We start from the raw sequence: 60,948 nt of genomic DNA on the forward strand, positions 1-60,948 counted from the left end.
AACATGAGTAACAGTTTCAACTTCCCTCAAACCGTATGGGCATATTTGCTCTGAATATGGTTTACCTTCAGTTCTGCCCTGCAGTAATGCAGATGGTAGGACATTCAATCAACCAATCAAATCTGGCAAGGGTAACAGATCTTCTAAATTTGGGTATTTATAGCTTAGATAAATAGGGACGCGGGTGGCGCAGTGGGTTAAACCACAGAGCCTAGGGCTTGCCAATCAGAAGGTCGCGGTTCGAATCCCCATGACGGGGTGAACTCCTGTTGCTCGGTCCCAGCTCCTGCCAACCTAGCAGTTTGAAAGCACGTCAAAGTGCAAGTAGATAAATAGGTACTGCTCTGGCGGCAAGGTAAAGGGCGTTTCCATGCACTGCTCTGGTTCGCCAGAAGCAGCTTAGTCATGCTGGCCACATGTCCCGGAAGCTGTACGCCGGCTCCCTCGGCCAATAAAGCGAAATGAGCGCCGCAACCCCAAAGTTGGCCATGACTGGACCTAATGGTCAGGGGTCCCTTTACCCTTTACCTAGCTTAGATAAATACCTTGCTGAAGTAAACCCCCTCCCATTATCTTTGATTTCAGGCTACCTGGTCATTTCACTCACATGGCATTGCAATTCAACATCCCAAATACGTTGCTTAATTGTGGATTTGGCTTTCTCATGTTCCCTGTGAGAGTGCGTTTCACAGTCTAACTATGCGTTGCATAAAGAAGTACTTTCATTTGTTCTAAATCTCCCACCGTTTACTTCATTGGATGGCCCTGAGTTCTAGACTCATCAAAATTATATCATTCATACCATGCATAAATCTAGACACCTCTATCATGATACTCCATACTTTTTTCTTAAACCAACCCACCCACCCCTCCAATGTTGTCATCTTTCCTTGAGTTGCTCCATCCCCTCAATCATTTCAGTTGCCCTTTCCTGAACTTTTCTCGGCTCTACGATATCGTTTCTGATACCAGAACTGTACACAATACTGCAAATGCTGTTGCAACATAGATTTTTATAACGGGATTGTGATCACAGCAGTTTAATTTGCAAGCCCTCTCCTAATGATCCCCAGCACAAGAGTTGCCTTTTTCACTGCTGCTGCACACGAATTTCACATCTTCAGCGAGCTACCTGCTACAACCCCATATCTTCCAGCATTTCTCTGATGAAAATAGGGACATCCTATTCAATAACAACAACAACAATAATTGTTTTATTTATACCCTGCCCATCTGACTGGGTTGCCCCAGCCACTCTGGGCAGCTTCTAAGATATATAAAAACATAATAAAACATTAATCACTTTAAAAAAACTTCCTTATACAGGGTTGCCTTCAGATGTCTTCTAATCCCCTTGGCTCTGGGGTTGCATAACTCCATACTTCCAACATTTCTCCAATGAAAATAGGAACATCCTAAGGAAAAGGAGGACATTGCAAGGTCAAATCAGAACCCAGGATGGTAAATTCAGGGTGGTCCCTGGAAAATAGGGACACCTGGAAGGTCTGCAACCCCAAGGTCCCACTCCTGGTCAGTCACCACCATTAGTCTATAAGTGAAATTAGAAATATATTGTACACCTATCCCTGCTGGATCAGACCACAGATTGGTCTCATCCAGGCACAACTGGTGAACATTAAAGCTTCATTTAGCCCTCTAATATCTTTCGAAGCCATTGTCTATCCTTAGATCTTACATCTTCAGAAAATAACTTAAGCCAGTAGTGATTTACATATCTTTCCATTGTGAAAAACAGGTATCCAGTGAATCTGGAACTAATCACAAGATAGAAAACCATGCCATGTCTAAATTTCCTAAATAATGCATCTGCTAAGGGTGTAGCTCTTAACAGCTGTGATTTGGGAGGCTGAGTGAACACAAAAAACACTTAACAAGTTAATCTGAAAAAGTTATTTTATTGTATTCATTGAATATATTAAAGTGTAGGTCTTTGAAACCACTTTAGACCAGGGATGGGGGAACCTGTGACCTTCAATACATTGTGGGCCTACAACTCCCATCATCCCTGACCGTTGGCCATGCTGACAAGGGATAGTGAGAGTTGAAGTCCAAACAATATCCAGAGAGCTACAGGTTCTCCATTCCTGATCTACACACACACACAGAGAGAGAGAGAGAGAGAGAGAGAGAGAGAGAGAGAGAGAGAGAGAGAGAGAGAAATCTTACAGGGTATGTATTGACATGAAACATAGTTCTGTTCAGTAGTATCTTTGAAATCGTTCTCCAGCTGGAATTCAGGGAATCATGGGAGGCAATACAAATACTTAGGCCAAAATGTCTGTCCCAGAAAGGAAGTTCAAAAGATTAGGAGAAGTGTCCTGTCATATCAGCAAACCTATTTCCTCCTGAGGTGATTCACCTGACTGCTTATTTTACATAACTGATGTTTTCAGAGATAAAGTCTGGTAATCCTTCTTTGTTGTGTAATAATCACACATTGCGTGATGCATTCTATCCCGTGTGATGCTGCCTGCTCATTTTCGGTCCTCAGGTTGTATGTCTTCACCACAATAGTGCAGTTTTCAGGATGCTCAGAATAGACCACACTCGCAATCCCCAAGTCTCTTTCAACTTGCGACATCAGAGCTCCAAACTCATTCACCTGACAAGGAAGAGGAGAAAGACTGTCGTGCTAGATTACATTTCGCTGCCCTCCGAGAAGCAATTAACTGTAATTTTGTTTCATTTGCTTCCGACGAAGCAAGAATGTCTAAGGCATGTGGGTGCCCAAAATAGAAATGGAAATCCATTTGTTTGCAATGCCTTGTGACTCATAGAACTAAAATAAAAATGCTTAAGGTTTGCTTTCGACCGGGCCTGTCTAAATCAAGGTAGCAGAGAACAGAGGGGAAATTGTTCAGGGTGTGTGTGGAAGACTGAAACCCACCAGCCTGGTACAACAACTCGGAAGGCATAGATGAAGGGGAGGATAAGGCTACCTGTGGCCACAATGGCTACGCTCTGCCTCAACAGTCAGAGACACTAATGCTTCTGAAGACCAGTTTATGGAAGCCACAGGAGGGAAGAGGGCTCTTGCGTGGTCCTGCATGACAGGCAGGGGCGTAGGAAGGGGGGTGCGAGGGGTGCGGTCCACCCCGGGTGTCATCCCTGAGGGGGTGACAAAATGGCACACCGCGGGGAGCAGCACTTACCACGGGATCTGGCCCGCAGTGCGCCCAAGCCACACGTCTCTCCTGGGACTGTTGCGGTGGCGCAGGGCCCAGGGCTGCTTGAAACAGCAGCGTGGGGCTTGTGTCTGCCAGCCGGACTCCATGGGCAGCTCACTGCGCCACCCCCCTGGGCGGATCGCCCCAGCGCTCATGTGCATGGATTGTCCCGCCCCCATACATGGATCACCACGCCGCCCCGTGTGAGTATTGCTCCACCCCCATGCGCAGATCGCCACGCTGCCCCTGTGTGTGGATCACTGCACTGCCCCCGTGGGCAGATCGCCCCAACCCATGCGTGGATTACTGTGCTGCCCCATGCACAGATCGCTGCCCTGCCCACATGAGCAGCTCACCCCGCCCCCACTGCTCCGGGTGCCAAAGTAGCTAGCTACGCACCTGTGCTGGGCCCAGGAGTTAACCCGAGCAACACGGTCCAGCTCCGGTCCCGAACCCAAGGATTCCACGAGGAGTCAGTCCAACAGGGGCAAGGCAGGAAACCAGCCTAGGTCAGGCATAGGGTAACAGGCAGGTTGCAGCAATGTTGCTCCCGCAACCTGGGGCGGGGTCCAGCAGCCTTTTATCTCTGACGGGGTAACGGCCGGTCCTGATCCCCCGGTGACTCACCTCCCTGTCTTGCCCGAAGGCAAGCACTCCTCCTGTGAGTACTCAGGTCTCTCCTTCTCTCAGACTTGAGTCTCTGCAGCTCGGGAGATGTTGGTGGGTTACTAGACCCAAGGGCTGCCTCAGCCTCTCCTGACCCAACTGGTAGTGGAGCAGCTGCATGTGATTGCACAGCAGAGGGCAACAAGGTAATCCCCGCATCTGGAGCCAGGGCAGGCTCAAGCCCCTGACTCAGCTCAGCTGGTGCTTGTTGCAGGGGAACCTGTGCGGACTGGGGCTCTTCAGAATCAGGCCCCCGACTCAGTTCAGATGCCGCCTGAGGCAGAGGATCCGGTGTGGACCAAAACTCCTCTGGTTCCAAGCCCGAGTCCCAGGCCATCACATCACCTGATGACAGGCAATTTCCCACAAGCATCTGGCTGGTCACTGTTGAAGATTCTGGAGGAGAAGGACCTCCAGCAGCCAGCCTCTTCTTAAGTTCTTTAGAGCAGGATGGAGACCAACACACAAGGGAGTGAGCAGCATGGACATAGCCAGGATTTAGGGGGGAGGCAGAACCTCAGTTAAGTATTTTTACTGATTTACTTGATCAGGTGGGCAGTTGTGCACCTGACACACAGACAACCCCCCCCCCCCGGCTACACCTATGGCAAGCAGGACACAGGGTGGGCAAATTGGTTTTTCAGTGAAGATTAGTTGAGGAGGAGAGTTGTCACCCACGCTCTGCTCCTCAGATGACTGCTCTGATGACCACAGAATTGGTAATTTGGGTGCTTGGCCTGATGGACAGGCTTAAACATCTCTGCCTTTCCCTGTGCCACATCTACTTTATATGGTTTTTCTCTTTCGTTTTGCCACTGCTGCCAAAATTGGTGGAGACCTAAACTTAAGCTGACTAGGTTGTATAGCAGCCATAAAGATCTCCATACTCCCCAAAACCCTGTTCTTGTTTCACACCTTACCTGTACTTATCCCCCCCCCCTTTCCCATTGGCTCACTGGCAATGCCTACTTAATAATTTTATTTCTAGAGGGAGGAGAAGCAGGGTGACATGTCAGACTTTATACATCCCAAGACAAGCGAAGGTCTCAGGACGGTGGTGTCTTAGGCTATACTATGAGGCTTTTCAATGAAAGCAAATGGTTCACATTATTAATGGTTCAGCATCAGTTCCCTGAGTTAGAATTGAACTGGAATCCTCAATTCCTGCCCCCCAGCCTTCTTCAAAGTTAGAAGTTCAAATTAGTTCTAAGTTCAAATTAGTTCGAAGTTCGAACTTTAAAAAAGTTCAAAGTGCAAAGGAGTTCAAAGTTCAAGTTCAAATGCTTAGTCTGAGCAGCAGGCTAAACCAGAGTGAAACCCTTTCAGCTTCTCAATCTCCCTGTGCCTGCAGCTTAATCCAATGCAGCCCATTTTCCCCATTTTATACCACTGGTGCAAGGGGAGTGAGGAAAACCAGAGTTCCCTGGGAAGAGGAATTGATTGTTAAACTATTATTAGAAATGTAGCTCTGTGAGGGAAATAGGGATCTCCTAGCTCTCAGTGCCCTTAAACTACAATTGCCAGGATGCTTTGATGGCTGTTTAAAGTCTCATGCTGATGTGGCCCTAGTTTGTAAAACATCTTCTGGGCGGGAACAGTCTATCAAACAGGGAGAACTTGGAATTTCACCCATAACCATTCTTCACTTTCCTGCGTACCATTTCCCAGGAAGGGAGGGCTATAGCGCTCTGAGGCTGCCAAACCATTTAAACTGTCTAGTTTCAGTGCTGAGGTTTATCCAAGCATTCTACTTACCCCCAAAACACACACATTTTGGTCATTACTCAAGTTACAAGCTGAATAATTTGCATTAAGCCAGTGTAAGAATTCAAGGAGAGAATTGGGTTTTTTTGCAAAAGAGAGGCAATCTGAGGTTTTGCAAGGAAATCTAAAGTAGGAGAATTTTGCTTATGGATGGTTCCTTCTCCCATCCCCACCCACCCCAGGCTGTGGATAAAATCTACTTTGTTTTTGCACAAATCCACAGGTGCAGGCATGGCCTTCAGCCTATAGCCTCATAGCATGGAAAATTATACACAGATGTTGGCTGTGCTGTCCCACAGAGACCAATTTTACATCAGAGGGGGGGTGATGGTCAGCTCTTTTTAACAGCACTGGAGTATTCCCCAAGGGTCTGAGGGAAATAATTAACCTTTTGGGCTCCAAATGTTATTCCTGGATGCTGTGAGCCTTGCTTTCTTTCAGCTGTTACAAAGGTACACCTACAGTTTAGGCACAGGTGTTCTCAAGCAATTCAAAGTTGGCAAGAATCGTTTTTTTGTTTTGTTTTCTCAAAAGTGGAAATAAATGTACATTTTTTAATATATCCAGCAAGATGGATATCCCTTTAAGGAAGCTGCTTGGATCCAACCAATTAAGAGTTCTTCACTGATTAATCATTGGCCTCTAAATGAATTGATCAGTCAATCAAGTCGTGACATTTAAATAAGGTTGTCCCTTACCCAAATCTCAACATGGGAGCTATTCTGAGCCTTTGACGAACGTGTCAGAGAATTTAAAAGTGAATATACAAAAGCTGTCATTCACGGTAAGAAGAAAAGATAATATTTGATCATACACCCCTCCCCTCAGTTCATTCCCTGTTAAAAAAAAAACACACCTAAAATGTCACTGAAATATTAATAAATATGTCCTTAATTCTCAGCTTCTGCAATTCAAACAAGCCCACATTAATCGAGGAACCCAAAGCACTAGCTAACCACAGTTTCAATAGATATTCATATACACACACACACACTTTTTGTGGGCCACTGTTCTGAGAAAGCACCCAAAGCAGATTATGGAAAATTGGGGATGGGGTGTCTAAGGTGCTGCTCTGCCACTAGCCGCATCCTCTAAAAAGAGTCCTTTTGTGAAAATTTTAGGCTTTGTTTTCATAGAAGAGATTCAAAAGTATTCTCCTTTTCTCTTGACTGACCTGCAACAGGCCTTGTTAAGCCACCGCTTTGGTTTTGGCGAAAAGTTTAGGGGTTGCAAACAAGCACCAGCATTGACTGGGCAACCACATTACATTCCCCTCCCGCCCTGGTCCTTCTCTCCTTTTTCCTCATTATGAGACTTTCTCCCCTCCACCACCCCATTCTTTTCACTAAGCCTTGGTCAAGCTGAGCCCCTCCTCTCCCTTTCTCTATGCACAGGGCATTTTCAAAGGCTAAAGAGTGCTTCACTTTGTTCTCCAGCTTTCATTTTTTTGTGCTTCCTGGGGGCAGCACAGGTGCAAAGGGATGTTTGTTGCAGTTGTTGTCTCTGAGTGCTGGGTTCACACCCTTATTGGGCCCCTGGAGGAAATGAATGAGAACAGCCCCCCCCCCCAAAAAAAGGTTGTTAGGAGTGTGCGCTTGGGATTCATAGGGATGCAAAAGCGCCCCAAGATTAGCTCAGGAAGTACAAAAAGCTGACTTCCTCACACTATACAACCCCACAGTGGGGAACCTTAGGCCCAGGCCACACCAACACCATAAGAAGAATGTAAGGTCTCCTGCTGGGTGAGGCCAATGGCCCATCTAGTTCAGCTCTTGTTCTCACAGTGGCCAACAAGATGCTTGTGGCAAGTCCTGAGCACAAGAGCATTGGCATTCAAAAGCACTGCTACCTCCAACTGTGGAGGAAGAACACCCCCCCCCCCATAAATGTTATCGATTTTCATACAATTTAACAAATTCAAGTCCGTTTCCATACACTATTCCCTTAACATTTTGACATCTCATTCTTACTTCCATGACGTTTCTGTTCAAATCTTTGATCTGCTGCCTTAAAGGTAATACCTTTCTCTATAACATATATCCTGTATTACATTCCTTTATCATTCCCATTCTTTTGCTTATATTCCCAGTCCTGCCTGTGATTTCATTTGGCTATAGTATTTTCTCAGATAGTCTGAGAACATTTCCTGAACATTTCATCTTTTTGGTCTCTTATTTTTGCTGTCAATTTCGCCATCTCCACATAGTCCTATAGTTTTAAAGTCCACTCCTCTTTTGTTGGAACTTCTTCTTCTTTCTGTTTCTACACATACAGAATTCTGGCTGTGGTGGTAGCATAAACAATTTAACCAACTTTTGGGGGACCTCTGTCCCTATTATTACCAAAAGAAATGCTTGAGGCAAAAATCGGGGGGGAGCGGCAGAATATTTAAAGCACTCTTATACTCCCTTTTAACAGCCATTGTCCCCCCCCCAAAAAAATAAAACAAATCCTGGGAACTGTTGTTTGTTAAGCATGCTGGGAATTGTAGCTCAGCACCCTTAACAAACTACATCTCTCAGGATTCTCCATGGCTGCATGCCTGTCATATTTTTAAAACACTCCCCCAAAGAATCATGGGAACTGCTATATGTTAAGGGTGCTGGGAATTGTAGCTCTTGGGGTTAACTACAGTTCCCAGGATGGAGGGTGCCTTAGACGTATGATGTGTACGCAGACCTTGTCTTTCACATGGAGAAGTGATACAGAAAACTTCACCCCACTGAACTATTTCACTTGCTGTTTGTCCGTTACAGGAATAAGAGCTTTGATGGAGGAGGGGAGGAAGAGTTAACAGACCTGGGCTAACACATTAAGCTCCTCCCCAGGACTTTTGGGTCAGCCAAACATATTTCAACAGCCTTCCATCTTAATGGAATGGGGATTTAACTTGAACACGTTCCATGAAATCAAAGAGTTCCACCCCAAAACATTGATCCCTCCAAAAGGAAATCAGCACTTTCATAGCAGCTGAAACAGTATCCTTCTGAAGCAAAATTCACTACCCAACACCACATCACTGGTCAGACTCCAAGTTAAAGTTTGCCCTGCTTAAATTTCCCAGTGTTACTAGCCCACAAGGAATTCTGTTCACGCTTTGACCTGACAAGGAAGTCCTTTTGCAGCTCCACCCCAGAACCAGATTCCATTACAAAATTTGTAGTACAGATTGAATCAGGAATCCAAGAGATTATTATTTTTTATTATAAATATGTACACGCACATCTTGTTCTATTACATTATTACTTCCAGGCTGGTGATACATATCCAAGGCTCTCTATTTTTCTTTACTCTTCAATCCAGAGCAAAAAGCCTTGCTTTCCAATTTGTTTTCTTCATGACTCTTATGAGGATCAGTTTTCCCTTTCAACCATAAATACCTTTTCATTTCCTGATTTTTGCTGAGTATGAGTGTGCATTGCCACAGTCCATCCCAAAATATTCTAAACGTTCCAAGTTCAGGGAGCAGAACCAAAGGTCCTTGTATTAATACAAAGCCCTGAGCAGCTGGCCCAGAGATTCAGCAACCATTGTCTATATATTAACCTTTAAAGGTTGGCTGGAGATTTTTCTGTGCCACCATATTTACGCAGACAAATTAATAGAAACATTTTTTGTAATGGTTAGCTGATAATTTTATTATATTTTATTTATACCAAACCTCTTCTCCAAGACAGCATCCATTGTTCTTCTCCTTGTCATTTAATCCCCTCAACAACCCTGTGAGGTGCGTTAGACTGAGAGGCAGTGACTGGCTCAAGGTCACATCCAGTGAACTTCATGGCCAAGTGAGGACTTGAATCCTGGTCTCCCAACTCCTAGTTCGACACTCTTATCACCCCATACTGGATAATCTGTCTTTCAAAACTTCCATCTGATTTTTATTACACATCTATAATTGCTGTAAATTGCTTTGGTTTTCTTTATTAAAATTGTGGTACTGTGGTACCTCGGGTTAAGTACTTAATTCGTTCCGGAGGTCCGTTCTTAATCTGAAACTGTTCTTAACCTGAGGTATCACTTTAGCTAATGGGGCCTCCTGCTGCTGCTGTGCGATTTCTGTTCTCATCCTGAAGCAAAGTTCTTAACCCGAGGTACTATTTCTGGGTTAGTGGAATCTGTAACCTGCAGCGTCTGTAACCTGAAGCATCTGTAACCCGAGGTACCACTGTATACACAGTGGTGGAGCTTCACGCTCTGGCTCCGGGGGGTGGAGAACAGGCAGGGCGGGGCTGGCGTGAGTCCGGGGGGTGTGGCGTGCTGCCTGCAGGGGTGTGGTGCACTTCCTGGGGGCGTGGCACACCGCCTGCAGGGCGTGGCGCCCAGCATGGGCAGGTGGGGCAGCCGCGATGGCACCCCCCCCCCCCGGATTGCACTGCCAGGGGTGGTGTGCTCCCCCCCCACACCTCTTCCTCCGCCACTGGGCCTACATCAGATCCAGGCCCCAAGATGGTGCTGTAAGGCTTAATGGATCGACCTCAAGCTCCTCCAGAAACTACAAATTAGGCAACTTTTCTCAAATGAACTTGGCATTTCTCTTCTTCTTAACAACCTTCCCCAAGCTGGGGCCTTCCAGATGTTTTGGACTGCAATTCCCATCAGCCCCATTGCTGGGGCTGAAGGAATTTGTAGTGCAAAACATCTGGACGACAGCAGTTTGGCAAAAGTTGCTGTTCTGGAGACTAGCTACCTCCTCTATGAACTGTCAACTGTGTTTATTCAAAGCACCTCCTCTTTTGCCTGTGGGACACTAATAGCTCCAAGCAGCTATTTCGCTTTTACAAATAAAACGCCAAAAAAAAAAGCAGAATAAAAGACCATTAGCTTTCCTCTACACACCACCGCCCTTCTGTCATCTCCAGCATAAAAATTCTGCTCCACAATCAGCACAGAAAGTGCCCTCCTAGGGGCAAGGGGTGTTTTTTATTGTTCCAAGAAACTCCCTTTTATTGCATACCAGTGAGATTCTTTGCAAAGGAATGTTGATTGAAGGACCCAACTAATTACTGCTATTTTCCCCACCAGCTGTTTAAGGAAGGAGGAGATCATCTCTCTTTGACCAGTGACTCTTCCAAACTGGACTACTGCACTGTAGACTTCCCTGTATCAACCAATTTCAGTGCAATTTTGGTGACTTGCATCATCACTGTCACGTCCATTTATGCAGGCCTTTCCTGCAATAAACCCACAAGAGACACGGTCCCTGTCTGCACTCTACATTTAAAACAGTACCATGCCACTTGAAGCAGTCGTGGGTTTCTCCAAATAATTCCGGGAGCTGCAGTTTGTTAAGGATGGTGAGAGTGGCTCGGGGACACCCACTCTCCTCCCAGAGCTACAATTCCCAGAGTTCCCTGGGAAGAGGGATTGACTGGGAATTGCAGCCTGGGAATTGCAGCGCTGTGAGGGGAATAGGGGAACTCCTTAAAAAACCACTTCTTTAAAAACTATAGCTCTCAGGATTTGGAGGGGGGGAGTCCTGACTGTTTAAAGCGTCATGACACTGCTTTAAAGCTATAGTGCAGATGAGGTCTATGGATGCGACAATAAAACAATTACATCTGAAGGCAGCCCTCTTTAGGGAAGTTCTTAATGTTTGATATTTTATTGCGGTTTTATATCAGTTGGAAGCTGCGTGGAGTGGCTGGGGCAACTCAGTCAGATGGGCAGGGTACAAATAACATCATCATCACCTGAGTATCTGAAGAAGTGTGCATGCACACGAAAGCTCATACCAAGAACTAACTTAGTTGGTCTTTAAGGTGCTACTGGAAAGAAATTTTTTTATTATTATTATTATTATTATTATTATTATTATTATTATTATTATTACAGGACTAAATAAATAAACGAAACGAACCATCAGAGAACAATGCAATATTCATCCCTAACTAGGCTTCCCTCCAGATGGGCTGTGGATTGAGCATTCATCCTGATTTCCTTGCACAAAGCTTATGCAGCTGTGCTGATACATTTGTGGGGTCGTTATATGGCAATAAGCATTTGTCTTCATTTGCTTATTGTGTTTCTACATCTTCCCTTTAATCATTCATTTATCCTGCACTTTCCGTTGTGTTTCCCCATCGCTTTCCTAGCTACAAAAATATTTCTTTATTTAACAACGGATTTGTTGCACTAGTGTTAAGGGAATGCTTTAATCCATTTTAATTGCTTGGACCACCAGGCTCTTAAAAAATGGTGGAGCAGTAACTGTGCTCTCTCTCTCTCTCTCTCTCTCTCTCTCACACACACACACACACACACACAACCCAGTTCTTCACAAATGCTCAGCTATATCATTCTGTAGAGTTTCAGTCATGGATCACCTGCATGAAGCTCACATACCACAGGCCATAGTTTGGGAAGCCCTGCTCTACTCATAACTCTAGATAGTTCCAGAGTCTCTGTCTAAATTCTAGACTCGAGGAGTTAGACCCATGAGTGAGGAGCAGACACATCTGACCTTCAGTGCAAATGTATTAAATGTACACCCTCAAGTGCTATGGTATCATGTAAAACACAGTCTGCAAATTCACAAGTTGCTTTCTGATGTGATTCGTTTTGAATGGTTGTGTAAGACAATGGTGCTTTTCTGGAACACCTTTTTACCAAGAGACCTTCTTTACTTTGAAATCCATCAATTTATTGATGCAGTTGACAGATCTCGCTATGTATTTATGCAAATTAACGTACACAATATTGTCAATTGTCTCCATTGAAAGTTTGGGAAAACATGATTACACTCATTTGGATTAAATGTTGATTCATATAAAAAGAAGAGCCTGCTGGATCAGGCCAATGGCCTATCTAAGGGCAGCATCCTGGTCTCACAATGACCAACATAGGAGCCAACTCCTAGGGGCCAAGCTCCTGTCATCTCCCCCAATAAAATGTTTGAGGGGGCCACCACAAATGGTGTGGGTGTGTTGCATCTTGTGATCGATTATGCAGGCCGGGGCTTACCTGCCCCCCCACCACCACCATTATTTTATTGGCACTGTAGCTACAGCTTCTTTCATAAGCTTGTTTTTATTAGAGAGAGAAGAAGAAATACAATATTCAGACAATCTTCCCGGATAAAAAGTGATTAATGAACTAATCAGCTCCTTCTGGAGATCTCGATAAAAGTAATAAGACATGACTTACTGTTTCAATTTCTTCTGAACCACAGAGACAAAAACCTATTTAAATAGGGGGTCCGCTAAATCTCCCATCAAAGAGAATGGAAGGTATCACATTGAAAGGTACAAGAGAGAACACCCTCCTATATTTTGGAGTGCTTGCTTTTTGCAAATTGATTCCAAACCAGGGCAAGGGAAGGTATTGTTCCAAGGTAAATAAAGCCAAACATACAGCAAACAGTGTTGTGCTAAGATTAATTGGGGTGTGTGCCATCCTTGGTGTGAGAACAAGGATGTCACAAGTATACTCAAATGTCTCAATTTTAATCTGGGAAATGCTGCAGGCTGTAGGATTCTCCAAGCCTAATCTCAGTCCACACCAATGTTATTTCCTGCCTTTGACTCAGCAGTTGCATGCTATATGAGCCAAATGTCTCTTCCCAGCTCCCAGACAGACGATGCTAAGACTTATCTTTGGAATGACAAGGTTAAGACCCAACTCATTGCCTAACACATGAATATTCAGCACCACACTCTTTATCACCTTTTAGAGGAGTTGATAATTAGGCATTAATGATCCTGACTCTCTAGGGCTTTGCAGGCTTCAAATTAGCTTTCACCAATCACACAAACACACACACACACCAACCCTCCCCCTTCCTCACTTGCTAGTGGCTTTCCATTTCACCCTTTGCCTCCCAAGAAGCCCAGACTCGGCCTGAGAAGAAAACAAACTTGGGAGCAAGTTTAGAAAGCCAAATGGGATTTCAGGAAGCCATGGGGCCCTGGGTAGGAGGGGAAGGGACTCTAGTCTAGAATGCCTTCTCTAACCATCATGGTTCCCTCCAGATATCACTGGACTACAACTCCCAAGCTATGCTGGCCAGGGTGGGTGGGAGTTGTAGTCCAACAACATCTGGACAGCACCACATTGGCGGTTCGTGTATATAAACTATTGAAGTTTCATTTCTTTTGGGGGGGGACTCCTTCCTTTTCTAAGTCAGTGCCAGCAGCTACAGATTTTTGTGGCTCCTTGTATTCAACAATATTAAAATTTCAGAGGGGCAGAGTGTCTGCTGTCAGAATTATTCAGTGCCACTTTTTTTTAAGGTGATAAAAGGATTTAAAACCAATTCATCTAGCTGACCAAACTACTTGATATTGCAACCTATGCCAGAAGTAGGCACCTGTGGGCACCTACCAAGCCTTCCATCTCCTTTGGGGCACACTGCCACTCTTCTCTTCCTTCTTGCTGCCCCTGCCTCTTCACCTGCCCTCCCTGAGGATGCAAGGAATGGCAAGTGTGCAGAGGAAGCTTCCCTCTGGGCAGTCTGGGCAAATTTGCCAGTGGGGATGGGCATAGCTCAGGGGCAGAGCATCTGCTTGCATGTGGAAGGTCCCTCAAGGATCCTGAGATCACGTTAAGGGTAGCCAAATTCTGTGTGATTGCCATAAAACATAGGGAACAAGCTGTTCTATCATAACGATTAAGGTTTTAAATGATAATTTTAGGTTATATGTTAGTGAATAAGTTTTAATTTATATATTTTTTTAACTGTTGCTAGACAGCATCTTAAAAAGCAGAGACATCACCTTGCCAACAAAGGTCCGTATAGTTAACGCTGTGGTTTTCCCAGTAGTGATGTATGGAAGTGAGAGCTGGACCATAAAGAAGGCTGATCACCGAAGATTGTGAAGCTGAGGCTCCAATACTTTGGCCACCTCATGAAAAGAGAAGACTCCCTGGAAAAGACCCTGAGGTTGGGAAAGATGGAGGGCACAAGGAGAAGGGGACGACAGAGGACAAGATGGTTGGACAACGTTCTTGAAGCTACCAGCATGAGTTTGACCAAACTGCGGGAGGCAGTGGAAGACAGGAGTGCCTGGTGTGCTCTGGTCTATGGGGTCACGAAGAGTCGAACACGACTAAATGACTAAACAACAACAACATATCTGTATTGTCTCTGTTATACCTAATTGCAAATTCAAATGTATCCCTATCGTGTTTTATGACTTCCTTGATATTGTATGTGGGCTGGAACTGGTCTGTGGAAGGTCCCTGGTTCAACCCCCAGCATCTCCAGGGAAGGCTTGGAAAGACTCCTGTCTGAAAACCCTGGAGCACTGCTGAGGGATCCTCAAAACTTGGAGCTGGTAGCAGCAACCAATTCAAGCCTGGTTGTTGGAGGTTCTCATCCATTTCATACTTAGCATCACCACCTGTGATTTCAAGGCAATCTTTGGGGGCTCTACCCCTCATTCCCTCTAAGGCCAGACCTTCTCCCCTTTGCAAGAGCTCAGGAACCTTTCCCATTCCATTGCAGCACCCAGAACATAACCTGCTGAAAAGCCTTCTGAGATGCATGGGGCTTTCAGCACCTTAAACCTCCTTTCCCCGAGGTTAATACGCCATGCAGTGCCTTTTAGTCATTCGTAAAAGACCTTTCTGAAGAGGCAAGTTTTCCTGGAGGGTGAAAATTGACTGAGAGAAGAAAAGAAGGGAGGAAAAAAAGAAAGGCAGGGATGACTTAAGATCCCAGGACTTAATTGAGCTTAGACAGCTTTGGGCTTCTTGATGATTTTCCTGCTCTGTTGTTTAGGGTTTTGCTCAAGTATGTTGGGCAGAGGATTATGCAGCAGCTCTGCTTCCGAGAGACCCTCATTCTCCCTGGGCATTAAGCTTGGATTTCTCATTTCATGCATCATTTACAGCCTTCAGCCGCTCATTTCACAAAAGCGGCGTGCACACTCTCTTAACAAAGCACAGGGGGCTCACTGATTCTTAAAGAGAAGCACAAGTGCCGGATTCTCTGCCGTGACTTCAAGCAGCTAGTCCTTTTGCTACTTGTGCAGTCAGTACTGTAGGATGAGCTCCCAAGGTGGCTGTGTCGGGTACCTGCAGGGGCTCTAAGTGGGCACACAACCAGGGCAATCATTTTCACTTTGCACAGAGCATTCAAGGTGGTTAGGAGCAGCATGGCAGAATGCTCAAATTGCATGTCTGTTTCCTAGGTTGGGACCCCGCAAATCTGACACAGGTAATCGGACCACTTCTGGAACTTGGAAAGCCTAACAGTAGAGGAACTCAACTGAGATGTAGGATCTAAGAGTGAGATTGAATTTGCTCTGGAGAACTTCCACATCAAAATTGGATGGTTGGAGTGGAGGAGTGGCATCCTGGGAAAGAGCCAGTGTGGTATAGTGGTTAAGAGCGGTAGACTCGTAATCTGGTGAACCGAGTTCGCTTCCCCGCTCCTCCACATGCAGACCTTGGGCCAGTCCCACTTCTCTGAAGTCTCTCAGCCTCACTCATCTCACAGAGTGTTTGTTGTGGGGAAGGAAGGGAAAGGAGATTGTTAGCCGCTTTGAGACTCCTACGGGTAGTGATAAAGTGGGATATCTAATCCAAACAACTACTACTACTACTACTACTACTACTACTACTACTACTATTCTTCTTCTTCTTCTTCTTCTTCTTCTTCTTCTTCTTCTTCTTCTTCTTCTTCTATGTGGCAGCCCCTGGCTGGGGAATTAAAAAGGACATAAGAAGAGCCCAGCTGGGTCGGGCAAATGACCCATCTAGTCCAACATCCAACATGTCACGGTGGCCAGCCAGATGTACCTGGGATACCAACAAGCAGAACCTGAGCCCAAGACCCCTTTCCCCTCCTGTGGTTTCCAGCAAATGGTATTCAGAAGCATTACTCCTTCTGACCCTGGAGGCAGTGCATAGCCATCATGGCCATTAACCATGTATTTTTTCCCCCATTTTGTTATTTAGGTGTATTTATACCCCACTACTGAGGTTCCTGAGGCAGCTTACAGTACATATTCAAATATAAATTGAAACAGACAATGATGCAATACTGTAGTCACTACAGCAGAGGCACGATGTATGCATCCCCATTCCTCTTCTTCTTGAATGTCCCAGCAAATGCCATTCTGCAGCTGAGTCTCCTGGCTATTGGAGAGCCTAGTTGCCAGTCCCACACAGGCCAGGATGTCCTCACTTGGTGGATGCTACTGACACCTCCCACAGCTCCAGTGCTGATGGCAGATACAGGAGGCACCAGATGAAGCAGAGATGTTATTTACCTCTCTCCCAGTTCTCAGGTGTTCCAAAAATTGTGATGTTGTGATTCAGTACTGTGCTGCTGGTAGATCTAGCCTTTTCCTCCATGCTTTTGTCCAATCCTCTTTTTAAACAATCCAGGTTGGTTGCCATCACTGCTTCCTTTGGAAGTGAGTTCTGTAGTTTAGCGATGAGCTGTATGAATGCCTTTTTTCTCCTCTGTCCTGAATCAGAGCGTGTTGGAATCCAGCTTCATTGGATAACACACACACACTGCATAAACAAACCAGTAGGAATTAAATAGCCAACATCATATAATCCTCCTGCAAGCAAATCAGAATGAATGCTTGATGAACAGGTCATGTGGAAGCAGCCTCATATCGGCAGGTGAACTTATCCCATTTACAATCATGAACACTGGCTTCTTCCAGAAATGTACAGGCCACAAATTATGTATAAGACCCTCCACACCCATCTTCTCCACCCTTACAAGCGCTGCAATAAAATGGATAGAGATCCACTTAATTGGAAATCAAGTCTTCTTCCCTCACCCGTGCAAGGAAGCCTTCTCCTCTGGCCCAAGAAATTATGTGGCTGATTCCAATAAGGATGCTAATAATGGGTCTTTGTGATAGGCGAGAAGCTCCTTTGTCATTCAGCAGCAATTGGTAGCAGGGCTCTGAAGCTTTTGAAAAGCTGTTGTGCCGGTGGCTGAGTCTGGATAATACAGGACAGCTGGTCTGGCTCATATGCCTCAGTGGTTCCTAATTTGTGTATTAATAGTGAGAAAATGCTGGAGCAGAAACAAGAAATGGGGCTGCAGTGGCATCATTTCTCAGAGGGTGAAACAGAGTGAGCTTATAATTTTCTTACGTGCGCTAATTAATCAACGTGTGCTAATTAGCCGACCAATGCTAGGATATCTGAGCTATCTATAACTGTTTCTTTTGAATTGTTCCATGCTCCATTCCAGGTGCCAATGCACCCATCCTAGCAACACTGAGTAGATAGATAGATAATTTATTACGTTCAAAGACCAGCTTGCATAACACAATAAAAACAGTGTTCATAAAGATAAAATATACAATCAGAGCAGATATCAGCAATAGATCATGGGTTAAAATTGAGATATATACATACACCCGTACAACTGAGATTTGGGCTACCATAAAAAATGACCCTGAGGCGCCCCAAAGGGCGACTTCAGCATTTCCCTAGTAAGCTATTTTATTCTAGAGGATGATCTGTGCCTACAAATCTGGGCACAGAATCTGACTACCAGCCAGGTTGTCTTCTGATATTTGCCTAAGAGGAGAGAATTAAGTTTAGACTTGTCTGAAAGATCGGCGAGCCTCTTTAGCAAAGGATCAATGGTGTCTCTGTGAATCTCAAGATAAAAAGGACATCTAAAAATATATATGTTTGGGGCTTCCTATTTCCCCTAATGGGCAGGCGCAAAGTCTCTATGCTACCACTGATCTATGGTCCTTAGCCTGGAGGTGTATATATAAAGCTGCTTGACACCAAGCAGTATTGGTGTCAGTATTGGCTACACTGACAGGAGCAGCTCTCCAAAGTTTCATGCAGGAGTCTGTCCCAGACCTATGTACCTGGAGTTGCCAAGAATTGCATCTGAGCCTCCTTTCTGCATGTAATCCTGAGCTGCAATCCTTTCTGCTGCACGTTCTATGCAGCCTTTCCTGTACTCTAAGGTTGTCTATGTTATTCAGGTATGGTCAAGGATGCTGTCCGATCACCGGTGCTGAAGTAAGACACCAGTGCTGTCCCTTTGACATCAGTGCATGGAGTAGGAGAGAGCCACCATCTTGTCTTCCCCTCAGACAGCAAAATGTCCCAAGCCTGGGTAGATAGCTCTCTGACTTGGAAGAGATGGTGTTTAGAGTGTTTTGGATACCCTCTAAAGCAACAGGGTTGTATTATGGAATACCCTTTGAGCCAGCCGTGTCACTTCAAGCACAGTTGTCCTCTGCAGTACAGAGGTGCCCTGACTTCCTGATCTGAAAATGCCACCTTCAGAGGAAGGCAGTAGGGTAGCAGAAAATTCAGAAGTTCAGGGTCCCTTCATGATAGACAGCCAAGCTCACTCACAGCCACACCTCCTTATAAGATTATATTACCTTCTAAGTTTATACAATAATCTTAGAATTATACACTATAGTTAGGGATCCATTACAATGATCAGTGCAGACCTCCATGTCAGATCTACTATTTTCTGCACATGTACAAATGATTTGGAGTGGATCTTCTGTTTTCCATGAAGTTCCATTGTATGTAACAGAACTTGCACACCATTATCTCTTCGAAAAGTGTTCCTAAATGCTTAGTTTTGGAGCATGCAGAACAACAGCTCCTCAGTGTTTTTCCCATGCACCTTCTCCAGAGTGATGCTAGGAGTCAATCTTCATTGGCTGACTCACCTCCCTTCACTCTCAAAGGGTGAGAAGACATCTTCTCAGTGGCTAAAGACCTTCCTTTTCATGTTGGTTGAGAGGGTCTAAGACTCTGGAGATGGGGACCCTCCTGAAGAAATAGAAGCAGGTCTTTGAACCCCTGCAAGCCAGACCACTTCACCACTGATTGAAGTTCTGGAAGGAGGGGAAACTACATACAGCATTCAGACCAGTTGTGGGATGATTTGTAGAATGAAAACTAGCACACAGGCAACTGGCCCTCAGCTACCTCAAAAGTAAAGTATGCAACACAAGCTCCGCATCCTGCCCATGAGAATTTTAATGAAAGTTTCTCTTCCCATTAATAATTTTCAAACACTATTTGTTTTCTTATTAACTGATGAAGAATAGTAAAAATAAAAAAGTAGGTGAAATTGCATTATCGGGATGAAGTGTAAGCCTTTAGAACAGTCTTTGGGCAATGGCAAAGTCTCAACCCTGATGTTAGTCTGCCATGCCCTCTGGGGTGTTTAGATTTGCACTATTAATTCATATCTGTTTTCCAATTGGCACCTAACACATACTTGGTATTATGTTTTATTCAAAGCCTAGCTACAGAGATAGGGGTGGGTGGGTGTAACACTTCCTCTTTCCACAATTATTATTAAAAAATAATAATAATCCAAACACAATCTAAGCTGTTACCACCCAAGTCTGCTTTTGGAGAAGCAGCTGCATCATTAGATTATATGACAAGATCTAGGAATGTTGCAATTAATTAGCGGCTGGCCACACAAATCTGCCAAGTGTTGCCATTACTATTTAGCTCTCTTAAAACAGCACCATGTTGATAATAGGATCTGAGGTTTTTCTTCATTAATCCGCTGGTTTCTAGGGCTGAAAACATTCCCAGTCTTTCATCAGTACAGTTCATCAGTACAGCCAAAACAAAACAAAAGGATGGGGAGATGGCTCATTAAAAACTGACCTATGGTGATGAAAGTTGCCTGATGCAGGATTGGTCAAGGATCTTGACCAAAGGAAGATGGTTGGTTGCTGAAGTTGGTTGCCAGTTCCCAATTCCATATTTGCTTCAAACCAAACATTTGGTTGGATGTGTTTCAGTGCCATCTCATAGACAATATTCTTCTGGTGATGTGGATGTAGAGCAGGTATCTTCATCCTTCATCCCCAATGAGCTTAGCCAATGTTCAGGGATGACAGGAGTTGTATTCCAAAAACATGTAGGGACCCAAAGTTGAATAATATGGCTCGAGATGCTGGTTATGTGGGCAATAGCCATGGGGTGAGCATCACTCAATGTGTTCTGGGACCTTTAAACATCACACCTGCACAGCTGGACAAACATAGGAAGATCTCTCCTGTTGCAGTGATTTAACAGTTAAAGGGTACCTTGTCTGCTAAGTGATGAGGTATAGGATTCAACTCTTGATAACCTTGTCCACACTAAATGGTCTGATGCATCTTCGTGGGGCTGGGCTCCACATTCAATTCATATTAACTTGATTTAATACATAGGACATTTACTCACCTGAGAATGGGAGGAGGCAGATTGCCAGAGAACCTGTTAGGAGAATATTAAATCTGTCTTTCTTATTCATTTTAACTTATCACTTAGCTTGCATTCTCCTTTGCCTTTTGAGAGGTTGCAAGGGGGTCCTCCAGACATCCTTTTTTATTGTGAATTCATGATCATTTGTGCTCATGATGGTACTGGGGTGGTTAACATAAAAGCATAAGATAAGCCCTGCTGGACCAGTGGCTCATGAAGTCCAATGTCCTGTTCTTACAGTGGTCAACCAGATGCGAATGGGAAGCCCAAAAGAAGAACCTGCAATTTTCTGCAACTGATTCAGAGGTACGAGGGTCGCTCATTAAAGATTTTCCCCTGACCCACTTCCGGTTATCATAGGAGGATGAAATTGCACATGCATAATGATACATCTCTCCATAGGTAATGTGGTAATTTGTAGCTCTGAATTCCTAACAGTTTCTCTGCTACAGGTGCTAACATGGAGTAACATCTGATAATGGAACCAGTTGAATGCAGGTTCCTGTACTTGAAAGGGCACATGCTACGGGAGATATTCAGTGAAATGAAAGGGACTTACTGGGGGGGGGGGTGCCCCATTGTATGATGTAGTCAGGCACTGGCATCATCAGTTCAAGTGTGGTTGAACTTTGGTGGAACGGCTCCCATTCCTGAGCGACCAGAGTCCACCATTGATGAAGACACCATCCGGCAAGTGGAAGCCACCATTTTGGAGGATTGACGCATAACCATTCGCTAACTAGCTGCAGATGTCAAAATCAGTGTGGGCTCTGTAGAAAAAATCATCCATGACCATTTGCACATGGGAAAGGTGTCTGCACAGTGGGTTTCCTGGCTCCTGATGCTTTTCCAGAAGCAGGAACGAGTCACATGCTCATGGGCTCTTTTGGCCATGTGTCACGAAAACCATGATGACTTCTTTGCCAGACTAATTACTCAGGACAAAACATGGGTCCATCATTATGACCTAGAGAATAAATCCCAGTCCAAACAATGGAAGCACTCTGCCTCACCACCTTCAAAGTAGGCATGTGTCCAACTGCCAACGGACAAGATCATGCTCATGGTCTTTTGGGCCCAGCGTGGAGTAGTGATGATGGATTTCCTGGCAAAGGGTACCACAATTGCTGGGACATACTATGCTTCACTGCTGCAGAAATTGCAGAAGGCCATCAAAATCGAGAGGTGTGGTATGATGACCAAAGGTGTCCGCCTCCTGCAGGATAATGCCCTGGTTCACAACTCGCATGTTGCTCAGACGGAAGCACTGTCCTGTGGCTATGAAATCCTTCCTCACCCCCCTTATTCTCCCAACCTCACACCATCAGACTTCCAGCTCTTTCCAACCATGAAGTTATTTTTGAAGGGCAAGCTTTTTCCAGACGATGAAATGCTTATTTCTGAAGTCAAGTTGTGGCTTCTGATGCAACCTGCTGACTTCTACAGAGGAGGTCTCCACAGCTGCATAAAGCCATGAGAGAAGTGTGTGACTCTTGCTGGTAGCTATGTGGAGAAGGACTAATAACTGTGCCCAGTTTCGTTTGTCTCAGTCCACGGGAAGTACATCAGGAGAAATCTTTAATGAATGTGCATCATATACCGGCCATACATGATCCCGCTTTCAATACCATTTGTGCCTGCAAAGGTTTCAGAGTTGACATTGTGTTTCATTTCCAATCAGTGCTTGTCCTGTAACTTCCTGCCGAAACCCCGAAACATTTTATACCACAAATGTGTTGCTTCATTATTATTTTTATCCCACTTTTGTTGCACTATAAAGGTAAAGAGAGTGAGCTCCCGTTGCTCTGTCCCAGCTCCTGCCAACCTAACAATTCGAAAGCATGCCAGTGTTGCACTATAGCACAAGAGTGCCCCTCCATATCATGTTGATACGCAATCATGTTGGGGAAGCACTACTAATCAAGTGGAATGATGGTACTAACAACTAATCAGGTGGAATGATGGTTGGGAATAAACCCACGACTAATGTACAATGAAATGTGAGAGGCTGCATAAATGCAGCAATTTATCCCATTTCCTGTTAATTTCTGCATTATATTTGAGCTTTCACATGACGTAAAAGCCAGTTTGGCATTCTAGCAGAGTATCAGAGAAATATAGTGCTCATATCCATGTGAATCAGTTCCATATATAATCCACTTGCAACCCATTAACCCAGAAAATCACGGGAGTAAAGTAATGAAATCTGGGGTGGCATACCAGTACACGGTGCTTCCCTGCCTTTTTGATGCCTGACTCATGAGGAAACAGAAGCATGCATTTGCAGAAAAGGTGGGGGAACAGGGGAGTTTGTTGTTGAGTCACACCTTGCCCCACTGGTGTGAATGAAATTTAGCATAACCTGATGGTATCTCAGTCAAAAAGCTGTTCAGAACAGGTACTGCAGTGTGAAAAGAACATTGGAAAATGTGACAAGAGCACTAGCATTATAATCAGGAAAACTAATCAAGATTTGCCACATCTGAATACACCCAGAGAAAACACCAGTCTGGAGAGGCCAGAAAGCTCTCTCTCTCTTTTCTCTTTTAAGGATTGAATCAACTGGGGGGGGGGAATCTTATGTGAGAAAACTCCCAGTATCTTCTCCCTCCCACCCCACCTCCCCCAAAATAATTCAGTTGTATGGCTTGGCTTGCTTAAGGTTTTAGTTTCCTGCACTGAGAAAGACAGAAAAACGGCGTGTCTGAACACGTTCAATCTATGTGCTTTAACTAGTGAGTTGTTTGCAGTATGTGCATACCTAATCACAATGAGAGCATGTGGGATCATTCATAGCGCTTGCCAAAAAGAACCCTTGTTGGGTACCTATAGATAAGGGTGCGTACTGACTGCCTTTATGTGGCCCTGCCAGGGGGAAAGGCAAGATATAAATAAATATAGCAATAGCAGTCATGTGTGTTTGCCTCCACGCATTCAGAATATTAGCACAGGTTAAGTAAACTATGTGTTGTTAGAAACAGATTGGCTTTTATTGATTTAAAAGTGAAGGAAAACCCTTACAATCTTGGTCTCTCTCTGGGCATGTCCCATTGGGGTCTTACAATTGTAAATGGGTTGTTAAAATATCAAAAACAGGTCGCTGGCAGCAGGACTTTTGTTTTCCTTCATGGAATTTCCCCAACCCCCCAAAAAAACCACCCCAGTAAGTTAAGATTAAATTTGGGGAAGGTGGTTGATGCCAACAATGCTAAATGGCTTGGGTCCAAGTTATCTGAAAGATCGTATCTCCCTAGATGAATCTGCCCAGGTGCTAGAATCCTCTGATGAGCACCTTTTCTCATTCCCATCAACATCAGAAGCAAGGCAAGAAAGAGCCTCTTCTGTGGCTGCTCCCATGTGCTTGAATTCCCTCCCAAAAAAAAGGTCCAACTGCCTCCCTCTCTGTTATCCTTCTGCTGGCAGGTTAAGACCTTCCTCTTCAGAAAGGCCTTTGAAAACTAAGGTGCAGATGATGCTGATCACTGGATTACTGTCAGGGCCAGGACCAGCCCAACCATGCGGCAAAGTGAGGGGACTGCCTCAGGCAGCAGAATCCACAGGGGCAGCAGGTTCCAAGGCAGATCTTTATAAGGTTGGACGCTCTCTCCTCAGAGTGCAATAAACACCCCCTGCATCTGGATCAGGCCAGGGGCCTGCCGAGTTCAGCCAACCAGGCACCCCAACCGGAAATAGGGACCTGAGCGCAACAACAGCACTCTGCCCACCTGCGATTCCCAGCATCCTGATCCTACATGCATTTGTGGATGTGGAACACAGCCGTAGTGGTACCTCGGGTTAAGTACTTAATTCGTTCCGGAGGTCTGTTCTTAACCTGAAGCACCACTTTAGCTAATGGGGCCTCCAGCTGCCGCCGGAGCACGATTTCTGTTCTCATCCTGAAGCAAAGTTCTTAACCCGAGGTACTATTTCTGGGTTAGCGGAGTCTGTAACCTGAAGCGTCTGTAACCTGAAGCGTCTGTAACCCGAGGTACCACTGTACTAGCCACTGTTAGCCTTATCCCCCAATGGAGTCGCCACATCCTCTTCTAAAGCCATCTAAGTTGGTGTCCGTGGCCCCACTCCCCACCTTTCTCTCCCTTGCCCTGCCTGCAGCCCCCCTGCCCTCCCCAAACTCCCCTCTGCTGCCTGTTCTGCAAATAGCTCCCCTCCTCACCCTAACCCACGGAGAGCCACAAGAGAGGCGCATCTTCCTCGCTTGCTTGCCTGCCTGCCTAATCTGGGCTCCCAGCCTCAGCGAGTGATCTGCATTGAGAATCGCTCTGCGATTCCCTCTCTCCTCTCTCTCTTTTTTTGCAGAGAGATGCAGCTGGTGCAACAACAGAAGATGCCAGACCTCCTTGCTCGCTCCTGCGGTTGCTAAAGGGGTGGGGTGGGGTGCAGAGGGGCATCGCGTAGCAATCTCTACAGGGAAGAGAGGGGCGCAGCAGGTTCTGCAGAGGAGGAGGGGCTCGCTCTCCCGTGGACCATCCTGCACATCTGCCCCCTCCCTCTCCAGGTCTCGTGCATCCGAGGGGCGTTTGCAGCTGGCTCCAGCCCTCTCCTCCCTTCCAGGTGCAAGGCTCATGCAGCGGCTAAGGTAAGCGGCGGTGGGTGGGTGATAATGATGGGCGAGCGGGAGGGGGGACTGGGGAATTTCCGGCATGCAAGGTCTAATGGGGGGTATGAAGGGAAAACAAAACAAAAAAAGAGGTAATGTCCTCTTTGCACCTTTTCTAATTGCATCTCTCTCCACCCCCCCCCCCCAAGGAAAATTCCCTTTTCCGTTGCTTCCTGATTCTCATGCTGAATTGCATACTTTCCGTTTTTCCAACTCCCTTTTCGACACTTGATCTCTCCGATGCAAAGCCTCCTCCCTCTCCCCTAATCCGATTTGCACGCGGAACCTGTTGAGGATCACTCTGGTGCTTGCATTCCGCTGGAATTGAGTTTCACTCTCTTTTTTTAATATAGTCAGTTTTTTTGCAGTGATATGAACAGATGTGTCTGGGACTAGGTCCCGTTGAATGCAATAGGACTTGACTTCTGAGTAGGCATAGGATTGCGCAGTTAGCTGGACATCTTCCTTGTTGGAGCTGATCCACACTTACCTTTTGCCTCGCTCTCTCCAGGCACAGATCCGTGCTTTAAAACTCCGTATCCCAGCCCCCCCCCCTTTTTTTTTGCTCCCATTCCTTGCTCCTAAGGAAATGTCAGCACAGCGATTCGAATTGAAGCGTAATTCCTGTTGAAAATATCTTTTTCCCTATTTCCCCCTGCCCTCTGCCATTTCCAAATTTAGTCATGCTGGAGCCTGCATGCAAACTAATACAACTCTCTAGAGAAGAAAAAGACAGGTATTCCTCCCTTTCCCCCACCCGCTCAGATATCTTCCTTGATCTTCCACTCTCTATTCCCGCCACCTAAATTGACGCTGCCTGTGTTCCTATACTAAATGCATCTCTCTCACATACCTCTCAAATCTTCCATCCTACACCTATTTCCAAACAAACCTGCCCCATTGACACTGATGACATCTTACTGCAGGCATGTATTTTAGGGCACACTAGACATGCATTGCTCCACTGCCATTTTCCATGTGCTGGGTACCAAATGAGTCCTGAGTGACTGTGCAATCACCGATTTAGAATTCAAAATAGATTCCCCTCTGGATTTGCCCTTTGGGGGCGGGAAGGGGGATCTCACAAGTGGTGTTTAAAAACAAAAACATGTTGCCATTGATTCATCTGCAATAACATAATACCTATTTGTACAATATTAAGTCCTCCTCCCGAAGTATTATTCCCCATTCCCTCTTTAATACCTGCTTGCTACGCTGCAAGTGTAAGATTTAGCAGCATTGGGGGAAATTGCTCTCAGCTTCCAAACCAGAGGTATTCCAGAGGTTGTTGAAGTCCCACTCCCTCCAGTCAGCATGGCCATGGTCAGGGCTGATGGGCGCTGTAGTCCAGCCACATTTGGAGGGCCCCAAATTGGGGACAGCGGAAATTCTAAAACTTGCAGGCCTGTGCAACTTACTCATCAACTCAATAGTATAAAGGTAAAGGGACCCCTGACCATGAGGTCCAGTCGTGACCGACTCTGGGGTTGCAGCGCTCATCTCGCTTTATTGGCCGAGGGAGCCGGCATACAGCTTCTGGGTCATGTGGCCAGCATGACTTAAGCCGCTTCTGGCGAACCAGAGCAGTGCATGGAAACGCCGTTTACCTTCCTGCCGGAGTGGTACCTATTTATCTACTTGCACTTTGACGCACTTTCGAACTGTTAGGTTGGCAGGAGCTGGGACCGAGCAACGGGAGCTCACCCCGTCGCGGGGGTTCGAACCACCGACCTTCTGATCAGCAAGTCCTAGGCTCTGTGGTTTAACCCACAGCGCCACCTGCGTCCCTTCTCAATAGTATAGGGCAGTATATAAATTCAATAAATAATAATAATAATAATAATAATAATAATAGGATTGTCTTGCAATTCAACATGCACATGGCTGCAGTTGCAAAGACTGGTCCATAGGATTCAACTCCTAGGGGTCTTCAGCCCCTCAAATAAAATATTTGAGGGGGCCGCCCCCACAAAGTTGATGGCCATTGCCGTTCAAATGGTCTGTGCACACCACATCATGTGATTATGTGGGACTGGGCTTACCTCCCCCACCCCCAATATTTTATTCAAGTTGACACCCCTTGAATGGAACAGCTGCCCCAGCAGGAAAGACTTGCCCCCCCTCACAAATTCACAGTGGGCTGCCCTTATAGCAGGGATAGGGTATCTTCTGGCCCTCCAGGTGTTGTGGGACTCCAACTCCCATCAACCCCACCAAGCATAACCTCTGTGTCAAGGATGATGTTGCAGTCCAGCAACATCTGGTGAGCCACCTCTGCTCCATTGGGACAAACCACAATGTCACAGCCGTGGGGCAAGCATTTGAATTCTCTGGGCCTCTTAACCAGACAAGATGTTGCGCAAAGCTGGGGGAGATTGGGAGGAAAGTGAGGGGGGCAAATCTAGAAATTAGGTTGGTGTTGTAGCCATGAGGTTAGCTTGGAGACTTGGGGGGGGGGGGCGTGCAGGATGGAAAAGGCCTTCCCAGGTGCAACAGAATTGTAGAGTTGGAAGGGACCCGAGGGTCATCTAGTCCAACCCTCTGCAATGCAAGAATCTCAACTGAAGTATCCATGACAGGCGGCTATCTAATGCCTGTTTAAAAACTTCCAAGGAAGGACCGTCCACAACCTCACAAGGAAGACCTTTCCACTGTTCAACAGCTCTTACTGTCAGAAAGTTTTTCTGTATGCTTAGTCAGAATCTCCTTTGTTGTAACTTGAAGCCATTGGTTCGAGTCCTACCCTCCAGAGCAGAAGAAAACAAGTTTCTTTCTTCTTCCATGTGACCACTTTCCCCGAAGTCAAACTAGTGGTGAAGAGGGGGAAAGATATATTGAGGGATCAGGTTAAATGTCCACCTAGCCTAGCCATCTGCTTCCAACAGAGGACAGCTGTGTGCCTCTGATGCAGCCTAGAATGGCATTAGCCTGTTTGCTGTTGCATCACATTGTTGACTTATGTTAAGCTTGTGGTGCACTGTGACCCAAAGATCCTTTTGCATGTGCTGCTAGTTAGGCAGATGCCCCCTAATTTATATTTGTGCATCTGGTTCTTCTGGCTTAAGTGCAGAACCTTACATTTGTCCCTATTGAAATTCATTTTGTTAGCTTAGGCCCCGTTCTCCAATCCCTTAAGGTCATTTTGAATTATGATTCTGTCTTCTGCGGCATTGGTTATCCTTCTCAGTTTGGTTTCATCTGCAAATTTAATGAGCATCCCCTCAATTCCTTCATCCAAGTCATTCATAAAGACGTTGAACAACAATGGGCCCAGGAGAGAACCCTGAGGCACCCCACTGGTCACTTTTCCCCAGGATAACAAGGAACCATTAATGAATACTCTTTGGGGCACCTGGTGTCATCCAGATGTTTTCTGACTGAGCCTCAGCCAATTTGGCCAATGGTCAGAGATGATGGGGACTGTAGTCCAGGGTTTCCCAAACTTGGGATTCCAGCTGTTTTTTGGACTACAACTCCCATCATCCATCACTAGCAGGACCAGTGGTCAGGAATGATGGGAATTATAGTCCAAAACAGCTAGCAACTCAAGTTTTGGAAATCCTGACTGCAGTCTTAACAACATTTGGAGAGCCACAGGTTAGCTGCCCCTGCAGGAAAGACTTGCCCCCCCCCAAAAAAAAATGGTTGTGCTTTCACATTAAAAGAAGCAGCAACATATAAAAATATATAGAAATATGTACATTTACAAATGGCACTGGGCAGGAGGCAGAATACAGTTACTGTCAGGTTCACTGTTCCTAATTGTAGGGGGGGTGTTAAATGCAGTGCAAAGTTAAACAGCATGATGGACAGTCCCAGGTGGTGGAAGGGTGGAAATCAGATGAGGAAAGCTCGATTTCCCAGACAGTTATTAACTGATAAATGCATGCTAGCTGCCCACTGGTTGCAGGAAGTCCAGATGTCAAATAGGGTTGCCAACTTATGGAGGGCAGGCAGCCTGATGTGCTTTTCTGCCATTAATGGCAACCTGATGAGCAGAAGCTAGCAGCTCTTTACAAATATGTGCAGATCAAGCGGCTTGTAAGAGCAAAGCAGTAAGGATAGTATAAGATGGATAGCTCAGTTGGTTAGAGCATGGTGCTGATAATGCCAAGGTTGCAGGTTTGATCCCTGTATGGGACAACTGCATATTCCTGCATTGCAAGGGGGTTGGACTAGATGATTGTTGGGGTCCCTTCCAACTCTACAATTGTATAATTCTATGGGCCACAACCAAAGATCCACCTAGAGCAGCTTTCCAATCTGTTGTCCTCCATTCAAAACATCTGGAGGGCACCAGGTTGAAGCTCATAAACAACACATGGAGGTGAAGAATGAACACATTAACTACCTCCTGCACCTGGTACTTAAAGATATATTGCACCTATCTATAGAGGTTCAGTGTAGCTGTCACAGGTAATTGGAGCTGATACAACCATCACACAATCTATCGTGTCAGACGTTAGTGGCATTTAATAAGAATTCATAGGGAGACATTTAATAAGGAGTCACAGTGGCAGTGATCTCCCCCCTCCTTTTATAGCAATATTTATTAGTTTCTTAAATAAATCTGCATTATTTTGTGCTTGCAAAGGCGTGTGTCTGGGAGAGTATGATGTTCTTGCTTGTGTTACTCAGGCAAGAGATGAAAGTTTGGTGTTGTTTAGATGTGATTCTTGATTGCTGCCTGTAGGAGTAATTGCATTGCAATTGCTTCGAGGTGGAATCAATTTCCCCAAATTGAGATTTTAATGGGAAGCTCACAAACGGCTGTTATGTCATGTGGTTTAAGGAGGCTTAGGGTTGCATTTATTCAAGGTGCAGGTCTTTTTCTTGCCCCCAACCCCCACCCCCACAAGCAGACCAGGGAGAGCAGTGCCATCTACTGGGAACCAATGAACCTCAAACTGTATTTAAGCTTAGGAAGAAAGCAACCACTTGTAATTTTAAAACAGCGAACAAGCCACATAATTGATTTGACTTCTCTTCAAATGTAGTCAACATGCTGGGGCTTTTTTTGTGGGGTGAGGACTGTGTTTGACCAGAAGTCACATCAACTCTTTGTTCAGAAAAAATACAAACCAGACAAAATGTAACCATTAGAGTGTCTGATGGGGGCCTGGGAAACCCGGGTTCAAATCTCCAGCCAGCCATGAAACTCACTGGGTGACCTTTGGCCAATCACTGTTTCTTAGCCTAACCTACTTCACAGGGTTGTTGTGAGGGTAAAATTGAAGACCATGTATGTTTCCTTAAGCTCCTCGGAAGGAACATGGGGTAGCAATGTAATGATGAATGCAACTAGCTTTTTGTTAGGTAAAGGTAAAGGGACCCCTGACCATTAGGTCCAGTTGTGACCGACTCTGGGGTTGCGGCACTCATCTCGCTTTATTGGCCGAGGGAGCCGGCGTACAGCTTCCGGGTCATGTGGCCAGCATGACTAAGCTGCTTCTGGCGAACCAGAGCAGCACACGGAAACGCCATTTACCTTCCCGCCGGAGGGGTACCTATTTATCTACTTGCACTTTGATGTGCGTTCGAATGGCAGGAGCAGGGACCGAGCAACGGGAGCTCACCCCATCGCGGGGATTCGAACCGCCGACCTTCTGATCGGCAAGTCCTAGGCTCTGTGGTTTAACCCACAGCGCCACCCGCGTCCCTTAGCTTTTTGTTAGACCGTGGCTAACTCGATAATCTTTGGCATTCATTTAAAGAAGAGATGGTGAACTGTGGCCTTCCAGATGTTGTTCTGCTCTAAATTTCCTCAGCCCCAACCAGCATGGCCAATGGTGAGGGATGGGGGCAGCTGGAGTCCAAGAACGTAGGGGATGAGGCAGGTTCCCCACCTCTGAGTTAAAGCAACTTTGCATTAGATTGCCAGCTTCTTACTGGACCTGGGTTCCTGTGCTGTTGCCAGCAGCTAAGCATGAATGAATTAGCCAGTGGCGGTGCTTATCTCTACACCATGAAAAAGTTTGCTGGTTGATTTCAGCAAATCAAAGCTGACGCTAAAGGCATGGGAGCAGGCCAGGCTGCATTTTTTCTAGTCAGTTGAGAACCATAAATTTTATTTTGTGAACCGCCCTGAGATCTTCAGAGGCAGATCAAATAAATAAATAAGAATTTTGAATGAGAGTTCCTACTTCCAGACCTTGTTGCCTCAACACCCAGATCCTAAATACACTTTGGTTGTAGTGTCAAGCTCTGTGTGTCTTAATGGAGCATGCAGACCTTTGAGTTGCCATTTAAAATCCTTGGAGAAGAAGAAGAGTTTGGATTTGATATCCCGCTTTATCACTACTCTAAGGGGTCTCAAAGCACACTGAATGTTTGTCCCATGAAATTATCCTGCCTTTCCTCTTTGTGAGAGAGCCTTTGCCATTTTTCTGGGGGAGTTTTGGGAAACCCCAAAACTGGAATCTGACCATTTAGCCCTGGAGAACAGTGTTCATTTCTCATCATTCCACCCATATGATTGATTCTGTATGAAGAGGCTTTTTCAACTGCCACATTTTAAATCTTTGGGTTTTCTGGGTTGTTTTACAGCTCAAAAATCCTCCAGGTTTGTAACACAGTAGGATACATTTTCTTCATAGCCTCCCTTTCCGGTTCCACGCACCAATGATGCCTAGTTGTTTATTAGAGGTTTGCTGAGATGTGAAATGTGTGCAAAGGGGAGGGTATTGTTTAGGACTGGCTCTGAGGGGGGAATGGTAGAGAGGGGGGTGCACGGCAGACTGCTCCCTACAGAGAACAAAATATACAGAGGGAGAATCCCAGCCAACCCTCTGATGAACGGTTTAGAATAAAGCCTGCGATGTGTGAAGTTTATATCTCGTTTTGTAACGGCGGGTCTCCTGCAGGAGGCAAGTGCAGTGCCCGCCGCCAAGCTGTGTTGACAAGGAAGGCTTTGTTCTGTTGCAAATATCTCTCTGCCCTGTCAGGGAGGAGGTTGGTGAAGGGGCCACTGTCCCTCAGCTACTGGCCAGGACAGCATGCTCTGGCTCTACGATCAGCATAACCTTTGCTTGGGAGTAGCAGGAGGGGAGAGTTGCTGTTGCTTGCTGTTGTCCTGCTTGCAGACTTCCCAAAGGCATTTCTGGACTAGATGGGCCTCGATCCAGCAGGCTCTCCTCCTGCCCTTTTGTGTGTGGTTGGGTCTTGCTGAGGAGGTGTGGGCAAGGAAAGGCTTAAGATCATAAAAGGAGCCTGTTATGTACTGAGTTGAATAGGATCCAAATAGCAGCAGTCTGATTGGTCCGCAGGAGCCACCCAATCCAACTCCTGGTGGAAGTGAATCCGCAACCTGATTGGCCTACAGCAGAAACCCGGAATTAGCCAATCACATGTGTAAATAATGTATATAAAGCAGACAGTTTGGGGAAACATCCCCATTCCTCATTACTATGTGCTGAATAAAGAGCATGAAATCCACACTCAACTCTGAGTATATTTCAGAGCACTAATGGATCAGGCCAATGGTCCATCTAACCCAAAGTTGGGTTTCCAGCTGATTTTGGACTACAGTTCCCATCATCCCTGACCACTGGTCCTGCTAGCTAGGGATGATGGGAGTTGTAGTCCAACAACAGCTGGAGACCCAAGTTTGATGTAGCCAAACATGGTGTCCTTGCAGTGGCCAGTCAGGTAGAAGCCTATAGGAAGCTCCAAGCAGAACCTGAGAGCAACAGCAAGTCTCCCCCTGGTGCTTCCCACCAACTGATATTCAGAGGCATGCTGCCTTCAACCACACAGGGTTATGGCCTAGCCATCGTGGCTAGTAGCCACTGGCAGCCTTATCCTCCATGAGCTTGTCTAACCCTCTTTGTAAAGGCATTGTTGCCCCAAGAGTTGTCAGTCTGTATCTTGTGCCACATTAAAAGGTAAAGATAAAGGGACCCCTGACCGTTAAGTCCAGTCGCAGATGACTCTGGGGTTGCTGCGCTCATCTTGCTCTAGCGGCCGAGGGAGCCGGTGTTTTGTCCGCAAACAGCTTCCAGGTCATGTGGCCAGCATGACTAAACCACTTCTGGCGAACCAGAGCAGCGCACGGAAACGCCATTTACCTTCCCACTGGAGTGGTACCTATTTATCTACTTGCACTTTGACGTGCTTTAGAACTGCTAGGTGGGCAGGAGCAGGGAACCAACAACAGGAGCTCACCCCATCGTGGGGATTCGAACCGCCTACCTTCTGATCGGCAAACCCTAGGCTCTGTGGTTTAGACCACAGTGCCCCCCGCATCTGTGCCACATTAATACCACTCAATTACTGTGATTTTAAAAAGCATGGCAATACTTGGCATGGCAATACATGGCAAAACAGTAGGGAAAGCTGTGGTTGGGTGACCTGGATCCGCCAGCTTGGCTTGCTATCCAGGCACAGGCTGTTGATGGACAACTGCACAGCCCCCTTCACTCTTCATTATTCCTTATCTATAAACTGGACTTGGGCAGACAATGCCTTCAGATAGAAGACTGTCCTCTGACAGCCTTTCAAACAGAGGACTTCCCTCTGTAAAACAGGCCACAGGGCCCCCCTGGCTGTTAATGACACCTTGACCCTTGCATTTGTTTTCCAACACAAGGATGATAAAAGTAAGGCGTCGGTGACAAAACTTTATACTGCTCCATTTTTAATGGCATTAGGCTCTTATGATCCACCCAGTTGAGGCAATGGACCCTCCCGAATATCCAGTGCTGAGAATAAACTCCTAGAGATGACTGACACTTCCATGCCCTGCCTTAAGAGTTTCTCAGAGGCACCCAGCTGTCCTCTGTTGGAAGCAGAGGACTGGATGGACATTTAGTCTGATCCTCCAATATCTCTTTTCCCCATGTTGACATATTAACATGTCCCCTTTCAGCAACTAGTTTGACTGAAGCAGACTTCTGGGGAAAGCAGACTTCTGGCAAATCTTGCAGCCACCTCTTGTCCCTTTTGGTCCTGGGTGTGTGTGCTGGCGATGCTGATGAAACCAAACAGCCAGGGCCAGATTTGGCTCAGAGGCCTCTGCACAGGAACCTAGGAAGCTGCCTTCTACTCAGCCCAGCTCTGGGGGAAACCTTTGACCCTCCAGATGTCATCGAACTACAACTCCCCATCACCCCTGAACATTAGCCATGCTTGCTAGAGCTGATGGGAGTTGTAGTTTAGGGCCAAAGGTTTCCCCACTGGTGACTTAGTCCAGCTAGGTCAATGCGATCTACACTGACTGGCAGCTGCTCTCCAGGGCTTCAGGCTGGGGGCTTTCCTAGGTCTACCTGGAGATGCCAGGGATGGAATCTGGGACCTTCTGCATGCAAAGCAGATGCTCTCCCTATCTGCTGCAACCCCATGCCAGTTAATCTGCCTTGGACTGAATCAGACCATTGGTCTATCTAGCTCAGTACTGTCTGCACAGACTGGCAGCAGATCTCCAGCCCTACCCAGAGAGACGCTGGGGACCCAACCTGAGACCTTCTGCATGCAAAGCAGATGCTCTACCCCTGCTGCGCCACAGCCCTTCCCCAGAGCTGCCCTCCTTCTCCTCTTGCTTCCTTTGGAAGGGGTGTTGGAGAGAGAGGCGGGGGGAGCCTTCTCTGTCTCTAGTCTAGATGGAGTGCTGGAATCCAGCTGTAACACATCTCTCCTCTCTCCCAACCCCCCTTCTTCACGTTGGCTCTGTAACCGGATACGTGCCTTGACTACGCGGGCGGGACCAGGCCTCTGAGTGGCCAGGCCCTGCCAGCAAGGAGCAAGACTTTACGCATTGGAAGGGAGCGCGCGGTGATTGATGGCTGGGGCTGTTTTCCAGGGAGAACGAGGCGGGTGGAATTCGGTGCGCTCTGCTCACTTCTTGCCCGGGCGCTTGGAGTTCCCCGCTCAGAGCCAGGCTCCGCTTTCCCCCTCCCCTCTGTGTCCTGCTGGTGCTGGTGCTTGTGTTTTATTTTTTATTTTCCCCTCCATGCCTCCTCTCCTGTTCAGTTGAGTTCTTTCCCCGCTCCTCCCTCCTTCTTACCTTTCTCTTTCTTTTTCCCTCTCTCCTTTTGCAAACCAAAACTCTTCTTCTAGGGAGAGGCTAGTGGTTAGAGCTGAAGCTGGATGGATGGGTATGGGGAAAGGGGCAAGCGGCCAAGCCCTTGGACTGATCCAGACCCTCTTTCTCTCTCTCTGCGTCTTCCCAACAGGTAAGGAGCACCAGCTCCCCCGCTTTTTTCTGTTTTGCTTTAAAAAAAGTCTTTGGGGGGCCCTGGGGGGGGGAACCAGCCTTCCAAGAACTGCCTTTTCGGTTTCTCTCCCACCCTCCCTCAAGCCCCCAATCTGTGGGCCTCCCATTTGCTCTCATTTCACAGCACTTAGCCACATGTTGGAAAACCTGGTGGTGTTCAGGCACCCAGCCTGAATCGATCAGAGGCACACCAGACCCACCTCTTTGCAAATTTCTTTTGCTTCGCATCGGTTAGCCTAGAGACTTTTGTCCGCCACATCAAGATGCCTTTTTTGCTCAGCATAACTGAGAGGGCAGATGGATTGGGGGGGGGGGGGTTGTAGCTGGGCTTCAGAGCTAACAAAAGGCACCGAGAAAGTTTCCCCGTCCCATAGGTTCTCCGTCCCCAGAGCATTTTACTTGAGTGCCCATGTGAGAATTGCGCGTCTCTGCGACAGAGAAACTGGAGGGGATCCCTAACTCTACCTTACTCTTCCGTTGAAGGCTTAAGCGATGGCAGTGAGATAGAGAGAAAGCATTTGTACTCAAAAAACACGCCATTTGGCACCTTGTTTCTTATGTTTGTTTGTTTTGCAAATGTTGACTTCTAGACTTTTAAGAGCCAGGGGGATGGTGAGAAGGATATTTTCAGGTGATTTTGGTTGGGAAAGTTCTTGAACCAAATGTTTACATGTGCATGTCTGGAATATATGTGTGTACCTAAATTTGATGGTGTCGCTCAGCTGTGTTATACCTGTGATGTAGAATAAACCAGATCCAAGACCGGGGTCCCAGATAGGCAAGGATTGAACCTCTTGACACATTTTTCTTCCTCTCTTTCTTTCTGGGACATGTTGGCAGATGCATTGATCTTGCTCAAACCTGCCACTTGTTGCTAAGTTGGAAACCTTTGCTGAATGCAAATATCTACTCAATATTTCAAAGCAAGGAAAAAAAGAGGGGGGCTGCCCGCTGTGAGGGGGATACACTGGCAGGTTTTTTTATCGCCTCTTTATTATTATTGACCTGTAGCCTGCCTTATTTGCTGTTGCAAATTTGCTTGTTTTCTCTAGTAGCCAGTGTTAAGCTTTTATCTGCTAACATTTGGGTCTACCAACTTCGCTCCCCTCCTCTCCATCGTCCCCCCCCCCCCATTTAATCCCATGGTTTGTTTTTACGGTGTCAGAAAAAGGAGCGGGTTTTCAGAATCACAGCTGAAAACGCCATCTGTTTCCAATGAATCCCCCCATTGGCTTTTCCACCGTGTTTCTGCCGGATTCTTGCTTGCAAATTCCTTCAAGCTATGAAGGCTTGTTTTTGTTGGGGGAGGGGAAAGTAACTTCACACAGGGAGAGTTGTTCCCTTCCAAAAACTCTCCAGTTTCTTTACCTCGAAGGTTCCCCCCCCCTCCTTTCGTTGAGGCAAGTGGGGGGGGCGCAGAGAGCAGAAGGAATTATTAATTGCTCTAGGGCTTGGAGCTCCTGATATAACTGCCATTTGTGCGTATATTGATTTATTGCAAAACTCTTCTTTGCAAAGTGTGAAATGATTGGATTGGGGGGGGGGAGGAAAGTATCCTTTAAAACACACACACAAGCAACACCCTGACTATTTGGTGTTTGTCTTGGTTGATCATGTAGCAAAAAAATCTCTCCTCTCTCCCCCCCCCCCCCCACTTCAAATCCATTCCAAGCCTTCACACATTGAAGCAATTCCGATGAAATGCTTTGGAAAAAGTCGAGAGAGCTCGGTTCCGCAGCCTTGGAATTGCCTTTCCAAGTGTGTGCACAAGCCAGCCCTCCCCTTCATGCAGATTTGCTGGGAAGGTGCTATCTGATCTGAGATATTATTGAATTCTTTCCCTGAGAAACGTGCTGGAGCCGGAGATCACCTTGCAAGAAGGAACTTGATCTTCGATCTGGGATGTGCAGCAGATTGTGTGCGATTCGTTATTATTCACCCCTGCGGCAATTAAGCTGTATTAATCACGATTGGCTCTGGGGCCTCCCTTTGTCAGTAGTCTGTGTTGGTTGGGAGTTGGGGTGGGAATGACGACTTGGGGGTTTGTGTTACCCTGCAAGGATGGTGTAGGATTTAGTTGTCTTGCTCCTACTGACTGACACACACACACAGCTTCTTAATAGTTGCACTGGCTTCAAAAGAGAATTAGCCAAATTCATGGAGGAAAAGGCTTCTAGCCATCATGGTTATGTTCTAACCATGGACTTGTCAATGGGGAGCATTGCTGTTGCAGACTGAGTCCTTCTTGCAGTCTTCTCTTTGGGGTGTCTGGCTGGCCACTGTAAGAACAGGACTAGATGGGCTTGCCCACCTGATCCAGCAGCCAGACTCTCCTTATATTCCTAGCTGACAGAGTGTTGTGCTTGGCAGTGGTTGGTCTGGGTTCAAATCCTGGGCGTTCACTTAAGTGGCCAGGCTCCATTCCCAGCTTGGGCACGGTTGTTTAGTGAGGGAAGTTTTATGCAGGCCTTCCTTTTGGTAAAAACGGCCTCTGCTGTGCTTCCCTTCTCAGAAGATATAAGAGGAGAAAGAAAAGTGGGGAGTGTTGTTGGCCCAGTTCTGTCACATCTCTAAAAGGATGAGAGTGGAGAGCTGCCCCTCTTCTGCTCCTGCTTTGAGAGCACATCAGGTAGAAGAAAGCTTTTAAACACACACACAGAGAGAGAGAGAGAGAGAGAGAGAGAGAGAGAGAGATTTTCTCGGTCACTCTAAAATCATTTCTCAAAGGAGTCTGTTGGGCACAACAAAGAATTGTAAAGCACTTTTGTGAGGCATTCATGCCATATATTTAAAGAGCTATGATAACACATCATGGCTTCTAACACGCCTCCAATAATTATGGGAGTTGTAGTTTGCTAAGGGTGGTGAGAGTTGTTAGAAAGTCACTATTCCTCTCATAGAGCTACAATTTGTAGAGCAGTTTTTACAGGAATGGTAGTTCTGTGAGGGGGAATAGGGACCTCCTGACAACTCTCTGCACTCTTAAGCTACAGCTCCCAGAATTCTTTGAGGGAAGCCATGGTTGTTTAAAGTAGCACCACAATGTTTATAATGTATGTTGTGAATGTGGGCGTACTTTTATTTAAAAAATTGTAAATTATAGCAAAAAAAGGGGAAACTTTTACATAAAAGAAATAACAAGAAAACAAAGTGCCAAAATCATATGTAATATAAGATCCGGCAGAAGACAAAACAATTACAGTGTTTTCCGTGCAAGTTGGCACTTCCTTAAACTAAGGAGTTTACATACAGACTTGCCAAATGGAAAAAAAATGAAGGAACGAAGAGTTAACATCATTATTTCCCTTCGTTCCCAATTAGTAGTCGTCCAACAGAAATGTACCTGGACATATTTTCACAAAATCCACCCCTTGGAATAAGCAGGAGAGGCCATATGGCTACAGACTTCTTTATTGGTAGATAAAATAAAAAGTCATGTCCTATGGCCAAAAAAACCAAAACACCAGTCTCTTACAGCATATGCTCTAGCTACTTTCAACTTTTGGGTAGAAGTTTTCTAGAAGAGCAGTTTGCCAGACTTTTGAATACTGGTAATTGTAAGTTATCTGAATCAAATGTCTTCCAGGGTTTTGCCACTTAACCTCTTGCTGATGTTAACAGGTGTGAAATGGGTTCTTTATTCTTTAGGTCCCTGTCCACATCTATATGTGTGGTGTGAATGTGGCCATACTGAGCCCTTCTGCTTCCAAGTACTCTCCTGATGATTTGAGACTGCTGGGCTGAGGATGATGGGAGGGCAGCAGGTTGGGGGAGGCTGGTCCATAGAGTATCAGTGGTGGCCTTGATGGATGTGCAATCTGACTTGGCCAGCGCATGACGCACAGCCCTTATTTGTTGATTGATTTTTGTTGATTTATTTAAACATTTACAAATCATACTTTCCTGTACAATACCACAAGGCAGTTATGCAGACACAGTATTTCAATAAAAATGTCAGACGCTTCTGTGAGACCTGATTGACGCAGACTCTCCAATTCGAAAGGCCTGTTTGAATAATACAAATGACTCACAGATTGCATGGGAGTTATATTCCGGGCACTGTGCATAAAAGCCGAAATCACGTATAGCCGGAACAACACCAGAACTTCTATCCCGTCCCCCGCCCTGGTGCAACCATCCCTAGCTTTCCCATGCAAAGTGAAGAGCTTTTAAGCTTTCTGCTGTGTGTGTGTTTAATTTGTGTGATTTCAGCTGGCCGCCCACCAAATGCGTAAACCTGAAATTGTGCTTGTTAAATGCATGTAAGTTGCGAGTTACCTGTCTTTAGAAGATGTCTAAAAGCGAGCAGGGATGGCTCCTTCCAAACTTGTATTGGTAAGGAGTTCCACACAGCAGTACTTGCCACACTATAAATTGCGGGTGAACTACTGGGCCCAGTTCAAGGTGTTAGTAGTGTCATAGAAAGTCCTATATAGTTTGGGATCCAAGTACCTAAAGGAGCACCTTCTTCAATATCAACCCTGTGATTGGCAGGTCCTGTTGGTGATGCCGCCACTAGGGGCTGTTAAGTTGGTGCTGACCTGTGGCAGGGCCTTTTTGGTGGTGGTTCCCTGGTTGCGGAATGCCCTCCCTTCTAAGTTGCACCTGTCTCCATCATTAGTAACTTTCAGAAGGAATTTGAAAACGTTCCTGTTTATCCAAGTGGCTGAAGAATACCGTTCTTGGCAACCCTAAGATTGGATGAAATAATGTTTTTAACTGGCTTCAGAATGTTTCAAATTGTAACTGCTCTTAGATGTTTTTAGTGGATCATTGTTTTTGGAAGGTTTAAGCTGTTTTTGAAGGGTTTTGTTTATAAATCGTGTATCCGTTTGCCGTCCAGGGCTGCTTTGGGAGGAAGGGCAAGATATAAACCCAAGGAATAAGAAATAAAGAATTTACCACTGGAAGTGCCCCGACAGTGGTGGAGGTGAAGGATAAGAAACCAGGCAATTATTAGGGTGCTTTGAGCCTGTGCTGTTTAGAGCTTTGTGAGTTAACAAAAGAATATTGAGACTGGCCTGGCAGCAAAACTGCAACCCATGCAGTGTAAACCTTTTTGCAGGGATGTGATCCTGGGGAGGTCTTCATCCTTGAGTGTGAGTGTGTGTGTGCATAAATATGTCACTGAGACTGGATTTACTGGCCTGGAGGACGGACAGGTTGTGGAGGAGAGGTGGCAGGAACCGGGAGAGCATCTGTTGCCTTGGATGAGCTGCGTGGGCAGGGTTTTGGGAAGGGAGACGTAGGAGCCAAAAACCACAGGAGGGTGCTGCAAAATTGGGGCTGTGGTACATGAAGGCGAGAGGCTGGAAGCGGGACTGAGGCCCTGGCGCAGCTCGCTTGGCTCGGAGGAGCTGGATTTGCTCTCACTCGTCAGCTTAATGAGCGCCGGGCCCTTGCTCCTTTCACTGGAACTCAGATTTGCTCGTAAAATAGTTTTAAAGGCTCTGCAACCTGCAATTGTCAAATATCGTAATTAAGAATGGAAATCCCGTAACAGTGCCATTTTTTTAAAAAAATGATAATAAAAAAGAACAACCCAGCCTAGAGTAAATGTTAGCACAGCTTTGCATCCATTTCGAACAGAAAAGGACAGAAGAGAACTATAGACTATGGGTAGGCAAACTAAGGCCCGGGGGCCGGATGCGGCCCAATCGCCTTCTAAATCTGACCCGCGGATGGTCCAGGAATCAGCATGTTTTTACATGAGTAGAATGTGCCCTTTTATTTGAAATGCATCTCTGGGTTATTTGTGGGGCCTGCCTGGTGTTTTTACATGAGTAGAATGTGTGCTTTTAATTAAAAAGGATCTCTGGGTTATTTGTGGGGCATAGCAATTAGTTCATTCCCCCCCCCAAAAAAATAGTCCGCCCCACCCCCCCAGTCTGAGGGACAGTGGACTGGCCCCCTGCCCTGCTGAAAAATGTTGCTGACCCCTGCTAGACTCTCCTTGGCATCTCTGGGTAGGACTGGAAGAGAACCCTTGCATGAATCCTTGGCATGCTGCTGCCAGTCAGTGTAGACAGTACTGAGCTAGATGGACCGATGATCTGACTCTGTAGAAGTCAGCTTCCTATGATCACATCCAGGAAGGTACTGTTCGTTTAACCAGTGCTTCCACAGGGCGTGTTGGTATCATTGCGATGGAATTGAATTCCAAGGCAGATGCGTTTTCTTGGGTGACATCACAGGGTTGTTAGCACATAAAATGCTAGTTGGCTATTCTTATAGAGCAGTGGCAAGCAACCTTTATGTCCCTGAGGGCCACATGCAGCAATGGTTGGGAAGTCAGGGGCCACTTGCCAGAGGGCTACATAACTACGAAGGCTCATTCGCCTGTATGCATCCACATATACACACATGTGTGATTGCGATGGGGAGGAAGTTGCGTGTGGGACTGACTCTCTCCTCACAACCACAAGCATGGGAGCTATACAGTGGTACCTCGGGTTACAGATGCTTCAGGTTACAGACGCTTCAGGTTACAGACTCCCCTAACCCAGAAATAGTACCTCGGGTTAAGAACTTTGCTTCAGGATGAGAACAGAAATTGCACAGCAGCAGCAGGAGGCCCCATTAGATAAAGTGGTGCTTCAGGTTAAGAAAGTTTCAGGTTAAGAACAGACCTCCAGAACAAATTAAGTTCTTAACCCGAGGTACCACTGTATAGGGTTGTAGGGAGTCGGACAATTGGTCCTTCTAGTTCAGCAGCTCTCCAGGGTTTCAAGCAAGGTTTTCTCCCAGCCCGCCCTGGAGATGGTGGGGATTGAACCTGGGACCTTCTGCTTGCAAGGCAGATGCTCTACCACTGAGCTATGGCCCTTCCGTACTGCCAGGCAGTAAAATTTGATGGGGGTAATTTGGCAGTGGGGAGTGAACCTCAGGATTGCACAGGTGGAATATGCCAAAGGACCTCCCTACCTGTTCTGTCTCCTACTGTTTCTAGCCTTTTTGAAAGCTTGCAAGCCAGAGCAGGTAGCCGAAGGCTAGTGCCTCGAGTAACCGAGCTTCTATTTAACATTTGCTGCTAGTATTAATAGCGATAAGGGCTGCCATGCTGAATGAGATCAAAGGAAAAGGGACAGCTTTATATTCTTGCCTTGCAGGGGGGTTGGACTGCATGGTCCTCAGGGTCCCTTCCAACTTTACAATTCTATGATCCTGTCATACCTGATGCCCACTGTGGTTTCAAACAGAAAAGCCTGGCAGATGACGGCTACAAAGTTGTGCATAAGGACAGCCATTATAGCCTCCCTTGTCCCTTGTTAACCGCTAGTTCACACACTTATAATTTATACCCCAAACTTCAAATTACAGTTATGCTACCAGAACACCTAACAGAGCAGTAAGAAATAATAATAATAATCTATTGTTATTTAACAACAACAACAACAACAAATAAATAAATAAATAAATACAATACAATACAATACAATGATGGTGGTGATTTATTCACTTTGTTACCCACCCTCTGCCGTAAGGTCCCAATGTGGGTTACAGCAATTTAAGATGCAATACTGAAGCAGTCTCTAAAGCAAGTTGTGGTTCACAATTAGTTCTTTATTCATGTGGTCCAAGGTGTGTGTGTGTGTGTCTGTAAAAACCACAATTAAAAAGTGTACAGTATCTAACACAGCACATAACAGTTGCTACAACAGGTAGACAAATCATTAAGTGGTCCACCAAGATCCTCCGTGATTTTTGAGTGGTCCGTAGTTTGAGAGCCGCTGAGCTTAAACCAACCACAGTCCCAGGAACAGGGTGCATCGAAACTAACACTGCAATACAGCAATCCTGGTACAGTTGGATGCATTCTGACTTAACACAGCCAACGAAGAAAACTAAACTAAACTGAAGCAACAACAGCCCATTCAAATGGATGGCAAAATCAAATTGCTCTTAAGAGTTTAAAAAATAATTAAATGCTTACGTTAGCTGTTCTTATAAGCCTGGGAAAACGGACGTGTTTTTTGCCTGGCTCCTCAGTTAGGTGTGGAGGAGCTTACCTTTCTCAGCCTGAGGGCTGTATTGTCCTCTGGGGCAATCTTGGGGGGGGGGGCACGTGCCAGCGGTGGGTGGGGCCACAAACATGAATCTTACCTTTGTACAGTAGGGCTATTTTCCACACATGCTCACACACCCCTCATCGGGGCAAGCGAGGGGCATTATCAGGGTTCAAGGGCGCATTCCAGTTCCTCACCACTGACCTAAAGTGATAGCAAGGAAGTCTCCTTGGGGAGAGCACTTCCAAGGCATAGAGTCACCACGAAAAAGGTTCTGCTTCCGTCCCAGAAAAAAGGCTCCTTCTGGGCAGTGTGCTCTCTGATGTGGCGTAAGGGTGCAAGGATATAGTGTAAGAAACCCAGGGCTGCCAGCAAAACGGGGGTCGTGGGTCAAGGTCCTCCACCCCAACAGATTATGCATGGTGAGGGCAGGGGGGAGTGTATACCGTATTTTTTGCTCTATAAGACTCACCTTTTCCCTCCAAAAAAATAAGGGGAAATGTGTGTGCATCTTATGGAGCGAATGCAGGCTGCACAGCTATCCCAGAAGCCAGAACAGCAAGAGTGATCGCTGCTTTCACTGTGCAGCGATCCCTCTTGCTGTTCTGGCTTCTGAGATTCAGAATTTTTTTTCCCCTTGTTTTCCTCCTCCAAAAACTAGGTGCGTCTTGTGGTCTGGTGCGTCTTATAGAGCGAAAAATACAGTAAATAAATTCAGGGGGGAGAAAAGGAAGGACTTCATTACATTACTTATGGAAGTCACTGCCAGGAGTTTTGATGATGGCCTCTGGCTGAGATGACTTTGGTAGGGGATTCTCAAATGCAGGGAAAAGACTTGACCTATCAGTGACTATTAGTCAAACCTCCAGTTTCAGATGCAGTATACCCCTGGAAACCACGTGGAAGAGGATCTTTGTCTTCATCTGTTTTTAGGCTTCCTAGAAGCACCCGAGCCCTCTTCAATGCGTCCTGCTTGCGTGTGTTTATAACCCACATTTTCATAAAGTCACAGCAAGGTGGTAAGCAACATGCAGGATTATAATAAAATCAGTTAAACGTCAGTAAAACACGAGTGAACACTGGTTAGTTGAAAAGAAAAGAAACAAAGCCCTGTGAAGGCCTGTCTAAATAATACAGTTTTCAGAAGACATCTAAAAGAAGGCAGGGAGAAGCTGCTGAAGGTCGGCACAGGGCAGTGCTTGCCACAATAAAAACTCACTCCCAAGGTCAACCAAACCTCAGGGGCCTCATGGGGATCTCCATAAGTTATCCTAGATATCCTACAAGCGTAGAGTTTGAAGTGACCCTGAGGATCAAGTCCAATGTCCTGCAATTCAGGAATATGCAGTTGTCCCCATATGGGGATCAAACCTGCAACCTTGGCGTTATCAGCACCACGCTCTATCCAAGTGAGCTATCCAGTGCCCCATTGGAGAGTCTCGGTGATCAAGGTGGAGCTTGAAGGATCAGGTGGTCTTTAAGGTGCTGTGGGCCCAAGTTGTTCAGGCCTTTGTGAATGAACCCAAGAACCGGCCTGGTAGCAAATAGGCAAGCAATGCAGCAGAGGGGTTACCAGCGCATGGAGCACTGTGGCCTGGCTTGTTGTGGTCCAGCGTGTTAAGCCAGCCTGCAAGGGGTGACTGGGTGGAGAAGCTCACTTGCTCGACCTCAGCAACCCCAGTTGCCATTCTCACTGTTCTCCGCCAATTGGAGAGTGGCAGTCTGAAGGTTGGAGCCTTCTCTGCCAGGGGAACGTGAACCTCTGCAGGTACAGGAGGCAAGCAGGCAGAGCTAGTGCGCTTGTTCCCAGAACTACAACTCTGCGCACCAACAGAATGCCTCAGGAGTGAGGATGGCCCTGGGTGGCTGGGGAGATAGGTTTGCATTCAACTGCCAAATCACAACCTCAGTCCACATAAAACTGAAACGCAGCTATCCTTGGAAAAGTCTGCTTCTCTAAATGTTGCAATGCCACTTTCAAGCAAAAAAAGGGGGTGCAAAAAAAGCACATGTTATGGGAAGGTGTATACGGGAGAATATGCATGTTTGTGAAAATACCGTGCATTATATTAGAGAATAGTAGAGTCTTAAAATCACAGAATCGTAGCGTTGGAAAGGGATTGCATCTAGTCCAATTCCCTGCGGTGCAGGAATCTTTTGCCCAACGAATGCACTATAAAAATGCACGATATTAGGGGCGACAAAATGTGTGCATTGGGAATGCAGAGGGAAACGTATGCCTTTTCATTAAAAAAATAAATGTTACAAACTGATGAAGAAGAGGTGAACGGGAAAAATGAGAAAGCGAGAGAAACCAACATGGGCAGATTTTCCCCTCCCTACTAAGGAGGGCTTTGTGTGAGAACAGGACTCTGGGCGATGCTGGATGATCTGATCTGATCTGATGTAGTAACAGCTGCCTGGCTTGCTGTCCTACTACTCACGGCTTCTCTGTCAGTGATAGCCACAGATAAGAACTCGAGACAAGCCTTGCAGGATCAGGCCAATGACCCACCTAGCTCAGCATCCTGTTCTCCTGCTAGCTGACCCGATACCTGTGGTTAAGCCCACGGACAACCGCCCTCTGCCCACCTGGGATTCCCAGCAACCAGCATTCAGAGTCTCCAACAGTGGAGGTAGAACGTAGCCAGCTTGACTAATAGGTGGTGTCAGGAGAGGAGGAGAAGGGAAGGGCTATGAAAGGAACAGGGGGACAGAGAGGGGACCCAAACATGGTCCTAGACACAAGCTTTGGATGTGCACTTGAAAGGAAAACCATCTTTAAATCAAGGTTGTAAATTGCCAGTTGCTGTGGCTATTTAAGAATCAGCTCTGAAGGTGTCCAGTTCTCCTCCTTTCTTGGTCACAGCATCTGGGCAGGTGTGACGATCGGCTAAAAACTGTGGCCTAGTAACTTGCGTAGGTTATTGGCGTGGATATTTGGCTGATGAATGCTGCTGATACATCCTCTTTAACACGTGAAGCCCTCCTTATAAAAGTGCACTTTTCCCCACACCAACCTCTCCGCTTCCAGATGAGCTCCTGCTTAGACAGCTAGATCTTGCAGTAATACTTCAGCACTTCTGAAAGATGTTCCAGTGAGTTTCTAAGGGAGCGGGGACAGGAAGGGAGTTTTGCGGAGCGGGGACATCAGCAGAAACCCATTTCCCGCAAACGATTTGCCTCTTGATTTTGCTGAGAAGCCCAAGTTGTTGTGCTCTGCCAGACACCCATTTTTCTTCTTCTTTTTTAATCTTCAGCTCTTGATCCTTTATACCCCACCCTTCACTGGAATCAACACCTCCGCCTGAGAATGCTGCAATGTTTTGGCAGTGATCTGTTGTATGCATTTGTTTTTGTTGAGAGTTATGTGCCTGGGGCTCTTTTCCTGTACTCCTTTGGGATTGCATGTGTGCAAGGCAGAGCAAACGTGTGTGTGTGTGTGTGTGTGTGTGTGTGTGTGTGTGTGTGTGTGATTTGAGTTGAGCTGAACAATCCAAAAGCATGAATTCCCACAATGAAGCATCTTCCTGCCAATAATTTCATGGTGGAGGCAAGCTGAAGCTTCTTGAAGTCCCTGGAGCTGGAGTGAAATATGCAGGTGTTATTTATATGCAAAATCCCCGCCATAATGCAAGATTGTTTACTGCAAGAATCCAATAGAATCTGCACTGTGTATCTACACATGGAGGCACCCAGAGTAGAGAACAAGGTTTTTTTAAAAAAAATATTTTAACTTGTATCCCACCTGATTTTCAGAAGAAACTCAAGGCATCTAACAAATCCAGACATCATAACAATATTAAAATATATATTGCAATCCCTGCTTCCAAACCCTGTCATAACATCAAAGAATCAACTTTAAAAAAATTTAAAAAACACAAAACTATAGTAGCAATTCCAAAAAGGGCAATCGGGATTAAAACATAGGAACAGAAAATGAAAAACCCTTGCCTTTACTAGTTGCCTAAAATACCATATTGGTGGGTCCTCCTGATATACCTGGGTTGGCACAGGGTGGGCACCGCTGTGAGAAAAAAGGGGTCTTACTGTGAAAGGTTTTGCCATCACAGCAGCTGTTTCTCCAAGTTTTGCCAACCTGGTGCCCTCCAGATGTTTTGGACTAGAGCTCCGATCAGCCCCAGGCAGCACATAAACCAATCTTTGCCAGGCCTGGGGCATTTCCAAGTGGCCTTTTTATCTGCTCTGATTTGTTTTCGGGGAAGAATAGAAAACAATGGCTGTATAGCAAGCACGCATCCTGATTTGTTTGCACAGAGATTAGATGACATTGCATCAATGAAGGTGTTGCCCCACACTTTCTGGTAACTTTCCTTATCGCAAAAAAAAATCCAGTCTTTGGAGGGAAGCAAATTCATTGTGCAAGACCTCCCATTCAGTTGTAATTGTGCAACCTGAAGTTGCTGGTATGTGATTGAATCTTTCTTGAAAATTGGGACTGTCTTGAAGTGCCCCTTGTTGCTTTCTAGCTGCTAAGGGAAGATTTTGTGTGTGTGTTCTTCAGACTTTGGGCTTCAAAATTTGGACTGCAACTCCCATCATCCCTAGCAAGCAGAAACAGTGGTCAGGGATGATAGGAATTGTAGTCCCAAAACAGAGTGAGGAAAAGTTGGAAGTGAGATGCTGTGTTCTAGAGGAACCATGTTCTGGTCCTTAGGCACCATCTCCTAGGGGCCATGGGGGCTTCGGCCCCCACAATAAAGTATTTGAGGGGGCTGGGCCTTTGGGGGTGAAGTCAGACTGTTCGAAGGTTACAGAGCGTGCTGTGGTTGTGGAGACCGATGCAGGAGAGACATGTTTAGTTTCAGCTGGGGCAGACGAAGACATCCAGTCTGCTCTGCTACAGAGGCACTACAGTGTTTCTTCTCTCTGCGCTCCTCCCAACCATCATTCCTTCTCTGGTCATTGCTATGGATGCACAACCTGACTGTCTCTCTTGTCTGCAACCACAGGGCAAGGTTGATGTTGCCAACCTTCTCAAATTTGCATACTGTTTAACGGGCCTGATCCCTGAAGCTGGCTCCCCGTAGAGCACATCCTTGCGGAACATCTCTTTAGTTTTTAAAGTATTTTTTAAAAAATCTAACTAACTTGGGTATAAGTGAGGAGGGATATTCAGCTCCTTAGAGCACAGGTGAGGCACTCTCTGTAGCCAGGTCTTGAGACTCTCATCAGACCATATTCCTTACCAGCCCTCTGCCTACTTTTGCTTCTGGTCCATGATGCCCAGTTGTCCACATGGGGATGTGTCACTCAGGTTGGAAAAACCAGCCCTGCTTTAAGAGGAAAGGCAGGAAGGATGCAAATGTCAAGAACATCGTGGAATCCCAGCCCTAAAATCTTCCAGGTGCCCCCCCCCGAAAAAGATTCTCTCCTCTCTGCACCCTGCAACCTCTGCTCCATTACACAATAAAAATCGCCATGTAAGGAATGTTGGCTCTGTTTTCACCCCCTCCTCTACTTTCACGCCTCTCCCTCTGCTCTTGAAATCTGACCCGATTCCTTTGCACGTGGTGGTAACTTTATTGGCCTGTATTGAGTCCTCCTTTTCTTTTTCACCCAAAAGATTTTGCAGATTTCATTGTCTCTCTTCCTTCAGCCAACCCCTTAGCTAGGGTCTCTGGGGGTCTTCCCACCCTTCCCCCAGTCCCTTTCCCCCCCTTCAAATCAGTTTTATGGGACCCTTTCCCCCTGCTCCCTGATTTTTTTGTCATGCAAACAAGCCTGTGATAATCGCCCTATTCTTTGGCAAAGGTCTTCAGCTCAATGATTAGCAGTTCAAAGGCTCAGAAGCTTAATGGCCTGTCAGGGCCGGCCCACAAACCCCATTCATTCCTGCTCTGGTCATTGGCAAGTCCGGCCTGCCTCCTGTGGGTCCCTTTCAGCCTTGCCATGCCTATGGAGGGGTGCTGTTCAAAGCAGGCATCAATCACGCCTCCACCAGGACAGGAGGGCTGGGGCAAGGGAGGCTCCAGGCAACAGTGCATAGAGAAGAGGTTGTCTCCCTCTCATATAATACGCAGCAGTTGGAACAGCTCAGTCAGTAGAGCATGAGGCTCTTAACCACAGGGTTGTGAGTTTGAGCCCCATCTTGGGCAAAAGATTCCTGCATTGCAGGGAGTTGGACTAGATCAGGCATCTCCAACCTTCGGCCCTCCAGATGTTTTGGACTACAATTCCCATCATCCCTGACCACTGGTCCCGTTAGCTAGGGATCATGGGAGTTGTAGGCCAAAACATCTGGAGGGCTGCAAGTTGGGGATACCTGGACTAGATGACTCTTGGGCTCCCTTCCAATTCTATGAATTCTTTAGGGGAAGCCATGGCTGCTTAAAAGGCTGCTTTAAATGTATGGTGTGGGTGGCCTGATGTTCTCTGCCTTTTTATGCATTGCATCCTGTTCTCACAGCCTCTGGGTGCAACAGCCCCTCTCCCCACTTGTGATTCTCAGCAACTGGTATTCACACCCCCAAACCTGGAAAAATATGTGCCAACCTTGGAGCTGATGTATGTATTTTGGACCAACTAGTGCATTATGGCAGATACTGTCATAGACTAAAGTTCACTTCATTGGCAGATTAGCACATGGGTTTATCTTGCACAGGGCAAGCAGTGAAGTTAGAGCAGTGATGGCCAAACTTGGCCCTCCAGCTGTTTGGGGACTACAACTCCCATCATCCTGTTAGCTAGGGGTGATGGGAGTTGTAGTCCCAAAACAGCTGGAGGGCCTAGTTTTTCCATCACTGGGTTAGAAGGAAATGAAATGCAAAAGCAATGTGCAGACTAAAGCTTAGAGCTCCCTTCCCCAAACCTGCTGCACATCAGATGTTTTGGACTACGACTCCCCCAAGCACCAGGCAGCATAGTTCCATCGGCAGAGCATGAGACCCTTAACCACAGGGTTGTGGGTTCAAGCCCCACGGGTGAAAGATTCCTGCGTTGTGGGGGGTTGGAGTAGATTATCCTTATGGTCCCCTCCAACTCTACAATTATGTGATTCTATCTGTGGGGCACCAGACTGGGGAAGCCTATCTTCGATGTGTGTAATGGTTACGTGGCCGTTTAAAAAGCAAACACAAACATCCCGGGATTAAAGCCTGCAGCAACATCCTGCATTTATTTATCCTCTGTGCCCGTGCGGACTCAAACCGTACACACAGCCAGATAATACTGGATTTGCTTTTGCGCAGACTGTGGCACAGGGGCAGCCTCTCGTTTCGCTCACCCGCCCCCCACTGCACCCCCCAGGTCCTGTGGTTCAGTTTTTCCTTCTCCCTGAGCATTTGGAGCCAGCGAGGCCCGCTCCTGTGCTAAGTCATCCGCGGCCGAAACGCAGATGTATTGTGAGTCGATGGAAAATGGATTATGTGAAATTGAACAAACAGGGTTTTCTTGGCTGTGGATCAAATCCGTTTGTCCAGAGCTGCGCCAAAGCTGCTGGCTGTACGGAGCGTGTTGCCCTGAGGGTGGGTGGAAAGGAGGGGAAGAGATGGAGTTACGGCAAGCGGGCATTGGCTCTGTCTTGGCTCTCCCAGATTCCAGATGGGAGACTGGAGGAGCGGTGGGAAGACAGGGAAGACAGGATCCCCACAATCTAGACCGCACTGATTCACTAGCCATGATGGCTGTGCTCTGCCTGCACAGCCAGAGACAGTACAGTGGTACCTTGGGTTACAGACGCTTCAGGTTACAGACGCTTCAGGTTACAGACTCTGCAAACCCAGGAATAGTACCTTGGGTTAAGAACTTTGCTTCAGGATGAGAACAGAAATCGCACGACGGCAGTGGGAGGCCCCATTAGCTAAAGTGGTACCTCAGGTTAAGAACAGTTTCAGGTTAAGAACGGACCCCCAGAATGAATTAAGTTCTTAACCCGAGGTACCACTATAAATGCTTCTGAATGTTGCTGGAAGCCACAGGCAGGGAGAGTGCTTGTGTGGTTCCCACAGGCATCTGATTGGCCACAGTGAGAACAGGATGCTACACTAGATAGGCCATTGGCCTGATCCAGCAGGGTTCTTGACTCAGAGCAATTGGGGGGCAGCTGCAGTGGCCAGTGTTAGAAACTCAGATATTTAAGCCAGGCGCCAAATAGCTCCTTCAACCAAGGTTACAGTCACCCAAACTGAATGTCTAGTTGCCATTTTGGGGCAAGGCTGCCCGAAAGCCTTGCTTTTCAAACGATGGACTGACTGTGATTGATTCTGTTCAGATGGCAGCGTTGAGCTAGGTTAAGAACGTTGAGAACGTAAAAGAAGAAAAGTCACTTGATCCAGGGACAGTCCATATCTATATAGGCCTATTCCTACCTCTTTCTTAATGGTGACATGGACCATTCATAAAATATAATAATATCTTTCACAGCTGTGAGCAGGGCAGGTGGGTAAGTGAAGACATGTGACAATAATTCACCATAACATTGTTCACTGGTCCTGCTCAGGCTGCACAGAAAAAGCATTTGGGTTCCTGAAATTCATTCTGACTGTGCAGATAAAATACAACTGATAGAATGCAACAGGATGTGGTATTCATGATCCCCAGGCATTCACTGTTAGATGGGGGAGATGTCAAGCATCGAGAGGTTAAGGGAATGGTTTGTGGAGACTCCCAAGGGTCGGCCTGGGAGGAGGTAGTTACATCACAAGGCTGAGGTTCCTCACTCCTACAGTAATCCTTACAACAATCCTTGGACTGTAAGCTGGTTGGGGCAGGGACCTCCCCTTTTATACTATGCATGTCCTACACAGGTCCTTAAATTCTGCTTCAAGGATGATTGAGATAATGTGAGCTGTGTGCTTTGTACACCTACAATCCTGCCCAGCTGGGGATTTCAGAGCAGAGAATTCTGGATTTGCACCTCAGGCTCTCGGCTAAGATAAATATCGCCACCTCTCACACCACTATCCAGCCTGGATTTCCCTTGTGGTATTGTGGGGTGTCAGCATAGTTGCTGTAATAGATTTCTCCTCTGCTGTTTTGTGCTACCCATTCCACATGTCTCCCTCCCTCTGCACACACACCCAGCAAATTGAGAGATCTTGACTCTTCTGCACCAGCGGGCCAAGGGGGTTGAGTCACGCTGGTGTTTTGCAATCTGAAGGCATTGGCACTGAGCAGAGGTGCTGAAGGCGGCCCTCTGTCAACCAATTAGGGTGGCCAACCAGCTGCAGCAGAGCTTGAGTGGCCCAGCGATGCTCAGTTCTCAGTAAAAGCCTTTATCTCCTTCAAGCAGGATGGAAATCAGTGAGGAGGGGCTGCTTCTGGCTCTCAGATCAGGTGCATTAATGAGAGCTCGTTCAGATTTGGGGGGCAGGTTTGATGACACAGACCCGTCCAATATCCTGGAGAACCACTGCTGGCCAATGTAGACACAGAACTGAACTAGCTGGACCAATGACCTGATTCAGTATTTTAGACAGCTCCTGACGCTCCAGGGAGAAGGTTCTCTTGTTGAGGAAAGAGCACACAGGACTGACTCCTGGAATTTATACCAGGCTTGGCCAATCAGGCAGCTTCATGCTGCCTGTCAGTTACAGGAGAAGATGCCCGTTATTCCGTTCTACAGCTGAAGGGGCTGCTTGTAAGATGACCTGCTTATTGAGTCTTCATCCTGGTTCGTAGGGAGATTAGATGACATTGGCTGTTCAGTGAGCACACATTCTGATCTGCTTGTGGAGAGGTTAGACAACTTTGCATCAAAGCAAGGGTTACCCCGAACTTTTCCAATGCATTGTCACATTGCTTTTTCTTATTCCACACTTTTCGGAGCATTCCCCTGTCAGTGTCCAATATGCAATAAGTGTGTGTGGGTTGTTTTTTTAAAGGGGATTTGTTGTGTAGGTTGACACGAGTGCTTCAATTCACTTTAAAAGCACAAACCTAAAGTTCTAGTCTGCGTTTGAATCTGTCCTGCAAAATAGTGACAGTCTGAGAGGTTGGGGAAAAGTATGGCTTTTGCATTTGTTCTTTTTCCTCTCTCTCTCTCTCTCAAATACACACACGTCTTATTGAAAGTTTATGTATGACACCTGGCTTTGGAAATTTGGCCTTATATGGAGTCGTGTATGTGAAACAACACATCAAGCTGTTTTCCCCAGAACTTAAAACTACATAAAACCTTTAGGAAAACATCTCCCCCTACTAGCCTTGAACAGTTTCTTCCCTCTCTTTCCCCCACATAGTTATTCTCAAAATCTCTCCGTGTTTTAAAGGTGTCTGCCTTGTTTCCTTTCCCCCACAGTGACGTCTCAGTGCAAAATCATGAAGTGCAATTCTGAGTTCTTGGCGGCCACGTCGGGGCCCCACCACGTGGGGGCAGAGGACACCCCCGAGTTCTGCACGGCCCTCCGGGCCTACGCTCACTGCACTCACCGTACCGCCCGCACCTGCCGCGGAGACCTGGCTTACCACTCCGCCGTCCACGGCATCGACGACCTGATGGCCCAGCACAACTGCTCCAAAGATGGCCCCACTTCCCAGCCGCGGGTCCGCCCTCTGCCCCGAGGCGACAGCCAGGAGCGCTCCGACAGCCCGGAAATCTGCCATTATGAGAAGAGCTTCCACAAACACTCTCCTCCTCCCAACTATACGCATTGTGGGCTGTTTGGAGACCCCCACCTGAGGACTTTTTCTGACAGTTTCCAGACTTGCATAGTCCAAGGGGCGTGGCCGCTCATCAACAACAACTACCTGAACGTGCAGGTCACCAACACACCTGTCTTACCCGGTTCCACGGCGACAGCTACTAGCAAGGTAAAGGCATGACCTATTCAGTGCCTGTTATTTCAAGATGGCCACTTCTGTGTCTCTCATAGCTGAATAAAGTAGGCACATCTCTAGGTCCACATTCACGCCCTGTGTTTGAAATTTCCCCAGGTGCCAGGTGCATTTTGCAATTGGCATGGGTCTAGAAGAGCTTATTTCTTGCATTGATATCCCACCTTTTTCTCCAAGGAGTACATGGTTTACCCCCTCCCCAGTTAACCCCTACAACAGTCCTATGAGGTAGGTTAAGAAGCTGTGACTGGCCCAAGGTCACCCAGTGAGCTTCCTCACTGAGAGGGGATTTGAACCCTGATCTCCCAGGTCCTAGTCAGACACTCTAACCACTACACCACACTGGCTTCCTAGAGTACTTCTGCTATGCGGCAGCTCTATAAATTAAGTAGGTAAAAAAATACAGGGAAAGCAAAATGTCACTTAGAGAAGGATCCAAAATATTTCCCTTGAATTTGATTTATTCTGGATTGTTGTATTCAATGTTTTGGAGATTTTTTTTTCTTTCAAACATAAAGCAGATTAGAAATGAAATGAATAATAATAGCAAATTTTTAAAAATTCTACAGGGGGGGGGAATGGTGTCTAGGCATTCCATTGTGCCACTGCAACCTAGATTTAAGGTGCCGTTTGGCAATTAGCTTATGTAACTGAGTTTCTAACGCTGGTCACACCATGTATTTAAAGCACTAGGATATCACTTTATACCTGCAAGGGATTCTGGGTGTTGTGGTTTGTTAAGGGTGCTGAGAGCTGTTCTCTCCCCTTCCCCGCCGAGCTACAATTCCTAGAGTGGATTAACAATCATTCCCCTTTCCCCAGGGAGTTCTGGGACTACAGGTCCCATCATCCCCAGCCACTGGCCATGGTGGCTGGGACCGGGAGGCAAGTTAGCTACCCCTCCACTGAAGGGACAGAAGTGTATGAGTGGCTATGGTTGGATCAATGAGCTCTTACCAATCTCAGTAACTCTCCCTTTTCATACCATCTCTCTCCCCACCCTCCAACCTTTCTTCCCTATTTAGCTCACCATAATTTTCAAGAGCTTCCAAGAATGCGTGGAGCAGAAAGTCTACCAGGCCGAAACGGATGAACTCCCAGCGGCCTTTGCCGATGGCTCCAAGAACGGGGGCGACAAGCATGGCGCCAACAGCCTGAAGATCACTGAGAAGGTGTCCGGCCAACACATTGAGATCCAGGCCAAGTATATTGGCACTACCATTGTGGTGAGGCAGGTCGGCCGCTACCTCACCTTTGCTGTGAGGATGCCCGAAGAAGTGGTGAAAGCGGTTGAAGACGGAGACAACCAGGGCCTCTACCTCTGTCTCTGGGGTTGCCCGCTCAACCAGCAGATAGACTTCCAGGCCTTTCGTTCGACCGCACAGACCACAGAGAACCGGGCTCGCCAGAAAGGGGCCAGCTCTCCGTCTCCGCCAGAGTATTTCACCTATGAGACAGCCACAGCAAAGTGCCGGGAGAAGCTTCCGGTGGAGGACTTATACTTCCAGTCCTGTGTCTTTGACCTCTTGACGACGGGCGACGTCAACTTTACCCTTGCTGCTTACTATGCCTTTGAAGACGTCAAAATGCTGCACTCCAACAAAGACAAATTGCACCTCTACGAACGGACACGAGACTTGGAGACAGGCAATACGGCCCCCTTGGAGCCTCCCACGCTTCTCCTTTTTCTGGGGGTGTTGGCATGCTTGAGCCAGTGGACAGCTGTTTTCCTATAGGCCGTCATCTGTGGCAGACCTCCTGAGTCTGGAAAAACAAGAGAACAATTGTACTGGGTAACTAAGAGGCTGAGCCAGCTGAGAGCGAACAGTTTTAGTGACTGCTTTTTCTCCAGGGGGGAAAAAACTCCAGAAAAAGCAATTGATCGAATAGGATTGAACCTTCTTTCCAAGTGAAGGCCTCCTTTTATGTTAAAGAGTTCTGAACTTGTGGTTGACCCCTGCTCTTGTTCCCTTCCTCCTCTGATAGGAAAGGATAATGGGAGGCTTCTCACTCTCCCCCCACCCCGATCCCTCCATGTTTGCTGTACTACAAATGGTTGTGGTGATTGTGACATTGGCGTTTGTGTAAAAGTCAAAGTAGGCTGCTGCTTTTTTTTTAGACAGGCAGTGGCAGGTTGCCAGTTCCTGAAATGAACTACAGGATCATGACTGAACAGAGGTGAAAGAAAGAAAGAAAGAAAGAAAGAAAGAAAGAAAGAAAGAAAGAAAGAAAGAAAGATCCGTTCAAAGGGTTATGTGCGAGCAGAGCTTAATCAGGCATGGGCAGCAGAAGAGTCGTGTTCTCTCCTCCACAGCTGGCTTCTAGTTCAATGCACCTGCTTTTCCCGGGGTGGGCCGAACGCTCTTGGCAAACTGGCTCTCATGTGCTCACACCCTCACACATGTGAGACTTGCCATTGCACGTGCAAACAGCTGTGGGTGCACACCCAGTTTCTGTGATCTTGTTTGTGTGCAGCTGCTGGCAGCTGCCTTTGCACAGGTGGGTGGGGAAAAGGATGAGCATTAGGCCTTCTCCTCCTCTGGCCCCAGAGGGACGGTGTACAGGAGACCCAAAGAACGTGCTTCTTCCCGCCTTCTCAGCATCCAGCAATGGGGGAACCCTAAGGGGATGATAGTCCCTTTTAACGGAAAGAACAGAATTCCAATAGGGAAGGCATTGTGGGATGATGCTGTGCTTTTTGACGTGGATCCAGCATTACCTTTGTAGAAGGCCTTCCCTACAGCTCAGATCTTTGTTTTTCTTCAAGGATTGCTATCTATTTGCTAATTCCTCTTTCCTCCTATCCTCCTCTGGTGCTTTCAGAGGGGTAAAACAAGGCCAGTATTTCGGTGGCCCAAAGTGCCACTTCCTTTTTGGTACAACCAAGGCTACCGTGGTGTCCAAGAAATGGGCATCAAGAACTTGCTTCCTTTCAAAGTCCTTTGCTTAGGTGACCCAAAATCCTCCTTGGGGTTTTTGTGCTGTAGAGAACAAATCACACCAAGCCATCGGGAGACCTGGGGAGAAGCTTCAGAGTTCCCAAAAGGCTTGCTTGTTTTCCCTACACTCCAGTTTGATTCCCAAGCCTATGTTTGAAGGTTGCAGTTGCCCCCTGAAATCCTCTTTTATGCATGAACCACAGGTGTGGTGATCAGATGATCCATCCTTCCTGCTGAAGAGAAGCCCTCTGAGGAGGCTACCTGCTGGATCTCTGCATTCCTGCTCTGGGTTTGCAGAAATTCAGGAAGTAGATTCCTTAGAAAATGGGTAAAGTCTTACCGTTGCTCACTTTAAACTAGTGCTGTGCTGATATCAGTTCTCCAGTTTGCTTTGTTTTCTTCCCCTGCTAAAGATGCTTCAGTTTTTATATCTCATTCTCAGGGTGCTTCAGTAGTGCATGTGTGCAAGGTTTGGGACTCAGGGTTGCAAAGTGCCCAAGAGTAGTCTTTGTTTTATTTCCAGTAATATTCTCCAGCCTTTATGCAGCCTCCCCAGCTGCCTGGGCTTCCTGATCTGAAAAAAGCCCAAGGGAGGAGTTGCCTCTTGATGTCTTCCCCTGGGCTTTGATTGACATGCAGGCACCCAGGAAGGCTGCAGAGCACAGACCACCAGTGAGATGATTTGTGGAATAAAAGAAAGGTCACTCACAAGCACCCTTAACCACCTCCAAAGTAAGGGAAGCCCAACAAAAACCCCTGCACCCAACTCATGAGAATTTAATCAGAAGTATTTCTTCCCTGTGATAATTTTTGATTTTCCCCCCTTTCTCATTAATTGGTAGAAAAGGGTCAAATAAAATGCAGTAATGTTTTTTTCTTCTTCAGCACAGCACTATTCAAAATATTGACCTTTTCAGGTTTGAGAGCAAACCATACCTATATTTTATTTTTTTTGTGGGTGGTGGCAGGGGAAGTAAGCCTCAATATTTTGGAAAAGTCTTAAACAGTTTGGCGTGCCTGATCTCCTTTGCGTCTCATCACCTTGTCTTCCTGCATAGAAGCTTCCAAGCCAGGGAGTGTCTAGGAAAACTCTTACTGACCCTGGATAGAGATTTCAGGCAAATGGCATCTTCAGCTTGGATCCCCTGGCCCCTCACTCTCTTTGGCAACTCACTGTGTGACATTTCAAGCCTCTTCCACTTTTCCCATCCTCACATAGGGCCACATTGTACGTGTCAAACACAATCTGTGCACCAGCCATGCCAGTTTTGTGGTGGAAATTCCCAGATGTGTCCAGCCAGCAGGTCAACCACGGAAGACAAGCTTGAGGTGCTCCTTGGACCATCCCAAAGCCCAGAAGATGCACACCCATAAAACACAGCCATCGACATTGCTCCACAGTGACTGCACACCTGTATATTTCATTATTTGTACACGCAGTGACTTGCATATATGCAAAATGTCACATGTGGCAACCTTTGTGTGGGTGTTGTGCTGTTTCCTATACAGAAGCTTTTTCTCTGTGGGAAAGAGATGGAGCTCATAACCCCAAGTTTTTTCATTTGTTTGCTGCATCATCTCCTCTGCCCCAAGGAGACCCTTGTAGTGGACCAGAGGACTAAGCTATCAAAGAGCAGCATCTTTGAGGAACCAGCTCACATGGAAGGTGTTACCCCCATAATACTCTGCGATCGATTGAAATTTGCCCGGCAGTCAAACTTCCACCCACCAGCATCTCTGCCACCCACACTGAAAAAGCAGCAGAGGAACACAATTTAGTAGCCATTTGATGTATAGGATTGTGTCTTCTAATATATAGAGTGCCCTCACATTGGTGACTGTACAGGGGTGTAGTTTTCTTTTCCTTCCTGAACGGTTTAAAGAAAAATACATGTTGACTGTTTCATTCTATGGTTTGCTCACTGATGGCCCTTTCCTCCTCCTCTCATCATTGATCTTGAAATTGGGAGCTCTCAACTTGAGCTGTGAAGTGTGCAAACTTGGGAGTCATGTGGAAGGAACGAGGAGATTGGGAGATGCTGAGGCTGAAAACTGGGACTTGGCCTTCATGTACTCTAGAACAGTGTTTCCCAACCTTGGGCCTCCAGCTGTTTCTGGACTACAACTCCCATCACCCCTAGCTAGCAAGACCAGTGGTCAGGGATGATGGGAATTGTAGTTCAAAAACAGCTGGAGGCCCAAGGTTGGGAAACACTGCTCTAGAAGAGCTCACTGTAGCCAGAGGGGCTACAAAGTATTTCTCCTCCAGATGTTGCTGGACTTCAAGTCCCATCAGCCTGCAAGCCAGTATGGTCAACTAACTGTCAGGGCTAATGGGAGTTGGAGTCCCAACAATCTCTGGAGGGCCACAGCTTCTCTGTCCTTGGTGTGCAAGTTGAGCTCACCACCTTGGTGGTTCATTCTAATCCACCGGCAACTCGCAACAGCTAATGCTGCTTGTGTTTCAAAATTGTGGGTGCTACTCAGAGTAGACTCAATGAAATTCATAGACCAAAGTTGGCCATGTCCATTAATTTCAACAGGCATACTCTGAGTAGGAGCAATATTGGAGACAAGGCTCATAAGCTTCATTTCGCCATACTTAGTTTAAAATTGTCTTCCTTGGAAAAATGGAGGCCACGTTCACAGCATACATTTAAAGCACTGTGGTGACCATGTTAAAAAAGTTGTGGCTTCTCCCAGAGAATCCTGGAAATTGGATATTTTGTTAAGGGTTCTCAGAGTTGTTAGGAGACCTCAACACACATTCCCTCACAGAGCTACAATTCCCAGAGTTCCCTGGGAAGAGGGATTGATTGGTTTAACAATCTGAGAATGGTAGCTCTGGTGGGGAATTAGGGTGTCTCCTCACACCTCTTAACAGACCACAGCTCCCCAAATTCTTGGGGTTAAGACCAAAGTGTTACCATAGTGCTTTAAATGTATGTGGCTTTTGTAAGGTCTTCAAATTAGGTAGTGATGGCCCTTCTTCATAGCCGCTCCTCCTCCTCCTCCTCTCCTGTTGACCTCACAATCCAAAAAGTTCAACAAGGTTTTCCAACTATAAGAATATCTCTAATGTTAAAAAGTATTTTTTTAAGCACTTTATTTTGGTTTACATTATAGGGCTCATTCTGGCTTGCAGGTGAAGTGAAGCCGATAAAAACCCAATGGATTTTTTAAAAAACAAAAACACAAGGGGGAGGGGAGAGATACAATTCCAGCCTCACTGACCCTTTTCCTTCCCAGCTTCTTTTGTGTGTGTGTGTAGAATTTTGTCTGTAAATACTGTAAATTATTTATTGATGAAAAGTGCAAGTAAAACATTTTCTTCCCAACCATATGGACAGTGAATTCCTTTCTTGTGATGCAGTTTTTTGTAGGAGTGAGAAAAGTCGCAAACCATGTGCCTTCCCTGCCTTTTTGTTAACTGCTTAGCCTGCCTTCCCCCAACCCAGTGGTCTTTGGATGGTTTGTGGTACTACTCCCATCAGCCCCAGGCAGTGGGAGGTCTCTCAAAGAACTGTAACGTGTTCCCGATCTGTCCTAACCCTAGGGATGCTCACACCTGTATAGTTTGTGT

General features: G+C 46.5%; 1 protein-coding gene across 2 annotated transcripts; it reads left to right on the forward strand.

Moving 5' to 3' along the window:
- The first annotated feature begins 25,195 nt into the window (after nucleotides 1–25,195).
- Nucleotides 25,196–60,703, forward strand: RGMA (repulsive guidance molecule BMP co-receptor a). Of its 2 annotated transcripts, XM_028705607.2 has the most exons (4): nucleotides 25,196–25,392; nucleotides 35,467–35,582; nucleotides 53,891–54,402; nucleotides 55,452–60,703. In XM_028705607.2, exons 1-4 carry the CDS (start codon nucleotides 25,379–25,381, stop codon nucleotides 56,160–56,162), a joined length of 1,353 nt encoding a protein of 450 aa, XP_028561440.2. In that variant the 5' UTR covers nucleotides 25,196–25,378; the 3' UTR covers nucleotides 56,163–60,703. The 2 variants fall into 2 exon arrangements, with proteins under 2 accessions (XP_028561440.2, XP_028561441.2); XM_028705608.2 differs by lacking the exon at nucleotides 35,467–35,582.
- The last annotated feature ends 245 nt before the right edge of the window (nucleotides 60,704–60,948 follow it).

This window comes from Podarcis muralis, chromosome 14, assembly GCF_964188315.1.
Source record: "Podarcis muralis chromosome 14, rPodMur119.hap1.1, whole genome shotgun sequence".
In the NCBI taxonomy this organism is placed as follows: domain Eukaryota; kingdom Metazoa; phylum Chordata; class Lepidosauria; order Squamata; family Lacertidae; genus Podarcis; species Podarcis muralis.

Bases quoted from the DNA above. Each gene is read 5' to 3' on its own strand.
- RGMA (XM_028705607.2), top strand. The intron at 35,583-53,890 runs GTAAGGAGCACC...TTTCCCCCACAG, and splicing joins TCTCTGCGTCTTCCCAACAG to TGACGTCTCAGTGCAAAATC. The intron at 54,403-55,451 runs GTAAAGGCATGA...TTCCCTATTTAG, and splicing joins CGGCGACAGCTACTAGCAAG to CTCACCATAATTTTCAAGAG.